Here is a 72,089-nt window from a genome sequence, read left to right as displayed (position 1 = left end):
CTTGGTTCCTATTGATGCATCGCTAAAATTTCATTTAGTGAGCTTTAGATAGGGGAATGACCCCTAACTTACCTCTTAGATACAGTAATACATCCTTAGGTAATGGCTTGGTGAATATGTTTGCGATTTGTTCTTTTGTATGAACACAGTCCAATCTAATTTCTTTGTCCTGCACTAATTCTCTGACAAAATGATATTTTATAGCAATATGCTTAGTTTTGGAATGCATCATTGAGTTCTTTGATATGTTAATTACACTAGTGTTATCATAAAACATGATAATTGGTTCTTTGATCTCAACCTTCATGCCTTCCAACAATTGTTTGAACCAAACAATGTTAGAACAATTCACTACTGCTACAACATACTCTACTTCTGTTGTAGATTGGGATGTGCAATTTTGTTTCTTGCTTGTCCAAGATACCAACCTTTTACCAAGAAAGAATACTCCACCACTTGTGCCTTTTCTGTCATTAAGATTTCCTGCCTAATCAGCATCACTGAATACCTTTAGGTCTAAGTTTCCTCCAAGTTTGTAACATAAACCATAGTCTTTAGTGTCTTTCATATATCTCAAGATTCTTTTGATTGTCATCATGTGATTTTCTCTAAGTTTTGCTGAGAATCTTGACACTATCCCAACTGCTAAGGCAATGTCAAGCCTTGTGTGAACTACATACTGTAATTTTATAATCATTGATCTATATAAGGTCTGATCTACCTCTTTGGAGTCATCATCTTTTGTAGCTTGAGTCTAGTATACATGGGGGTACCAACTGGTTTAGAATCTTCCATTCCAAACTTCTTGAGAATCTCCTTGATGTACTTAGATTGAGTAATGTAGATGTCATTCTTATTCTGTTGTATCTATAATCCAATAAAGAATTTTATCTCACCAAACATGGACATTTCAAACTCTTTGTTCATTTGTTCTGAAAATTATTTGCATAGATCATCATTCCTTGTAAATAGAGTATCATCTACAAATATTTTTGCCAATACAATTTTGTTATCTAGTCCTTCCTTGATATACAAACTATTGTTATCATTTGTTCTCTAAAAACCAATCTGTATAAGGTAGTTGTGTAACCTTTCATACCATGCTTTAGGAGCTTGTTTCAGACCATACAGTGCTTTGTGTAATTTGCATACCATGTCCCTTTTGTCTAGATCAACAAAACCTTTTGGTTGTTCAATGTAGATTTCTTCATCAAGAATACCATTGAGAAATGCAGATTTAACATCCATCTGATATAATTTGAATCCTCTATGAGCAGTATATGCAAGTAGGGTCCTAACACCTTCTAATCTTGCAATAGGAGCAAAAGTCTCACGATAATCAATTCCTTTTTCTTCAGAATAGCCTTTGCACACTAATCTAGCTTTGTTTCTTGATACTTGTCCATCTTCATTCAGCTTATTTCTGAATACCAATTTTGTTCCAATCACATTTTTATCTTTAGGCCTAGGAATAAAGCTCCAAGTTTTGTTCTTCTCTATTTGTTCTATTTCTTCATTCATTGCCTCAATACAACTTTCATTTTCTATAGCTTCCTTAAAACTTCTAGGTTCAAAATCAACAAGTAAACATGTACCTTTTAATTTGCTTCTTGTCATAATACCTTCTGATTTATCTCCAATAATCTGATCAGGTGTATGATGTCTTCTGACATACTTGACCTATACAGGTTCTTTGCCTTTTGAATGAATCACATTGTCTTCATTTTGAATTTCAACTTCTGACTCGGGTCATTCAGACTTGGTAAGCATTGACTCGATAGCCTTAGAATGTAACTTGGGTCCCTATGACTCGGTTTTGAACTTCTTACAACTTAGTAGCTGAGGAAGACTTGAGAGGTGAAGTCTCCTTATTGTTAGATGTGCCTGCCAATGTATCAGGTTCGAAGTGAGCAAATCTTTTGTAATCTTCTGGTTCCTTTTTGCTTTCTTTTTCAGTCTTTTCTACAAACTCATCACTTCTCACATGTGCACTTTCTATGATTTTATGAGTGGAAAAATTCAAACATCTATATGCCTTACTTCTGTAAGAATATCCTAAGAATATTTCTTCATCACCTTTCACATCAAACTTTCCTTTTCTAGACTCTTTCAAGATATAACATTTGCTGATAAGGAGTTTTATGTGAGTCCTTCTTTAATTGAACTCGGTTCAAAGTATGAATGACAATGTTGATGGCTTCCTTCCAGTATTTGATAGCAACATTCTTTTTGATCATTAGAGTCCTTGCACAATCCATGATGGATCTGTTTCTTCTTTCAGCTATTTCATTTTGCTTAGGAGTACCAGGGGTTGATACTTGCCTTTTGATCCCTCTTTCAATGCAAAAACCATTGAATTCATTAGAGATGAATTCACCACCTCTGTCTAATCTTAAGCATTTCAATCTTTTCCCTGTTTCTTTTTCTACTCTTGCCAAATACCATTTGAATTTCTCAAATGCTTTTGACTTTTCTCTAAGATACATAACAATCATCATTCTGGAATAGTCATCAACAAAAAGAATAAAGAATTTTTCTCCACTATAACTTTCTATTCCAATGGGTCTACATAGGTCACTATGCACAATTTCCAAAACATCTTCAGATTGATAATTTTTGCTCTTAAAACTAGTCTTTTTCATTTTTCCAATCTGATAATTTTTGCATATTCCAACATCTAGTTTCTTCAAACTAGGGATACCTCTTACTTTTTTTGAATTTTCTTATCTTGACCATGTTATCAAGGTTTACATGACATAATCTTTTGTGCCATAACCAGCTTTCTTCCATTTGAGCAATAAATCATGAGCAATCACCACAATCAAGATAAAATAGGTTACCTCTTGTTTGTTTGTCTGATCCAATCAGATTCTCTTTGTCATCTAGTAGTCCTGCCTTGCCATGCATGAATTCTACCTTGAATCCAATGTTGATTAGTTGTGCTACACTTAGCAGATTATGTTTCAGTCCTTCAACCCAATAGGCATTGTCACATACAAGTTCATTAGTTAATGAGATTCAACCTTTCCCTTTTATGCAACAAGGTTCATTATTTCCAAACCTTAATACTACCTCCATCATAGTGTTCAAAGTGTTCAAATTTTGTTTTGTCTCTAGTCATATGATGTGAACATCCACTATATATGATCCATGTATCATTTTTACTAACATGAGATGTAAGTGCCATCTTATCTTCTTCTTCATCAGATTTATCTTTTACAGCAATGTATACTATCTCATCTTTACTGTTATCAGAGTCCTTAGCCATAAAACAAGTTTTCTTACTTTTGTCCTTGTATGATTTGTGACTTTTGGACTCCTTTCCTTTGTATTTGTGGCTCTTCTTTTCATCCTTCCTTTTTCTGTTTGGGCACTTGGCAGTAATATGATCAATTTCTTCACATGAAAAGAAGTTTAAGGGGACTTTACCTTTGTATTTTCCTCTGCTTCTATAATGTCTTTTTGCAAGTAAAGCTTCAACAACTTCAAGATCACTGTCATAACTTTCCTCTTTTTCTTCTTCACTTTTTGACTGAATGTCCTTTATTGTCTTGCCTTTCTCTTTGAGTGAAAGTTTGGCTTCAAATGCAAACTCAACATTTTTGGAAGTTGGAACATAATTGTCAAAGTTGTCTAGCTCAAAAGCTATCAATCTTCCTACCAAGGCATCCAAACTTAACTTGTGATTTGGATCACATCTCTTTTCTTAAATAATAGATACTCTAATTGCATAGATAGGAAGCAATGTTCTAAGAACTTTACTTACAACACTTTCTTCCTTGATTTCTCCTCCAAAAGCTCTAATTGCACTGGCACTAACTTTGATTCTTTCCACATATTTGGCAACATTTTCATCTTCTCTCATTCTCATCTGATCAAAGTATCCTCTAATGCTTTCTACTTTGGCTCTCCTTACATTGTCATCACCACCATAGATGTCTTTTAGCTTGTTCTTCATATCAAAAGCAGTTTTGCAATCTTTAATCTCATCAAATTCATCATAGCTGAGAGCAAATGCAATATCAATCATCATGATGTTATGGTTCTTTTTCTCAACAATATCTCCAATAGATAATGTACCAGTAAGAGTTTTGTATTCTTCACCAAGGTATTTCAATCCTGAATCATTAATGGTGACTAGATGAAGTCTCATGAATCCTTGCCATGCTGAAAAGTTGTTTATGTTTAACTTTGGAATCTTTCTCTTGTAAGACTTCCTAATCTTTAGCTTAGGTCCTTGAAACCTTTTATGCAAGCACCAAAAGCTCTGATACTAATTGTTGGAAATATAGGAGTAACTGAGAGGGGGGTGAATCAGTAACCATTAAAATATATCCCAGATCCCTTAGATGTCAATAATAAAACTTAGACTGAGAAAACTAATTGTTGTTGTTACTCGGTAAACACACTGAAAATGATGTAACTTGGTAAATGCAGAATGTGAGTTACTTTTAGCAGATCTTAAAACATTAACAGTAATTAATTGAAAGCATAAGAGAAATAACATGAACACATGAGACATCAGGATTTAATGTGGAAACCCAATATGGGAAAATCCACCAATTTAGCTAGTTACTATTTTTCACTCTTCTAAAGTGAGCCCTATTAGGAGCCAACTTGGTTAAAGGTTACAAAACACATTGTTAGGTGTGACCTTGTTAGAGGATTTAATGACCCTATTAGGAGTGGTCTCGCAAGAGGTCTTAAAACAATTCAATGGAATTGTCACCTTGTTAGAAGATTTACAACTGGTTGTTAAACCAGCTCTGTTAAGAGATTTTAGATCACTGCTACAATGGTTAGAGAGTAACAATGAAATGACCTAATTGTGATGCAACTAAATTGTTGATTACAGATCTCTATTCTGCTTCATACTTGATCCTTCCTGATCAAATAAAACTTTTCTGCTCCACAAAGATACTTACTTATCCTTCAAGTTCGCTCTCACTCTTTCCTTCTTAATTCAATCAACACACTTGCACACACACACTTGAAAACCACAACTTGTCCTTACATTTATACCTTCTAGATTGTCAAGTCGGTTCAATACAAAATAGAATAACCACTAATTATTACCGTAGTTGGCTAGAACCAATGCTTAAAATAATTAAGCTTTTCATGCCAAAATGACAAAATCCTTTATTAGCCAACCCTGCTCGGTAAACATTGGTTCTGAGACGATTTCCTATGTTAACCAACAGAAACTCGGTTAACACTGTGAACTTGTAGAAATCCTTTAGCAACCGAGTGAACTCGGTTAGCACTAGCTCTGTCCAACTTTCCTTTGTTAACCATGTGAACTTGGTTAACACTGCTTTTTGCCAGAATTCCTTCAACACTTGAGTGAGCTTGGTAAATGCTGTCTTCACAAAGTAAACTTCAAGAATGCTCGGTAGACAAGGGAAACTATCTTGTTGACTAAGTGAGCTCGGTAAGCACTAATTGATAACTGATATGACATTTGTGTTACATCAAAGACAACAAACAATTAATCAGTTGTATCCAATAGTTTGTTCTAGTATTCTTTGACGATATTCTGATTTTTAGCAAGACATGGGAGGAATACTTGTGGCACTTGGAGGAGAGTCTAGGAATTATGGAACAACACTCGTTGTTTGCTAAAGAATCCAAATATGAATTTGGATTGATGGAGATCTTGTATTTGGGGCACATGATTGGTGCTAAAGGGGTCAATGTTCACAGGAAAAGATTTAGGTATCCTAAATGGCCACCACCAAAGAATATGTTAGATTTGAGGGGGTTGCTTGGGTTGCGTTCTTACTACAGGAGGTTCGTGAAGGGATTCTCACAAATTGTAGCACCTCTTACTAATCTTACGAAGGTAGGGGCTTTCAAATGGTCTACAAATTTAGAGACAATATTTGACAAGGTCAAGAAGGTGATGAGTATGTGCCCAGTTCTTGCTTTTCCTGATTTCACTAGACCTTTCATCTTGGAGTGTGATGCTCCAAGTGAAGGTATTGGAGCTATGCTTATGCAAGACATACACCCTATTGCTTACAAGAGCAAGAAGTTGAAGGAACATGAGAAGTTGTACTCCACCTATGATAAGGAGAAGTTGGCTATTATGCATGCTTTAGCCAAATTTAGACAATACTTGGTGGGTGGACACTTTATGGCTAGGGCAGATCATAATAGGTTGTGTTTCTTCTTGGGGCAAAAGGAGTTGAATGAGAAACAATGAAAATGGATCAACAATATCCAAGCTTATGACTTTGACCTTGCATACATTAAGGGGGAGAATAATGTAGTTACAGATGCCTTGTCTAGGAGACCAACCAATGCCTCATGTTGTTTGATGACATAAATTTCAATTGATTGGAAATCCCAACTATTAGTTGAGTATTCCAAGAATACCTTGGCTTACGAGATCATGGAAGGGTAGATTCAGGATGACAAATACAAGGTAATAGATGATATTATTTACTATAAAAATATGATTTTTTTGGTTCTTGATTCCAAATTGAAGGAAAAGATCATGCATGCCTTTCATGACAACCCTACAACAAGTCACCCTGGGTATTTTAAGACCTACGGGAAGATACATGAGAGGTTTACCTGGAAGGGTCTTAAGGATGATGCTCTTCACAATGTTAGGGAGTGTTTACCTTGTCAACAAAATTAATCAGAGCATGTACATCTTAATAGTTTATTACAGTCCCTACCAATTCTTGAGCACAAGGGGGAAAGCATATTCATGGACTTTTTCATAGGCCTTCGAAAGGTATGGGGAAAGGACATTATTTTTGTGGTGGTGGACAGGTTAACCAAGTACACACATTTCTTTGCAATGGCAGCAGAATAGACAACCTCACAAGTAGCGACATTATTTTATAGAGAAGTCTTTTGACTACAAGACCTACCCAAAACTATTGTCAGTGATAGAGAAAGTAAGTTTCTTAGCATGTTTTGGTTAGAACTTTTCAGATTTGTAGGGAATCAGTTGACACCCAACTCTAGTTACCAACCCCAAACTAATCGCCAAATAGAGATAGTTAATAAATGGGTAGAGTGATACCCTTGTAACTATATTTCAGGGCAACAACGAGCTTGGGTAGTCAAGTGGCTATATCTGAGTGAGTATTGCTACATTTCTACTTATCATGTGACCATTGGAATGTCCCCTTTTAGAGCATTTTATGGGTATGAACCCTTCTCTTTTATGGATCTAGCTTTGACGGATAGTTGAACAGCCTTGCCCAAGGATTGGTTGTAGGAACTGTAATCACCTAAAAATGGTCATCTAGACTATTAGCCCCCTTTTCAACATTTTGGCTAAATTAATTTAATCACTTACCTAAGCCAAATTGCTAATAATCAATTTATTTGATTATAACCTATAGTTTGACTATGCTATCCTAAGTTCATTATTTGATTAAAAGAACATGTCCCCTTTTAATTAAATAAAAGACCCCATTCTTCTAACCCACTTAAAGTGCACACATAAAGTCCTTTTTCTATTTTGCAATTAAAAGAAAAGGCTTTGTGACTTTTGTCTTATATGACAAGTCAACTTATATTCTATTGGTTGACTTGTGTGTGCACATGGATCACTCCTCTTTTTGAATTCCACCGTTGATCATCCACCATCTTCATCTTGATCTCCACCGTCCATACATCTTTAAAAGGGAGAGAGCTTTCCCCATCCATCATCCTCATTTTGAATATTGTTATGCTGCAGGTTTTCTAACAGGTTTCTTTGGAGCTTTGTGGAAAACTTCTATTTCTTGTCTACATTCTCTCATACCATAGCATCTTAGCTTAGCTTTCATTTTTACATGTAGCTTAATCTCACATAGCTTAATATTTGGATTATAACACTCTCATCCATGCTTAGAATAGCTGCACTTTTCATATTCATTCTAGCTTAATCTTTAGTTGCATTGCATTCTTGAGGAACTCCTTGGGATATTTGCATTCTTGCATCTTGTCTTTGGAACCTCCCATTGCATGGTTTACTAGCAAGAAGAGTATCTCTAAGGCTCATCTGAGAGCCCTTGAACTTGAAATACACTCTCTTGCACTCTGTGGATAGGGAGCTCTAAGCCGGCATCCAAGCATTCCAAACTCATGGAATCGTTTGGATAGAAGGGTTTAGAGTGGGACACTTTCGAGTGAAAATGATGAGCCTTGGTATGGGCGAGTACACTTTGGACTCTATTTCTGCCTTACCAATTTCCCCTCGGTCTTATGGGAAACCAACTATTGCAAAGAAGTCTTCTGCTTCTGCTATGACACTTTTTGGCACTTTTGTGCAATCTTCCATACCACTGGAAGCAGAGAAGGAAGAACAAGCCATTAGGGACTGGATCTACAGAGAAGAGGAAGACGAGGAGGTTACAATGACTACCCCTATTTCTCCCAAAAAATATGGAAAAGGCTATAAATTTTTGACAAAAATGGGCTACCAGGGCCACGGGTCCTTAACTGGTTGTAAGAATGCTCTAGTTGAACCTTTAAGTCACACTCAAGGTCATGATGCTCGAGACACCGCTGGTCTAGGCTTTGGGCTAGACAATAATACACCAAACTGTAGTCAAATATTACTCATGTCTAGTGAATCGGAGGATGATGACTCTCCCGTAATTGCTACTACTACACAAGATGAAGACTTTGTTCCTCTCACTTCCCTCCTTTGGGGAGAAGACATAGTTATTGCTAATAATGAAGAAGCTTCTACCTCCCAACAACAGGAACAAGAAGGGTCTACTTCTGAGGACATAAATAGAGGACGAATTAGGCAGAATATTGCTCATCTCATAAATAGGGGTCAAAGTACAGATTCTCATGAGTATGAATGGGAAAGCCTCTCTGATGCATCTTGCGAGCTAGGGGTGGATGTCATTCATGCCTATGCAACCCAACCCAATGTAGTCGAACGGTCTAGTATGAGGTCAAATGAGTTTGACTCACAACATGTCTCAATGGATCACGCTAGTTCCTCTAGGACTATTCCTGAGCTGGACTCTTTTGCGACATTTTCTATAGGCTCAACTTCACAGGTCACCAAAGATGACTCCTTCCATATCAACCACATTGAAACTTCTCCCTCACTCTCGCTAATTTACCCAGAGCTCATAGATTGGTCTATCCAAAATCAAAAACCTGAAATACGGTCTTTCCAAAATGACTATGAGATCGCTTGTTATCTAAACGCAATTGAACCTGTCATTTCTTCCACCAGCGAACCCACGGTTAACATGACGGAATCAGATATCAAGTACCTCAGTCAAAAAATTAAAAGAAAAAATAAGCGATCAGACGGCGAAAACCACATTGTGGCGGTGTCTGACCCTCAAAAAAGTAAAAATAAAGACGTATCTAATGGTGAAAACCTCTCTGAGGCACCTGCGGATGAGGTACTTGGTAGTCTGCCAAGCTATTTCCAGGATAGATCTTTGGTTCTAGTCGAACCTACACAGCCTATCAACTTGGGAACAGAAGAATGTCCTCAGATTATCCATGTAGCTCAATCTTTGTCAGACAAAGAAAAGACAGAGTTTGCTCAGTTCTTTCAAGAAAAGAAGGTCAACTTCGCATGGACATACTCTGACATGCCAGGGCTTGATACAGATCTCATCATGCATCACTTATCAATCTCACCAGATGTCAAGCCTGTCAAACAAAAGTTAAGAAAAATGCATCCACATGTGGCTCTACTGGTCAAGACAGAGTTAGAAAAACTATTGAATGCAAACTTCATTAGGGCCATTGATTATGCTGAGTGGATTTCCAACATTGTACCTGTCTCCAAGCATGACAAATCCATACGAGTCTGTACTGATTTTAGAGACCTCAATAAAGCGTGCCCCAAGGATGACTTTCCACTACCAAACATCGATATGATAGTGGACATGACTACGGGTTATGAGATGTACTCGCTCATGGATGGATTTTCTGGGTACAACCAAATAAAGATAGCTCCAGCAGACCAAGAAAAGACAGCCTTTACATGTGCATGGGGTACCTTTTGCTGGAATGTCATGCCTTTTGGGCTCAAAAATGCTGGCGCTACATATTAAAGAGCAATGACAACCATCTTTCATGATATGATGCATAAAAACATGGAAGACTATGTTGATGACACACTGGTGAAATCAAAGAAACGAGACACACATCTCAAAGACCTTAGTTTGATATTGGACCGTATGGAACAATTCCAACTTAGGTTGAATCCAAAAAAATGTGCCTTTGGTGTCACTTCTGGAAAATTGCTAGGTTATATCATCTCAGCAAAAGGCATTGAGGTTGACCCTGAAAAGGTCCAAGCTATCATGGATATGCCTCCACCAAAGACTATTAGTCAGCTTAGAGGTCTGCAAGGACGGCTACAATCCATAAGAAGATTTATCTCTCAATTAGCTGATAAGGCTCAACCTTTCAATAAAAATCTGCATAAAGGATCTACCCATATTTGGAACAGTGACTGTCAACAAAGATTAGACCAAATCAAAGGCTACTTGGCAAAACCGCCAGTTTTGATGCCACCCATTCTGGGAAAACCTTTGATTCTGTACATTTCAGCTACGGATTCTTCTCTAGGAGCACTCTTAGCCCAAAGTGATGAGACGGGTAAAGAAAGAGCCATATACTATATTAGTCGAACTTTGGTGGCTTATGAACTAAATTATACAAGTATAGAGAAGGCATGCCTTGCTGTAGTTTTTGCCTCCCAAAAACTTTGGCATTATATGTTGGCCCACACAGTTCACTTGATTGCCAAGATAGACCCTTTGAAATATTTATTAAGTACAGTTGCACTTACTGGTCGCCTTGCTAAATGGATGATGATTCTTTTCGAATTTGACATTCAGTATGTTGAACGTAAGGCAATCAAAGGACAGGCCATAGCTGACCAGTTGGCTGACTTCCCACTTGAAGATGTAGCACCTCTACAAATTGAGTTTCCAGATGCCTCAATCATGAACATTACTGACAGAACATGGAAAATGCTTTTTGATGGATCCCATACACAGAATGGAGCAGGAGCAGGGGTGTTGTTTGTTTCCCCTCATGGTTATACGATCCCAAAATCCTACAAATTATTGTTCCCATGTACAAACAATATTGCAGAGTATGAAGCATTAACAAATGGGATCAAAATGGCCCTTAAATGGCGAATAACTGAGCTACACATCTATGGGGATTCTCAACTGGTTGTGAACCAAGTGAATAATGAATATCAAACAAAGGATGATAAATTGATCCCTTATAAAAAGTTGATAGATGCTCTAAGGAACTATTTTACCTTTGTAACATTCCAACAAATTCCTAGAGCAGAAAACAAGGCTGCTGATGCTATGGCCACCTTAGCATCTATCCTCCAATTACAAGAACATGAATCGCGATTTGAGTTCCTGGTGGAAGAATTGCGTCATCCAGCCTATGATTCTTTAGATAACCAGGTGATCTACACTGTTGTAGGTCACGATTCCTCCCGCTATGTGGCTATTTTCTCCTACCTACGTGATCAGGTTATTCTCGAAACCCTCACGTGCAACCAAAAATGCCAACTCCTTCATAATGCCTCACACTACACTTTGGTCTCTAGTGACTTGTATAGGAGGGGTCTAGACGGAACGTTGCTTAGGTGTTTAGAACTAGAAGAGTCCGAGAAGGAACTTGCCGAAGTCCACGATGGCATTTGTGGGGCGCATTCTAATGGCCTTGCACTTGCCCGAAAACTGCTTAGGACGGGTTATTACTGGCCCACCATGAAAGATGATGCTGTGCACTATGCAAAGTCCTGTCAGAAATGTCAGCTCCATGGTAACTTGATACATGCTCCTGGGCGAGAGTTAATCCCTTCTGCGACATATTGGCCATTTCAGCAATGGGCCTTTGACTTGGTAGGAAAGATCCATCCAAGCTCATCCAGCGATCATAAATTCATCATCACAGCAACGGAGTATTTCACTAAATGGGTTGAAGTTGTACCATTATCTGCTGCTACAGGCAAACATGTTGCCCTGTTTATACTGAATCACATCATTTGTCGATATGGTATCCCATCCTCTATTGTTACAGATAATGGAGGACAGTTCAAAAATAAAGACTTAAAATAGCTGTGCAAAAAGTTTTGAATTAAGCAACACTGGTCTTCCATTTACTATCCCCAAGGGAATGGCCAAGCTGAGGCCTCTAATAAAACGCTGCTGAAAATCCTACACCGCACAGTTCACAAGTCTGGGAAAGATTGGCACTTGCAAATAAATCCGGCACTTTGGGCCTATAGAACCTCTATTCGTACTCCTACAGGGGCTACACCCTTTTCTCTAGTCTATGGATCTGAGGTTGTTCTCCCATTAGAAGTCGAAATACCTTCTTTGCGCGTCTCCTTACATGGGTTAATAACCGATGAAGACCATAGAGCTATGAGAGTACAGGAATTAGAGACTCTGGATGAACAGCGCAAGGCTGCTTTTGATCACATGAGAGCTTATCAGAAGCGCATGTCTACACAATATAACAAAAAGGTTCACCCCTGTGAGTTCCAAGTTGGTGAACTCGTGCTTAGAGAGAATCCCAAAAATTAGCAAAATCGAGAATAGAAAGGGAAATTTGAACCTAACTGGTTAGGTCCTTACATTATCACAACATCATTTGGGTCTGGTGCTTACCAGTTGTCTACTTCAAGAGGGTGAAGAACTTGCAGAACCTATCAACATCCTACACTTGAAGAAGTTCTATACTTAGAGGCTTGTTGTTCAGCTATCTTGTATATATCTATGAGCCTGAAAAAATCTTAAAAATCAGAAAATGTCTTGAAAAAAAGATCTTCTTAGTGAAAACCTAGCAATAGGCACTTTGATGTATCACCAAAAAAATTCAAAAATTCAAAAAAATTGAAAAAAGTCCTAAAAAAATCTGTCAAGTGGTGAAAACCTAGAAACAGGCGCTACTTGAAACCCTCGCACCTATGTTTATCAATCTCAATCACCTATTTTGCTACACATTTCCTAGCTTGGAATTGTTTCTTGTCCTCATCTTGGGGGCATAGCTACTTAGCCTATTGAGATATTCTTGTGCATTAGGGTTTCTTTGACAACTCACAAAATAGTGTTTCTCAACACTACCCCCCACCCACTTTGACATCAAGTGTTTCTCAAAACTTTTCAGATAGTTTACCTACAGTCTCCGATGTCATGATATTTCTCACTATCAGAATCAAGTCTTGAAGAAATGGCCAAGTGCCTTGCACACACGCACTTTAACACTTAAATGACTGAGCTATGCTGACATTTATCTACTTTGTGTGCTGTCTATGATGATTTCTTTGCCATGTGTTCCCTCCCTAATAGTCTTTCGAGGATGTCATTGACTAGAAGACTGGGGGCATGGGGCATGTCTTCTTGATTTCTGCTTGTGGGTATACTTTGTTTGTCTATAGTGTTGTAAGCATTTATGCTGGTCCTATTCAACACGTTAACTTACAAATGTATCATCCTTGACTGTTTTGCAAGACCGCACTTAGGGTTTATCCTAGCGCTTATGCCTTGATACAAGTGTAATCTTGCTAAATTAAACTTAGGGAATCTAATCGTGTAGTTATCTTGACTTACACGTCTCTGACGCTTAGATTGGATTTCCACATACCTATCTAATATCGATCATATTCATATCCTCATAGTTATACTAGTGATGGTTGTATGATCTCATGATGTCCCTAATAAACGCTCAATGATGAAATTAAGAGTCTAAATGTTATGCACTTCTTGCTGGTAAACCACTTTGCATATTAGCTTGCATTTTAGGTTCATTTTCTAGCTTAGTCTTGCATTCTTGCATATGGGGAGAGCTCTCTCTTCATCTTTTCACAAACATATCAGCTAACTCCTTTCATATATTTCTTTACTTTCTTCTTGTTCATGTCTTTTCACCTTCTTAATCTTTCGCTTCATCTCTTTTCTATCTTGCATCATATTATATAAAGTTTTGACCTCTTAAATAATTTTGACATCCTAAATTCATTTTCAGGATCAAAATCTAAATTCGAGTTCATCTTGATGGTCAAAATTGTCTTTTAAAATTCTACTTTCTTCTGAGCAGTTAGCTGACCTTTTGAGGTCTAATCTCTGAATCATCACTGGGGCATCTTCATTTCTTCATGTCTTCATCATTTCCATACTTCATATCTACTTAAATTCACTATTTCATGTCTAAAATCACCTTTCTACTCGTTTCGACCTAATTTTTATGCTATATCCTTCAAGGTCAACTCTAGTCAAACTGGGGCATTTAATCAATTTTTTTATATAGTCATTCTTGGGTTCTAATCATCAATCTGTCATCTTGGACATTGCTATATTCTAATTTTCTCATTTCTAGCCAGTTTTTGCATCGCCTTACCTCATTTCAATTTCAATCCCGAGGGGGTAGAAATACTCTATCACTACTTAGGAGCATTTGCTTGATCTTCTCACTTGCTCTCACTCTATCTGCTTTTCTAAGTGTTAGTATTCTTCTTGAATTCTGACATCATCTCTTCCTAGCGTTCAGTACTACTGCTATCAGGCTGTGCATTCAGGACTTGCTATCTATTTCTGCATTTCACTCTTCAGAATTAGACATCTATATCTATCATCGCCTACTTGGCTTCGATTTTCTTTGACATAATGTGTTCCCAGATCGATCACACATTAGTCAAAGAGGGGAAAATGTAATCACCTAAAAATGGTCATCTAGACTATTAGCCCCCTTTTCAACATTTTGGCTAAATTAATTCAATCACTTACCTAAGCCAAATTGCTAATAATCAATTTATTTGATTATAACCTATAATTTGACTATGCTATCCTAAGTTCATTATTTGATTAAAAGAACATGTCCCCTTTTAATTAAATAAAAGACCCCATTCTTCTAACCCACTTAAAGTGCACACATAAAGTCCTTTTTCTATTTTGCAATTAAAAGAAAAGGCTTTGTGACTTTTGTCTTATATGACAAGTCAACTTATATTCTATTGGTTGACTTGTGTGTGCACATGGATCACTCCTTTTTTTGAATTCCACCGTTGATCATCCACCATCTTCATCTTGATCTCCACCGTCCATACATCTTTAAAAGGGAGAGAGTTTTCCCCATCCATCATCCTCATTTTGAATATTGTTATGCTGCAGGTTTTCTAACAGGTTTCTTTGGAGCTTTGTGGAGAACTTCTATTTCTTGTCTACATTCTCTCATACCATAGCATCTTAGCTTAGCTTTCATTTTTACATGTAGCTTAATCTCACATAGCTTAATAATGGTATTGTAACACTCTCATACATGTTTTAGCATAGCTGCATTTTGCATTATCATCCTAGTTTAATTTTCATTTGCATTGCATTCTTGAGGAACTCCTTGGGACATTTGCATTCTTGCATCTTGTCTTTGGAACCTCCCATTGCATGGTTTACTAGCAAGAAGAGTATCTCTAAGGCTCATCTGAGAGCCCTTGAACTTGAAATACACTCTCTTGCACTCCGTGGATAGGGAGCTCTAAGCCGGCATCCAAGCATTCCAAACTCATGGAATTGTTTGGATAGAAGGGTTTAGAGTGGGACACTTTCGAGTGTACAGGAACAACATGATATCCTATCATCTCTAAAAGAAAATATGAAGTGAGCTCAAAATCAACAAAAGATTTATGTTGATCGACACCAAATTGAGAGAGATTTTGAGATTAGAGAGATGGTATTTCTACGACTCCAACCATATAGACAAAGTTCATTGAAAAAGAGTGGGTCTGAGAAACTCAGGCCTAAATTTTATGCTACAAAGTGACGAGAAGAATAGGAGATACAACTTATGAGTTAAAACTACTAGCATAGAACCAAATTCACAATGTATTTCATGTTTCATACCTCAAAAGGGCACTTAGGCAACAAGTCACAATATCACTAGGATTACCACTGTTGGATGAAGAAGGGAAGTTGTGTTGGAAATATAGATGAAGTAACTGAGAGGGGAGGGGTGAATCAGTTAGCACAAAAGAAATTCCAAAATCCCTTAGATGTCTATAATGCTTACTTATTGCTGATACTCGGTAAACAGTGCAGGAATACTGTAACTCGGTAGATTAACTAGTTACTGATCATCTAGCATTCATAGTTATTAATATGCTTGCAAAGATTAAAATAAATGAACACAAGAGACACCAGATTTAATGTGGAAACCCAATATGGGAAAAACCACCAAGTAACTAGTCACGGATTTTCACTCTTCTGAAGTGAGCCCTGTTAGGAGCCAACCCTGTTAAAGGTTACAAAACACACTATTAGGTGTGACCTTGTTAGAGGATTTAATCACCCTGTAAGGAGTGGCTTGGTTGGAGGTCTTAAGAACAATTCAACTGAATTGTCACCTTGTTAGAGGATTTACAAAATGGCTGTTAAACCAACTTTGTTAAGAGATTTGAAGTCACTGCTACAATGGTTAGAAAGCAACAATGAGTTGACCTGAACAAGATGCAACTGAATTTGCTGGCTACAGATTTCTGTTCAATAGTATTAGATCCTTCTTGATTGAATATGGCTCTGCTGCTCCTCAATGATCTCTGATCATTCGCTTCCACAATAATCAACCTTCATATCACAATTATTTCATTCACTTGCACACTTAGAATTCACAACTTGACCTCTTACTTATATCATTTAGATTGTCAAGTCGGCTCAAATATAAGTTACAACAACTAAAAAATAATAATTACATCAGTCGGCTGTTTGAAACAATTGATCCTAATATCAAAACAATAAAATCCTTTGCTGGCCGACCCAGCTCGGTAACCATTACTCCAGAATGGTTTTCTAGTGTTAACCAAATGAAGCTCGGTAAACATTGCAAACCCTGCAAAAATCCTTTGGAGACCAAGTGAACTCGATTAGCACTGATCTTCCTTTGCTGACCTTTTGGAGTTTGGTAAAAGCTAACTTTCTGTTACTTTTCCTTTGATAACCGAGTGAGCTCGGTAGACACTGGTTTTTCTTTGTTAACCGTGGGAGCTCGGTAGAAGCTAACTTTTTGTTACTTTTCCTTTGATAACCGAGTGAGCTCGGTAGATACTGGTTTTTCTTTGTTAACTGTGGGAACTCGGTAGAAGCTAATTTTCTGTTACTTTTCCCTTGATAACCGAGTGAGCTCAGTAGACACTGTCTGATGGCTTATATGACATTTGTGTAACATCAAAGACAATACACAATTAACAATTGTATCCAACAAGTTGGAGCTTTTGCTTGCAGAAATTTTGAACACAAGAGAAAGGCGATTAAGGAACTGAGTCATCAAGGAGTATATGGTTAGATGGGACAAAATTGACAACTGAAGATGCAAAATGGGAGAGTGAGCAGATTTGTTAACACCCATCACTTCAATTGCTTGGGGACAAGCAATCCTGGGGAGGGAGGGCTATCATGTCCCCTCCTGCTTAGTAGTCCATGATGTTAAGCTTGGTCTATTTCTCGAACCTGATTGGCCTAAGTTATAAAAATAGGGGTGTCGTGGTGTGGAGGTGGAAAATTAGTAATATCCATTGTATCTAAGTTGTTTCTATTCATTGCTCATTGGTGGTGGTGGCCCCCAATCTGATGTGGCCATTGATTGTAGACTCCCTTCCTTATGATTGCCACCATAGCTATCTTCTGTCATGGACCTTGTAAAGTTTGCAACTACATGTTATGCCCAACGTAACGTCCATTCTTACATCGATGGGTTGGTCTGAGCATTTCTGGAGGAAGGAAAACACATAAGGAGTCACTTTTGGCAAGTGAAAGAACAATTTTCTCACTTAGGTGAATTACCATTTCTCTGAGGGATGACCTTCCCTTTGATCTCTGAATAAGATGTAGCCCCGGTTTGGATTCATTTCTTTTCTTTTCCAATCGATTAATGATTGAGCATTCATGAGATATTAACATTGGATCGATTACATATTATCGCAACTGTTTAGGGACTGAGATGTGGATCATCTTCAACATTGGATGCTCGAATTGGAGGAATATCCACAGAGTTAGAGCTCCAACATGACAGTGTTGTGGGCAACTCAAGCATGTTGGGTAGGAGTCTGTAGTTGGAGATTGAACACCAATTTCATTCTGAAGAAGTCATTTTTGCATTTGCTGGATTTTCTAGATTAGATAAGGAGCCATTTTTCCGTGGTTGGCCCAAGTACGCAAGTGGACAAGCATATCCCAGGCTATTGTGTATTTCATCTTGCCGGGTACTTTACAAATTGGATACATTTATTTGTTATGATCATTGAGCTACTATAAAGAAGTTTGAATGCTTGGTGTATCCATGTTTTCTTATACTTGTGACAACGTGATGTTTGGTCATGTTTACGTAAAACTTTAACATCCATATGTGAATGTATTATCATGTGTTGGTGTTTGGTCATGTTTGCATGTAAATCATAACTTATTGCTTGGATTCAATCTCTTCCAAGTTTCTAAAACAATCTAGATTATTCAAATTTTCATTCTTCATTTAAGTCTACAACATTAAATTGGCCTCTTTGAAAGAAACTCAAACAAATTTTAATAACATCCATGAAACCCTCTTTTTTATTGGGGGCCTTAGACTGGGGCCTAGATTCCAATGATTCTTCCTACTTGATTTGATTCATATTAAGAGAGAGGCCAAACTAAGTATATTTAGAAAAAAGAAATATAGGGGAAAGACCTGGTATCGAGGAGGGCAGTATTTTTCTTTATTCCACCAAATCAGAGGGAGACAAACACGGAGTGCGGATAACCTGTAAAATTCTGCGTCCATGCGAATGCGCCCACAACAAGTGTTAATATATGAGAACGTAAAATAAGGGGTTTAATGACTTTCCTCGATTCTTGATCCTGCAATTCTTTCACCAAACCCTAAAGACGCCATTTTTATTCTCTTCTGCACTTCCCTCCTGATCTCCTTCCGACCGCAAGCGCAAAGAATTTTCTTATCCTGTCACGGATTTTAGTACATGTAGGAAATCTGCTTGAGAATTGCGGGCGGGTGATTTGTTCGGATCGATCTCATGATCTGCGGATTTAGTAAGTTATAAGGCGCACTCGGTCTGCGGAATGTTAGAAATGGGAGGAGAGTTGGTAAATTTACGACTGTCGTCGTTGATTTAATAGATTTTCTGACGTCGGAATTGGAGGCGTAGGTGATGATTTGATTTGTATAGGTTGCGTTGTGCTAAGAAAGATTGACGTTGACGTTTCGGGAAATGGATGTGAGGGTGTTCGATGATGAATCGTGATGATTCGCGATCTATAGTTACGGTAGATTTCGTTGCTGTTTGAGATGGAACGAGTGGGTGAAGTGTTATTTTAGGCTCAAATATGTTGTATTTTGATGGCGTATGGAGTTCTACATGGTGAGATCGTTTGGCTGTTGGCAACTTCGCCGTGGCACAAGTTCGTGGACAAAAAAGGTGTATCGTACAACCAGTTGCCTGCATTTGCCGGACGTGGATAAAACTATGAATCGTTTCCGGGATTTGTTTAACCCTTGTTCAAGACTTGATCTTTATCGATCGCATGATTGAAGGTCATTATTATTGGTGTCACAGATCTTGAGGTCCGGTCCGTCTTGGCTTTTCAGTGCATTTTTTATTGCTGTTGATTGAATTGTTTGTTTTTCACGTCCAACGGTAGTTTTCGGTCTAATATGGCAATTAGGCAGGTAGAGTAGAGAGAGATAGAGGAACACAAGAAGAGAATGTACGTGTTAGCAGCCTCCAGAGCGGAGGCGCGTATGAATTGGCTCAACAGGCTGAGGTCTGCAAAAGGGTTTCCTGTCGAACCAGGCCTCAAAATGGAAGACTTTCTAAACTCCACCACGTCGCAGGATCGATCCCCTGCCCTTTCGTGCACGAAATCTTGTCAAGTGAAAACTGAGTGTGGGGAAGTCCAAGGGGACGAAAAGGCTAGGGCTCGTGCGAGAGGCGCGACAAAGAAAAAATCTTTGGCCGCAGTTAAGGAGGAGAAGAAAGACTGGCTGGAGATGACGAATAATGCCTTGGCCGAGCTTTTCTGCATGCGGCAAGACTGGAAATTGGATGACAGAAAGAAGACGAAGCGCAAAAGGAAGCAAGACAGGCCCAGGATCTGTCCGTCTGTTGACGCCAATTCGTTGCAGTCATTGAGCGCAAATGATGATAACATTGTGGAGAAGCCTGGGAAAGCGAGCGACAAGGCCGTTTGCACGTCGTCGCCGTTAAGTGCAGTGAACAGTGTAGTAGCTGGATCACGGAAAAAGGAATACGATGGGGAGATTAGTCCAGTGAAGAAAAGAAAGGGCTTTAGACAAATAGCGGAGAACAGTATTGATGGCAGCAAGAGGTCAAATGCTGACATTTCTTCTTCTTCTTGTAATTCTTGCACTGAAGTGACTCTCATTGACACCAGTCTTTCCATCTGGAGATCGCGAAAAGTTATGTACAGGAAAGGCAGCATTTGGAAAGTCGGAGACAAGAAAGCACAGTCTGTTTCCGACAAATGCATTGTGGCTGATGGGCATCATGCCGCGAGAAAAGGTTCCATGAGCATTGCTACTTCAAGATCAAGGATTGTTGAGCATATTAATGCTGCCCATTGCTCAGCACCTGCCAAGATTCAAACTAGGCGAGTGCATGATTCCAACTCCATCTCTTCAACAAAAGAAGTAAGCATACTTGCAGCAGACCCTTCATAAATGTTATGTTTATACTTTTTTCTTTATTTGTGAGTGTCTCATACACGCTGAACTTGGATATGCTAAGCATCCCTCGCATTATGCTGTGTACTCTTTTCGATCCTACATATCAACTCATTAGTATATTATGCTTTATGCCAACAATTCGTCCAATAGTGTATCAGTCAGCTTTTTGCTTTCGTTGGAGCACATAGCTATGCATATGACATTTCACCATTGAGTACAATCTTGTTTGCGGTTTTTGTTATGAATCTTGTTCTATGCTTTGTAGCAACTAGAGGAAATCCAAATTGTTGGCAATTAGGACAAGCTATAGAATGAGATCATATGTTCTGCTCAGGGGGATTGGAGTGTCCATTGGAATTTACCTTAGTGCCTTTCATTGGCATTTAACACAGGCTAAGTGCCGCTTTGTTGTAATTAATCGGTTTACAATGGAGTGAAACGGTCCCTTACCCTAACACATCATTTAATTTATCGCCGGCTCATCTATAAGCTTTTAATTGTTTTCTTTGCATGGCTTATTCCTGAAAATATGTCAGGCATTATGGTTCGCTCCGGGAGACTAATCTGGTCAGTTTTGAGAATATATAGCGACTGAGCGGTCTGCCAGATAGTATATTTTGTTTCGAACGCAACTGCTGCACGTCACATTGGACTTGGAAGAAAATAGATTTCCAAATTTTGAAATTTTCTGATACGAATCTCTTTAAATACTAACAGGTCACAACACATGCTTCAGTATGTGAATAATAATGATGCGTAAACTAACAAATTCATTTATTTGTTTACGATGTTGCATATTATTGACCTGCTTAGTTTAGGACTATCTTCCATGAAAATTCTTCACATTTGAAATGATAGATAGTGTTACCACTATTGTATCTATTATTATAAGTATACATTTGCTATCATGTAGTTTATTTACTCCCATAACTACGATTTTACCTTGCTTTTCACGATGCTTAATACAGATAATTACTTTTATGTAGTTTATGCTCAACTCGATACTAATTTCGTTTTGCTTTGCACCATGCTGTTGAAAAAAATCGAATTTATTTTCCTGGCTGCATATATTGAATAGAGGAATACAGTACACAAAAATTATAAATAAAATATGTTTGTCGGCTGCAAATCCATTCAAGGATAGTGGCCATGAGCGAAGATTCGAAGCAATGAGCTGGAACCTGAAATTTATGAACTTGTTTCTTTTCTCCCCAAAGGTTGAATATATCTGCTTTCAGAATATATAAATTGATATTCAATCAGAATGATGAATATTTCTCTTAGCATGTTATAAAGGACAGCTGAGGCTTCACGTTAAAAATTGTAGGGTAGTTGCCTATCATGGAAGCGAAACTGTGTAGACTCATTTGGGTTATAATTGGTCAAAGTTGCCTCTATCTTTTAGGCATACATTTCTGTAACGTTACGCTTGTCTGGTTTTAATTAAACATATTGAATAAAATATCAGACCATATCCCTGGCTGGGGCGTGCGTGCAGTTGACTACAAGCTATCAATGTTTAGTTATTTCAATTTATGGCTGTTTTAGACTCATCTCGGGCTGTATCTCAAATATGTGCCATGGCATTTATGCACAGCTCGGTGCATTCATTTTACTATACAAATGTTCTAGTTACATATGACCTTGGTAAAAGAGACAAAGCTCATGGAAATTACTAGACGAATCACAATCATCTAATTTTTCTTTTAGGGCACAAAAAACAGACCTAAATCATAACCTGGCTTATCTTCGCGCAGTTACTAAGTATCCAGGTGCAGCCTAAACCCCTTGAAGAGATGGCAAATTTATGCGAGGGAAATAGGCCATTCCACTAAGAAAAGAAGAATACCTGTGAGAGGAAAAACCACTCGAATCAAAAGTGCATCAAGTTAAAGGTGCATTTATGGAGGTTGAAGGATATTTTGATGCTATTGACCAGTCACTGATGGTGCTGAAGCACATCAGTATGAAGCCAGGATCAGTCTGGAAATACTAAAATTGATGTAGGCCAACATGAATAGATAAATGGTTATGCATGATGAAAATAGATGCTTTGGGCTTATCAAACAGATATTGAACTGTTTTGAAACAGTGATTATGCTTTATGAATGGATGAATATAAACTCAGTTGCTGAATTGGAATCAGAACGGAATGGGTACATGGTTACAAAATGCTGGTACAACAGAAATTTTTGTAAGGGGTTAGGTACATATTTATTATGTTCATATATATATATAAGCAGCTTCAAAATAGAATTACATTTAGAATGTCATATACCATACATATGCTAAACAAAACTATTACAAATTTGAAATTTTGAAACATATCATTCTAATTCATATCTAAGTTTCTGTATCAAAAAGATCAAACTAGAGTCACTAAACATTTTTGGCATTTAAAATCACAAATCCCAGATGTATACCTCTAGGAGATTTGTTTCAGAATCAGGTTCCAGTACGTTTTCTACCCAAAAACGCCCAGAAAAGTCCCGCGATTCAGCAACTCACAATATAAATAAGTGAATAAAATATCAGGCCTGTTTGTTGACATTGAGGTACAATATAGCTATATAAAATTGTTTCATTTCTTCTTCATTTGGCATTGGAGTTAATCTATGCTACAATTGAAATTTGATCGAACTCATCAAGGTATCCTTTTTAAGATGATTTTTTGAGGTACATTTTGTATTGATATTTCTTTATGATTTTGTTTCAGATTATTTAACTTAGAAGAATGTAGCCAGTATATAGAGCCATCAATTACAGCGGTTAACTGTGATCAGTGAACAACTGGAAAAATTAAATGGCACTTATCACATTAATCCTTCTTCCTACATTTTCCAATCCAATAACAATTGGAATATTAGTATTCTTTTTTAGTTACTGAAGTACAGCCATCTTCACCCTAACATGTAATGTGTTCATTGAGGTGGTCTCCCGGAGGGTAGGAAGTGTGCTTTGGTACAAGGCATCAAAGCACAAGAAATAGCCAAAGCCTATTCATACACCTATGTTACCACGAGTTTTTCCAGGACAGGGGACGAGGGACGAGGAAATGGGTTTTCAGGACAGTTTTTCTTTTGGTTGAAATAGGGGACGGCTATATATATATATAAATTCATGAATTTCAGAATTACATAGCATTGTCACATTCATCATAGCAACATAGTTTAAAATTATCAATTTCATTCATCAAATCAGCATAGAACATAGCATCAAATTGAATCATTGTCGAAGAATTGGAACATCGGATGATATCAAATGAAAGAATCAATCTGCCATAAATTAGACTTTAAAGCCCTTTGTTGTGGGTTTTGGAGGAAAACCAAATTTGTTGTGCCAAATCTTCCTAGATGGGTAGCAGCCATCTTGTTTGGGCAGTAATCAACTAGAACAATTTATTTCTGGGCAATTATTGCTGCTATCATAGTATTATCAAAGCTGAAAGCAATCTGAGTATTCCTCAATCCAGCAGCAATGATTTCCAAGTCTGCAATATGAATATCAAATAGAAGTTTGATTTACAATCACTTTTCAGATCTGGTTTGTTGAACAAAAGTTGAAGTTTTAATTTTGAGTCATAGTTGGATGCTAAGTTTATAATGGCTTCCAAAAACTAAATTTCAACATAGGTTATAATAACATATTTTATTATTTTAATGTGGGGCCAGCGAATGGGCAGAAAATCATCATTTATTAATGGTTTTTTTAAGTTGAATTTTATTTTAAAATTGAAAACTTAAAGCAGTCCCCAGGATGGACGAGAAATGGCTACGGAGTTCTGGGGACGGTCAACACCATCTAGAAATGCGTTGACCATTTCCGAAGTTTCGGGGACGGGTTTCTGATTTTCTTGCTTGGGTGGGGACGGCTTGGAAATGTTTCCGGCTGTCCGAAATGGGGATGGTTTCCGAAATTCAAGACTTAAGGCTGGAAACGCGTCCTTGGATAACATAGGTTCACACCCAATTCTAGTATTGAAATATCCCCTATCATCCAATGGACAACTTGATATCTCTACATCATGATTAGCATTCAATACAGTAGTAATCTGGGTCAAACCGCGAGTCTGTCCTCTTAGTTTAGCTGTACTTGCAGTTACACTCAGCCAGATGTTACATTGCATAGCACAAATGCCAAATCTAATGGTGTGCAGCACCAGCTTCTTGATATCTTGGTGCTCCTTGGTTGGCACAAAACTCCAACTGGCATTTGCTGAGTTGGTGCATGACATTGGGGCCTTCAACACAGATCAAGGCCAACAAAGCTTCAATGGTCCTCGATATCTCAACAAACTAGTCAACACAAAGCTAATCTAGAAAATGAACCATAATGGCAAACTATTAACTGTTAAAGAATTGAACTCTTTTTGAATCTCTCTTATTTGTGACCATATTTCTTGAAATTTTCATACATCCTTTTGATCACTAAGATCAAGAAATGATTACATTCCAGTTAGGCCAAGCAGCAGAGCTACGAATTAATCGAGTACTTTAGTTTAGAGTGGGTGAAAAATTCACTAACTTTTAACTTTTGTTCAAAACATTATCATCTTCATAAGAATCTCATTCTAACACGAACAAAACTTGACGTCCACTATAAAATCCAAATAGAGGGAAATTATTCATTCCGCTTAAAGCACTACAAAACATCGACTAATTTTTTTAATGCATTTGAATTGATTGCAGTTTAGAATCTAGATTATAAGCGTATCACTGGCACTCTAGAAACGTGCGATAAGTGAAGGAAGAAAAACATATATAGTTTAGTGTACATTATATTCAATTACATTGGTTTAAAATGGAAACCTTTTGAAAAATTTGGCAAATTAAAAAAGATAGAATATCTGTAAAAATAAGGAAAATAAGAGTCACTCTTTTTCATATCAAATATTGTGCCTAAGGATAAAAATAAACGAAGTATTTAAAACTGTTGAATTTGTTCGATGTTACCAATCAAATCACAAAATATTGTAAAAATTGTCTTGACTCCATTAGTTTCTATAACTTAATTCCGAGACTCAAACATAATGCCTTGAGATAAGAAAAAAAACAACATACATAATTCTGAGATTGTTTGATGCAACCCATACAAATATTGTATAGATCATCTTGAGCCTAAAGACTCAACAAATCACCTACAAGTAATAACATATGATATGGGAAAATAGGTGGATAAAAGAACAGAATTAGTTGAATGAGGCTAAAGAGCGGGAAGTTTGAAGTTTCAACATCCTACTTTTGCATTCGATCACATTCTGATTCCTCTACTGTCTCATCCAAGATGGCTAGAGTCTCATTAAACTAGCTGCACATAGCAACTGCAAATGTTGGGACCTAGTGGACGGTGATCTGCTTTGATTGCCTTCAGATCTTTGATTTGCAAATGTTTTCTAGGCTACCTTTGCTCTGATTTCGCATTTGTGAAAACAGGGCCAAAACAAATAGAATGAAGGCAGAGACGAAAAAAAACCACCATTTTAAATTGCCACAAGCATCAGTTGTCAATTCCACTGAAATTGACCAAAACTACAAACTGGATTTAGTTTGCACAAAAAGCAGGGCGAAAGTAGTTAATGATGTTTGCTGCATTCATTTAGGTATTGTATGTTTGTGGGATTTTCCACCATGTCAAGGATTTTCTTGCTTAAAATTATCACAGGAATAATTTTCATGATCAATAACCAGTCATTACTTTAATGAATTTAACAATATTAACAAAAGCTTAGAGATTCTTGTGTGCAGTGCGAGTCATCTTGCCTTGTAATTCTCAGCAAGATATATAAGAAAACTTTTGCGAAGGCAATGACTTCTCATGTAAATAGTCACTGGGGAGATGACTTGATTATTGACTATTACACGTACTGAAAATCCCATTAAAAATATGCTAAGAGGCTTGTCGCTGACTAACCAATGCAAGTCGATGATCTTGAAGGTTCAAAAGTGGCATTGATGAAAGATGATAATTTTCTTACAAGCAATTCGATAAAAAGTAAAACTAAAATAAAATATTATAATCATAAATTCATAATCATAAGCATTAAATAGTGTTCTAAGAAACTTACAAATCTCAATACTTGTCATAGAAAGTCATTGTAGAGATTACTTGATTATTAAATAAAATATTACTTGTACCGAAAATCCCACAAAAATATAATGAAAGAAATGTCAGTCAGTAGCCAATGTAAGTCATTGAACTCGAAGGCCAAAAATGGCATTGATGTAAGATATTAATTTTCAACAAACAAGTCAATAAAAAATAAAATACATTATCATAATTATAGATAGTGTTCCAAGAAAAAGCATACATATTTCAAGATGTAGAATACATTCCTATAAACTACATAGTTCATGGTGTCGTAACCAAAGATGTTTACAAAACTTGAACGATATACAAAAGGCAGAGTAAAAAAGTCCCGTCGTTCATTGGAGAGGGAGGTTCATTCACTCAAGAGGAAATGGTTATCTATTACTAAAAATGGTCTTTAACCGAGTTTTCCCCTAAAAGTTTCTATTAAAAATTTGTTTAGACAAATAATAGGACTACAGTCCTCCTATTCATCCACAATGATGTCATTCACAGTTTTACATATTTTGTATGCATAACAAAACAAAGGGGATTTATAATGAAGTATTCCATCGGAAACATTTGAACATGAGAGATTTATGTAAGAATAAAATGACGCTGTCAAAGGAAATGTGCTACATTATATCTTTGTCGACACCTTCCTTCACAGCAAAATCTTAAAATTGTTTCCAAAATGTCAAACATTCCCAGACCTCAAATAACATCAGGTCAAGCCCAATTTCAAAGACTGCTTCTTTAGTTAGGGGTTTATCAAATCTTTGGGATAGTTTTACCCAAATGTCAACTGTAAGAATTAAAGAAAGTTGATGTTGTCATGGTATGCATGGAAATATTACAAAATACAAAAATAAAATCTAGTGGAATAAATTTTGACCAGTTAATGTATCAGTAATATTTTATAAACTGATCCTTACAATCCCAAGGATGCCATTCTTCAGTAGGATGGACACCTACTGTCTCCTCTTTTTTTTTTCTAGTATACCCCATCCTCAACCAAATGGCTGAGCAAAATTTTTCAGTAAAACCCCTTTATTTGCCTAGTGCATCTATCATTATAAAAAGCTACAAACGTGAATGGTTCAAAATGCCTACACCTTATGGACCATAGCCACAATCAGTCGATACATCTCCACAGGGCATTTACCTTTAAGTCTTCATATAGTTTTAGTCCCTTGCACTTTAGGAGATCTCACATGCTCCTTCACTCCAACCATCCTGAAAAGAATCAGAATAACCGTGCATTTTGTGCTTGTATGTGTCAAAATCAAAGACATTCTTCATGGAACTGTTGCAAAGTATACAAATGACATATAAGATATATTACATCAAAGACCAATTACAATCTGAGGATAAGCTACATCAGAATTTGAATCCTAGTGGCTTCCTTTGGACAAACATTACCCAAAAAATATTAATGTCAAAAGTTGAATCCCATTATGTATGATCGAAGTGGCAGATAGATTTATCTCCAACATCCTTGGGACGCAGACAAGAATAGAGACATCTCCAATCACAGCACGTCTCCAGAAGTCTCAGTTAAAAAAAACCCTAAATCGGGAATTTCTCCCAAAACCCCTAAACTAAAGAAGTGGAAAAAACCCTAAAAACTATTTTAAATTTACCATGAAACACAAGAAGCACACAAAACATGTATTGACTAGTAGATTTGAAATGATACTGGTATGTGATTTTTCTAAGTTTGCTTCCTGCGTCTATTTTTCTCGAGCCTCTACGTGCGCATGAATGGTCTGTATCTTCTCATGAAAGTTGCCTCCCACCCATAAACACTTTCTCTATTTGGCATTTAAGTTTTCAATATAAAAAACTGAAGTATTAAAAACTACATATATAATCCCTGGAGAAAAGCTTTGAAATAACCTGTTTCTTGCTGTTTAACTTTAAACTTTACAAGTTCAAAACTACAGAGAAACAGGAACTGAACATTAGCCTGGACATTTATGCAAGAATTCAAAATTTCATAATTGTAATTATATATTTCACATTTTATATATACGTTTGGTGTCTCCTTTTTTCTCAAGAAATGGTGTATCAGTACTGTCTTCCTTACTGTTACCAGTACCATTCTTCGGGTAAGTATGGGTATGCTGGTTAACTAATGTTTTTCTCTTTATCCTTTTACTTTTCTTCTCGTTTACCGACTTCAAAACAGTATGATTAGGGTCGTAGTTTTGTTTATATTTTGGGGATGTGTATGGGATGAAAGACCTGGGACTAGACATGCATCCCTGTGGATCCTTGTAAAGTGGATTCTAGCCAAGGTTGTACGGGAATGGTATTTGGGTAGTTAGGGTACCGCTACGGGTAGGGGTACAGTTATTTTTCAAAATAGGGGACAGTATACTTAGGTATGTCAAATTTTTATTAAATGAAATATAATAAATATAGAAATCTGAAAATATGGGTCATAAAAATGGTTTTTCAAAACAAGAACAATGATAAAGTTTGCAGATATAATAATGTATTGTTTTCAGTTTCAGATTTGCTACATGTTTGTAAATAGTAGTAATAATATATGATAAATGTTTAGATGCTTAATGGAGAAGGCAGACTTTAAACACGAACATGAAGATCATAATCATATAACAATGACATATTGCAAATGATAAACTTCTGACTTGAACAGTGATATAGTTTACTGTAAATCAGTATTGTATCAAAGTTCAGCCTGATTACGTATTGAATTAAGCTTGATAAACAAGTTGATATGCAAAGAAAAAAACTGAAGCAAAAATCAGAAATATTAATCAAGGTCCTTAGCAATGATGCTCTCCACTGAGTTCCCGATATTTGAGAGTACACATATCCGGTACTTGGATATGTGGGTACGCGTCCAGAGTGTGGGTACACCTACCCATGCAACTTAGATTCTAACGATTCCTTAATGCATTTCTCTCATCTTTTGCCACAATTCCCTCTAGGAATATTGTTCTGCTCATCTGATAACCATAATTATTATTACTGTCAATCTTAGATCAAGTGGCCTTATATCTAGTATATCTTCACTTCCTTTGACACTCGGTCTGATTTACAGCAGACCAAGAATTTGACATCATCTTTATGCACATTCTGGTGATTAGAAATGACAAATGCAACCCTCTCTCACACATTATAAATGACAAATGCAGTATAATATAGTATTAAATATTTATATTATTCACAATTCAAGATAGCAAGTGCAAAGCACTATAACACTGACACACAAATGCAATGACAAATCTGTGTCATTTACTGATTTAAATTCCATGACATACTCCCTCCTTTCGTCCACCTATGATCGATACAAGAAATGCCTACACCCCAGTTTCCTTCAAGGAGGCTGTTACAAAAAGTTGTTATCCACAATTACTAGAAGGTTCGCTGCCACATACTTATTTGTGTTATAAGTTTTTGCTGCTACATTCATTTCTTGAAGGATGGAATTTGTGTCTTGAGGCTATTTTCGGTCAAGGATATGGTGAGTTCATGGAGCCTTGAATTAGTGCTTCTGACATACAATGAGGGAATAAAAATGGACACCAAATGCTATTTTACAACAATATCGGAGGTTGCCCTAAAGAGTGTTTGATGATGGTCAAATGTCTTCCACTTCCAGGGATCCAATCATCAATATCCTATATACTGACTAAATATGACTAAATATGAACATTTGTAACTTTTGAGGCAATGTTATCATGGATAACGATTGATTTGCAACATATTCTGTACATGATATTCATCAAATAAGTTTGAATTCATGTTGACAGAAATAGGGATTTCCAAGAAGTCACTTACCTAATATCCAATCAACCAGCAAACAGGACAGTTTAAAAGTGTTTTGGAATCACCACTTGAGCATTTCCCGCCACAAGAAAAATGTGCGTCTGAGATCTGTTCCCTGAATATTACTTAACTACTATTGCACATCAATATTTGAATGCTTGTAATTTATAAGGTTTTTTGTACTTACATCGAATCCCAAATAAGGTATGCTAGTTTCATGAATTTGTAATTGTATGGAATCCTAAATTAGTATCCAAGTTCAGTTCTTTCAAGAGAAAATAATATTGTAGAATTTTAAATAAGCCATTCTGGGTGTTGAATTACGAATAACTACTTGTTTGCTTTCAATTTACTATCATCACCAGAACTGTGACTTTCCTGGATTAGGGAAAAGATTATCTGTTGGATCTTTGTGGTCGTACTTATAGTGGTCTACTGATTTCCTATGTGACCGATCAATAAGCATCTCCTGATTGAAGCAGGAGTAGGTACAATATTTAGAAATAATGGATTTGAATTAACAAAGTGCTACTAATAGGATGTTTCCTGAGTATATTATAGGTGCTATTACCACATAATAACAGCACTGGCCTATTTGAGAGCACTGTCGAGTGGCTATGTGAGTGCAGTTTGGATACATTATTATGAGTTGTTTAACATCCATTTTACATGCTATTCTGGATTTGGTCCTACTCAGAGATGCAAACAATCAATTTTTGTTAAGACGATGTGGCAGATTTCTGACTGCAGAACTTCTATAGCAATGTTAATGTTTCAACATTTGCAGCCATTGACTTGCCAGTCCTTTCGTAGTACGCCTTTTAATTCATTGATTATAATATAATATCCGGCCTCTGGTATTTCATTTTGTAGATTCAGTCTTTGGTATTTAATATTTTGTTCTGCCAATTTCGATAGTAAGCTTCCTCTGGTCAATGTCAGATGTTTCTATGAAACAAATGAAAAATGACTGGTAGAAGAGGTAGCTTGTAGCCTTTATTTTGGAACTTCTCCTCTGTTGGACATTGTTTCTGCCGGAATGATCAATTCAAAGAAGATTATATCCAAGGACTAAAGTATTCCTTAACCATGTTTTTGCATTGAACTATAGATAGCCGGTATAGAATTCATTAAGAGCTACAGTTGAACTGAAGCAAATGTTATACTCTAAAGTTCAAAGCATCATTCTTGAATTTTTGTGCAGCTCAATGATCACAGTGAAGTAAGAAGAGAAGTTGAAGGGCAAAGAACACCACAGACTCGAAATAGGTATCTTGAATCACAACTGCTAAAGCAAGTTCTCAACTAAGGATTTCAAAAAGTAGATGCTATATATTTGGTTTTTGTCTCTGTCGCTCTTTAATTTGAATTGTCTGTCCATTTTGCAAAGGTGCGGCACGAAGAGGCACTTATATTCAGGATCTATGGGTATAATAATATGTTTCTCACTAGCTTGCTGGTCGTGTCTGCTTCTGTTTTTAATTTAATAAAAGGTTTTTTCATACATATAACTGAACTAAAATGGTGACTGCACAGATTGCAGCGATGATGGAGCTCTAGCAGAATTTAGGAGAGAAGCAACGGAGGAATCACCAAAAGTTGTTCCTCAAAATATTGTTTGTCCTGATCATCCAGTAAATCAGCCAATTGAAACACTTCTCTTCTCACTTTATCAGGTATTCCTGCAAGCTGGAAAAATGGGCCTTACAGCTCGTGAAGCAGTTTCTAGGATACTTGAAAGAGGACTACCTGGTCTTCATGGTGGAGGCATTGTTCCAAGAATTCAAGTGGCAAAGATTTTGAAAACATCACCATATTTCATGCAACTTGAAGAATCAAAGTTTGTTCTTTGCAGTGCCATCATTGGAAATGAAGGGCAGCATTTAAGTTTGCCTATCAATCTTATTGAACCAAGGAAGGAGGTAATATCGGATGCAACTCTTGGAAAGAGTGAATTGGTAAAGAGAGAGAAGCAAAACGGGTCTTGGCAGTATTTGGCAGCAGTGGCTGCTATCCGAAGGGTAAGAACAAGGAGGCGTGGTTTGACATTAAATCAGTCAAAAGTCAAGCCTTGTTTATCACGAAAATCTGTCAAGGACAGAGGAGGAAGTTAGTTGTTCCTAAGGATGTGGCAGCTAGAAAGCCCCTTTGGGTGATGCGGCTTTCTCCATGACTGCAATTTTATGAACATTGAAATTTGAACCCTGGACTCTTCTGGCCTCTAGAAACACCCACGAAAAAATGTCATGTTTCAGGAAAATTGTGTTCTTAGATAGGTTAGGGCAGAAGGAATTTTAGCTGTTCCAGTGGATTAATTCATTCAACTATTGATCCCCACGAGTATTATACTGGCATCTACATTGGATGCATTTTTGTAAGACTATTAAGATCTGGTTTAAGCCATTATTGGTGCTTGCAGTAATGGGCACACGATGTCAAATCTTTTAGCTGTTGTCATTCTTCTTTCTAACGGATAAAGTTTCTTCCCAACCCATTGAAAATAAGAAAAAAATACAAGGTTCAAGGAACGTAGTTCTCTGTGCGCAGGAGCTGCAAGGTTATTTCTTTTGCCCATTGAAGTTCCCTGGCATGGTAGGCTTGGATTGTTTGATGATTAATATTCTTCGAAAATGGGATTTGCTTTGCACAAATAAGGGAAACCCCTAATTAAATAAATAAGCTCATGTCAATAGAATACTATAATGTAGTAAGATGATCATAGAGAATAATTTTGTGGCAATAAGCTCATGTCATTAAATATAATGTCTAGCGTTTTTCCATTATACCCGATGAATAGGTGGACACGCAAGTCCCAGTCTCCTGCTGAGATTGGAGATAAGTTCAAAGTGTGTGCCAAAGTTTTTCTGTTCTTTCATGAGGATCTCAATCCCGGGCCTTTACCTTATCATTACCTTATTGAATTTCTTCTCATGAATTTCGGGTTTTCATTGTCGGCCAATCAACGGTTTGCTGTCATTTTGTTTCTAACTTCAATATTGGAAGACTTGCATTTGAGCATTGCAATGCACAAGCTGAATACCAATAAGAAATAACTAATAATTAATAATTGGGTCCAAACATGATCTCATTTCTTTTATCCGAGGCTATTTCGTCTTCCTTGACGTTCAAGACTGCTAAACAAAAATGCAATGGTAACTAATTGATTGGTTGAATGCAGGAATAAAAGAAAAAAAAGGCCTTACCTTAATGGGAGTGGAGGCACTATGTGCAGAAGTGAGCCCATCATTTTTATTCTCTGCGAGCATGAACACATTGCCCTCGGTATACTAACGATTCACATGCAATACTCATCCCTCATATTGTATCCGTCTCCCTACTCAAGTTGAATGGTACGAAATGAATGCACATAAAAGGGAGGAACTTAACTGCTACTTTTTCCATGCATGAGGATTGTTTTAGCATAGAGTCAATTTTTAGATGTTTTCTCCCTCATTAAAGAGGGGAGACGGGTTTTTAGCACTAGGGTTTTTATCAAAAAATAAATTGTTTTTTCTCTTTTCGAAACCAAAGGTATTTGTGTCTGACAATAATTTATTAAAAACTATTTTTTGTGCGGAAAAATGTATATTTTGAATTTCTGTCTATTTATTTGTATTGGTCTTGCTTGAGTGGTTTAAAATGTAATAATTAATGACTCTGTAATTTTTAAGTGAATCTCATTGTTCTATGTTCTATAAGTAGTGGTTCACAAGAATCTCTCTCACAAAAATGAATGAAATTGTTAGTTCTCATTGCATCTACGTGATGCATATAGAAGTGATGTATGAATGGAACAATGAATATTCATTGCATCTATGTGATGCTTATAGAAGGAAAATGTCACAATCCACCACAATTCATCTATAAGCATCACCTAGATGTAATGAGTGCAATGTGCTCCATTCATTGTCATGAGTTATTGTGAATCACTACTCATGAAGTATGAGTCCATGAGTTTGACTTGAAAACTACACAATTGAATCTTGACAGCAATATTACAATTTGATTTGCATGTAAGATACATTTTTTTACATCCAAGTTGACAAATTGACTTAAATTGATCTTCATAAATCTCAAAAGTTTAAACTAGAATTTTAATTTTCTTATAATTTTAATTTTCTTATAATTGAATTGAATTTGTAGGTAATAAAAAATTCAAGCCCTAAACTTATAAATTCAAAAACAATCTTCAACCAAAATTGATTTATCTCCCTACTAATTACTACTCACCAACTTAAACATGATTATTGTGAACAAAATTAACTTAAACCAAACACTTTTAACAACTCTAAACGTGATTAATGGGAGTACATTAGATCAAACATTTGTAACAACTCTTGCATAATCAAGTAACGACCCAATTTCTCACCCAAAAATATATTCACATCACTATCTCCAGATCTCCAAATTCTGAGAATCATATTATCCTTTTTCACCGGGTCACCGAATTCTTACTCAGAATCATATTTGCTTTTTCCACTTTGATCAACCTGTGTGCCAATGGACAACCATATATAATAAACTAACATCTAGCCTTTACCCTCTGATTAATTTCCTTATTGGCAAACAAATATAGATTAACAACTCATATCGCAGCAAGGCATACAAAGTGACAAAATAGATAGACCTTCCATTCTCATTGATTGATGAAAATCAGACAGACTGTTGGGATTTATTCAGACTACTTGTCATGACATTGACTTAATTTATAATAGGTTTCTGTTTGCTTTGTGAATTGTGTGTACATACTATGTTTGAAAGCTTGCTATCAATCACAACCAACAATCTTGATCAAATACAATATACTGTTTTGTGACCTTGGATAGTGACTCTTCTACATGTGGTTGACGTGCATCAGCCAAGGTCTTATCTTAAATATCCTGTTTGGCTCGACCTCCCATCTTCAATAGCGTTCATTGTTGTGTGCTTAGCCTTCTTAAACTTAAAAGACTCAACATTTGCAATGCCCTGTACAAGATTTGGAGGAGGTTAAAGGATTCTTTCGAGTGCATTAATCTGTGCGGCAAATGGATATGAAATTCAACCACCTTGTAGCCTTGTTCTAATATTTATGGTTACTGTTTCAAAGTATGTTTTTTTTTTTTTTTCAGAACCACTATATATGTAATTTAAGCCACCGAGTGGGCGTTGGTTGCCTTTTATTTTCTTGGAGGCCCATCTGGTCGAGTTCGGTGTCTTCATTTGCCTTGTCCCCTCATCTTGTGTGGCTCGCTTGTCTATTCCAACAGCAAAACCCACAGCTTTGCCATCTGCTACTTCGTTGATCCAATCTTTGTACAGCCACCATTTTAGAAACCTCTAAACTATGCTGTTTACACTTAATGAAGTGCAATATATACCACGTGTAGATATCTAGCTAGATCTTATCCCTCTTTCACCCACCGCCCCTTAAAGTATGTTGTATAGTCACGTAAATCTCTACAAGATACGAAATGTGCACTTACTGTTTGAACTTGAATAGACCTCAGAAATGATCTAGTAGTCGGTTAGGTTAACTTCATGCACTTGCAGTTCCTAATCCGTAATTTTTTTAGGTGAACCTCCTTAGGTGAGTGAAGCGCTTAAAGCTACCCTTTTGACTTTTCCACATTTACGAAGCTCTTTGTAGAACTTGTAGAGTGTGAGGTATGTTGGTTCCCAAAACCGCAGATTGGAAATCCAAGAGCCTACAACTTCTCCGGTAGGATTCCACAATCAATTTTGGCTAACAAACGAAAATTACTTTGATTCCCCTGCACTTTAGGCTCCACTACACCTAGCTGCCTGGTTCATGGATTTTCTATAGAAAATTTAGGCTTTGGAGTTCTCTGACTGTCAAGGTCTTTGAACTCGATTAATATGGAGCTATGTGATAGTTTGAAATGAATGTTTTGTATAAGGTTTTTAACAATGGATTTGAGGTTTGTAAGAAGGAAGTTATAGATTTTTCAATTTCAAGTATAAATCCAATACTTCAATGATAAAAAGACCAGTGCTTTAGCTTATTTGGGTAGCAAGTCAACTACAATGAAAATTATAATGTACAACTTTATAATGACCTATGCACATAAACTATAAATAGTTTAATAACCAAGATGTGACTGATCAAATATATATACACAATTCTAAACTAGTTCAAATTGCACTTTAACTCCTAAGGTCAGGGAGATAGACTGGACATAGACTCAAACAATTAAATATTTCATAATATATGCAATGATTGAGTTTAAAATGTCATAGATGACTCTTGAAATTCCTTATCCTTACTATCCTAATAAAATATTTATTACAATAATTTATTTTATTTATTTATTGTAATAAAATATTTGAATCCATATTACAAAGTCATATTGAAATTCCTTATCCTTATGTACAAGAAAATGTGAAAGATTTTTTCTTGTCTTTTGAATATGTCTTTTTTTTTTTTTTTTCCCATTCAAAATAAGAGATTAGATAGCTCCATATATTGGGACCAACCACCTACATAGAACACTATATATTGTCCCAAGGCATAAAAATATATCCCTTAAAGGATAATACACAAATGACAATAAGGGACTAAAGAAAGTGTTCAAAGTGGAGGTCTTAAGTTGTGTAAATGTGGGCTCCACCAATGGCTCTTGCTAGGGACATATACTCCTTGTGGGTATAATGAGATTCCAACTATCTCTAGAGAAGCAGATTGAGCATCAATGCTTAACATGACACACAATGACATTGGGTGGCCCTAGCCGCCGCCCCCCCCTCCCCCCCTCGCAAAAAGAAAGAAAGAAAGAAAGAAAAGTGAATACTACTTCTTTCCTCGATCAAACACATAATTCTCATCATGTAACAATTTGAATTTTGCTACTTTGAATGCATCATCCTTATGGACACTCATTTGTTTTGCTTCATAAATGTGGTTATTGTTGAATGGAAGATCACTAGGGTCACTCTTTTGATCAGTTATACAAGCATCAGAATGAGTCTTCTTTTCTTGATTGTCTTGTGTACCTAATCTACTTCATCTTCAAGATACTTCTCATTACAAGCAATTTTCAAAGATGGCTTACATTTACTTCATTTTCATCAAAAGTTTGATTAGATGGGACACTTGGAAGGTTTTCAAAACCATGCTCATCTCCACATGTTTGATACAACTCTTGCTCATAGGATGAACTGGAAGACATCTCACCTTTTGAATACATATGAGTTTTATCAACTTCAAAATTAGGCCTTCTATGATGCTGATGGGCTTGATTGCATAGAAAATCCTCCTCAAATAATGAATTTCAAAACATAGAGAAATCAGACATGTCTTCTACTTCCTCTTCAAACAATTGATTCAAGAATATAGAGAATTCAGGCATACTTTTATGAGAACTTTCATTTGAAACTTCCTCTTATTCATATGTCGTATGCATTTATATTTCATCTTCACTATACGATTCTTGTGAATTAGCATCTCCTTTGTCCAACACCCCTTGAGAATGCACTGATCCATTAACTTGCTCACCATGGTAAATTGAGATTTTTTTTGGACCATTCATTTTTTTATGATATTCTAGATTTAACAAGGTTGAAATTTCTTCCATGTGGGGAGAGTCATCCTCTTCATTTTTACATTTGTTGTCATATGATATCATACAAGTATCGCCATCAGATTCCTCCTCAAAATGTCCACAAGTTTCTTCTCCATTCAACTCTGAAACATCATTTGACTTATATGTTATTTCAATCTTGCATTCATTCTCCTTTGCAACCAATTCATTATCCATGAGTTTGAGAAAGATAAGAAACTGATGATCATATAAAAGACCTAGTTCTCACATTTTGTTGAGAAGACTAGAAGATGGAGGTTTGTATTCTAAAGGTATTTATTGATAGGCATTAAACATCCTCATGAAGAATTGTACTACAGATTCTTCTTGCTTTTTAAATTTCAAACATGCATCCAAAATGAGATATATAACTCAGACTTCATCATCTTCTTCTAATATTTGAAAGAGAAGTTTCAAATCAAGGTCATATTGTGAGATTCCAACTTACATAATTTTCTTATGAATTTTTTGCGTAGAGGCATGGTGTCTGAAGGTACTTCCCAAAAAATATTCACTATCCTTATAAATAAATGTGTTTTGGACTCGCCTTCATCTCTTTCCAAATTGAAAAATGCATCTAAGGGGTGTATGTGTGCTTCCTCCATGGTGTAGCATAGAACCCCTTCTTGTTCATACACTAGTAAATTTAGCCCTAAATTTCGACGAGAAAAGGTTGAAACTGCGAGCAAAGTTGGTCGAATAGACAACTAAACCTGTTGTCAATCTTTTTTAGTTGGTTTTTCATCACAGTAATTATGTGTTGAAATTTCAACTCAAAAAAGGTCGACTTACTAACGCGACTTTCATCGATTTCCTCAGTCCAGCCTGAATTGTTATTTCCTCATTTGCGTGCATCGCTAGTTGAAATTTTGATGTACACCCCCTGACTTTTTTGATGGTAAAGCCAAACGTCCGATGAAAAAAATGACCAACCGTCATCGAAATTGCAACCAAGCTCCCTTTCAACTGTCGTCAAAATTGTGACCAAGACCCCTTAATTTTCTACAGTGGTACCATACATGCGACAATAAAGAGAAGACATTTTGGTCGAAATTGAGACCAACGGTTGGTAGAAATTTAGACGAGCTATGCCAATTATTGGAAAGGCTTTACTCCCATAGGAGCCTTCTAAACTGCACAAAATTGGATTCTAAAGCATAATTGCTTAGTGTGAGACTCAGGGTATCGTGCACATTTTTACTTCCACACCATTGTTTTGTTCATATCACATGAATTATTTCATACAAAAAAATGGGAAGGAGGAAGAAATGTGCACAATATCCTGAGTCTCCACCGAGCAATTGTGCTTTAGAATCAAATTTTGTGTAGTTTAAAAGGCTCCTATAAGAGCAAAGCCTTTGCAATAATTGACACAACCCATCTAAATTTTGGATCTTGAGACACCGTTGCTTATGAAGACTGCAGGGAAAAATAAAATTAGGAAAGAATTATTTATCAGGAATGAAAGCCAATAACACTAACTAATCTCTATTTTTCAAATAGATAAACGTGACAAAAAAACTTATAGTCCCAATCACATCATCATAAAAGTGCATATATAACTATAACCCCTTATTTGGCTACTTGTTGATCAATTCCTTGGCAAGAGCATCTAGGACATAATATTAAAACACAATCAATCATTGAGCCTATTTCTAGCAATTAAACTATACTACAGAAACAAAAATTGCCTTAAAATTGACACCTCACCAGTTGTAGTTCATTTGCATCCGTAATGGCTTCACAAAAGTTGAAAGCTTACCATTTGTGAAGAACACAAAAGGCACTCATAGTTCAGCTGCATCAATAAAAGTAAAGTTATTTGAATGTTCAAAAAATGTAAAACTTCCACTTAATAGCTAGAAAAGCCATAATTCCTCAGTATACATCATCTTTGATGGAATGTTCATAAGTGAATGATTTTCTCTAAAAGCTCAAACTTATGCATAAAGAAGCACCATGCTCTTGAAGATATATATATATATATATATATATATATATATATATATATAGGTTACAAGATTGATATATCGAAAGGAGAATGGTGAGGGCAGGAGACTATCATCAATATCGATTATGGAGTTGCAGATAGGTAAGTGATAAACATAAAAAGGTAGTACAAGGCACCATTTTCCATGTTCTAATATGATGAATTACCTTGGAGCTGGTTCTAAACCTTGATTGCTTAATGTTGGATTTGATCCAATGGTACCATTATCTAGAGGAGGTCCCACACCCCACTTTCTTGTTGATTCTAAAGGCTCAATGACATAAACTCCTCCGTCAATCATTCCAAGAGCTAAATGATTTGAGTCAAATGGATGTGATGCAATTACTAGAGGATAGACACTGCATGAATAATCAAAGGATACATTTTGAGTTAAATCATAAAATACGAGAAGGTTGTCGCATGAATATATTGCACTTGAAATGGGAGCAGACAGAGAATCATGAGGTGTCCACTACAGTACAAACAAATGTGATATCAGTTTACACTCATATAGAGAAGGTAGCTTATATCATTATCACTTACTAAATTTGAATTCTAAATTGCTGACAAAGACTTACATAATGCAAATGGTCAAACTTAGAAGCATCATAAATAGCAAGTTGGCTCTCATAAACAACCAACAAGTGAACTTGATCATTATGGAACTGTACTCTTGTATCCCCAACTGGTGGTGATGATCTTCCTGTCTGCACTTGTAAAAATTTAGACTTTTGCTTCTCCCATCTATCAATGCTCCAGAAACAGAGCTGCCATAACATTGGCCAAACATTTAGTAATTTGAATCTATAAACATGTGAATGTAAAAAATGAGATGGCAATGGATATACAAAATGAAGGCAAACCTAGGCATTGGCCCCAGAAGATACCAATACATTCAAAGTGTGTGAAAATGCCAAAGCCTGTAATTTTCTTTTGGTGGCCTTTAAGCTTCATTTTTACCTGGTTAGTTTAAACAAGTTTTGAAAAGACACAAGTTAGAATGTCATCATATTGAACAACCCCAAATACTCTTCCTATAAAATAAACACCAAAAGAAAACGAATAGAATGAGTACTGTTCACTTTGACCATGTATAACATTTTTGCATCGACTTTGCAATTCATATTTTAGAATCTATAATCTAGACAACGAATTAGTGAAAAAGAGAACTAGCATGCTGTATCATTTAGTATAGTGAGCTTGAAAAGAAACAAAAGTCATGCTAGATCATAAATATAATTTCAGAGATACATGTAATCAAGTTTACAAGCTTTCCAATTTAAGATACAAATTAAGACTTTTTCATATGAGTGTGGTCAAGTTTATAATGGATCGGACAAGATAATGAGCTAGAAAAGAGAAAAGTTATGATGATAGATAAAGCTATGATTTCTAATTCTGAGTTTACAAAAATACACAATCAACTCAAAAAATGAAACTTCAGAGCGAATAAAGATTCTGTTTATCAGTAGTTTACTTAGTGTACACTATTTTTCTCAGAATTTAATGAATTTCAAAGATTTTGATATGACTTCATAAATCTCTTTTGCATCAATATTTATGAGTTATTAACAAGACATTATGGCAATGGCGCATACTCCATTATCTATCATGATCAAGATAGGAAGTTAGAGAACACAAAAGTTGTGATGGTAGATCATAGAACATGATCTAAAATATTGATAGGAAAAAATGATAAAAATAATTGAATCTGAAAACAAATTAGGCAGTCTTACTTTCTTGGTCTATAATAAATATTTTCAAAGAGTTCAAACACCCATCAATATAATGAATTAAAAAAATAATAATAATCTTGACGATGGATTGTAAGAACATCTATCATACTCTATAATGCATTATTGAAACAATGATCTAGAAAAGACAAGGTGATAATGGATCATAGTAAAATGTTGACATAGATAAAATATATGCAAACAATTTCAAGAGCATTCAAATTCAAAATAAATTTGGCAGTCATACTCTATATATCTACGTTAAAGACCTTAAATATTTGAATTATTATCTATATTGAAGATACTGAGCTAGATAAGAAAAGTTTGATACATAGATCACAAAATTTTGACAGCATACTATGTGATGCATCAAAATAATAAATCACAAAGGAAGAAAGCTATACCGATAGATTGCAAGAATGAAATCTAGAAACCTCCCAAAAAGAAATCAATAATGTAGAACTTCATTCATCCAAAATTTGAATCAAATCACTATTCTGCAAAGGTGCAAATTGACTGGTCGTGAAATAAAGAAACTATTCTACTAGCTTTGCCAAACTAGTTTTTTCAACTTATTTTCAAGTTCACCCAAACAACTCTCCAAACACATTAGAGTTTTAGCTACCCTTTAAAAATTTATACAACATATATCAAATTTAACAACATTTATTTTGAACCAATACCTCAAACCAAACCTTGCTACCCCTTTCAAGAGTTCCAGTTAGGCTACTTTTACAATGAAAGTGTCCTTTCATCTTGCAATCAAGTTCTTAAATTTTGCACAATGTCTCAATTTATTGCCAAACCACATATTCTTGCACTGGTTTACTTAGCCATACTCATTTTATGCATTAACTCCCAAACCCTCACTATTAAGCCTCAAACTAGGGCATCATCAAACTAAGCCTCCACTTACCTTCAAACCCACCTAAAGGACCCCTCACCATGTCCTTAACATAAAAAAAAATCTATCATAAAATAATACCTCTGTATGGACAACTTGACCAATCCAATAGTTGCTCACACATTCCATTTACCTTTCTTGAAGATTTCAAGGGAAAATATATTCATAATAGTACTAGAGATGACCACAATGTTCTGAAAGGCGGTTGGCTACCTTAGTGTTTGTAAATCCCAATCATATATGCATATGTTTAATTCACTCATCCATTCGATATACATTAAACACTATACATTCCACATGGACATGATGGTTCACCATGCTCAATTTTAGATTTGATGTCCTATCTGTAACTTCAATGGGTAGATTAGAGGATGTTACTCTAATATTTCTCCATAACTTAAAATTTGAATGCTCAGTTATGAAAGGGGTCATTGTCTCTTATAACTAATTCGTTAGCACCTACTTTCAATCATTCAACTCATAACACCTCTTTATTGCCCGAGTGTCTTTAGATTCTCTCCCTTTCGACCGTGTTACTAGGTCTTCTATTCTCTTTCTTGGTAGAATGTTTTCAACACCTATTTCCTTCTACTGGTTATGGTTCTGCATAGAAAAATCACTTCAATCTGTAATATACACTAATCCGAGTCTCTAAGGCCCAACTCTAAAATGTCACTCAAACATTCTTGTTAAATAGCAAGAGCGATGGGAGTTGAGATCACCATCTACTGCAACAAGGCAATTACTTGAATCTCCTATCTAGAACAATCTTGTGATGACTTCAAACCAATTTATTCGAAGCCTTGTTAGCAGAAATTTCAAAATACAAATTGTAGAATACCATTCATTTGCAACTTATACGAAACAACAATTTCAATAGTTGGAAAAGATACACATTCCAATTGATTAAGGTAATGCCTCTAAAACCAATTAGAATGTTGTTGTGCTATATACAACACACTTGCAACATGTTTTGAGTCATTCCAACAATGCTATCACTAATTTGCATCACATGAATAATTTTTATGGCCAATTAAGCTGCTCGATGATCATTCGCAAAGGACACGGTCATTTCCATTCTAGGTATATACATTACGAAATTATAAGTGATTCTCAGAAGTGCCCTATTTGAAACGACAATAGTTTACTTCATATGCATCTTTGCAAATTTAGGTTAGAAAGAATTTGGCTGAATTTTTTATTCTCCAGTGTTACACCACCTTATTCTAATCATTTACGTCGCCTTTCAACTACTACTCCCAGATTTTATCATAGAATTCACTGCACTTCATCCACCAATAGAAGTGGTCCTTTATTGAAACATTCAACCCAAAACTAAAGTCAGGTTAAAAATTAATCCAAGCTATCATCACAAAGTCATAGAGCATCTTTCACTTCAATCAATATTTCATCAACTCAATGCAATTTACATAAAAAGCAAACATAATAGAAAACTAACCTTAGCAAACTACATAAAAAGCAAACTCAATGCAATTTTCTAATGAGAACTAGCCTCAGACATTATAACCGTAGGTTAATGAAGGATTTTCCTATATCAGTCTTGTTGGTTAGTTCTAGCTGACTCATGGGATGAATTTCATTTATTTGAAATTGTATTCAATCTGACTTGACAAGGTTAAAAATATAAGTATAAGGTCAATTTGAGGATTGAATTGTAAGAAAGAGAAGAAGAAGAAGCATGGATTTGAAGAGATAAATCAAGGAAGTGAATTAGGAGTTGACCAAGCTACAAAGAACATTTTGATCAAGAAGGATCAAGTATTCAAGCTAGAATAGAGATCTAAAATCAAAAAATATAGTTTACATCAATAGTCAGGTCATATCATTGTTACAATCTAATAATTGTAATACTGAATCAAATCTCCTAACAGAGTTAGCTTAACAACTATTTTCCAAATCCTTTAACAAGGTGGCATTTCTAGATTGAAGTATCTAGAGACCTCTAACAAAGCCACTCCTTATAGGGTCATACCTAATAGTTTATTTTGTAGCCTTTAACAAGGTTTGCTCCTAACAGGGCTCACTTCAAAAGAGTCAAAAATAGTAACTAGTTGCAATTGATGGGTTTTCCCGAATTGGATTTCCATGTTAAAATCCAGATGCCTCTTGTGTTCATGTTATTTTTTTTATGATTCTACAACTAAGTTCATTAAGGTTAATCACACTTAATATCATAAGATATGTATGTTCAGTGTTAATAAAGTAACAATGCATATATTTAGTATTAACTGAGTGTTTACTGGGTGGCAAGCATTCTTAGTGTAAACTAAGTTATTGTGTTAACCAAGTGTTTCAGTGCTAACCAAGTTACAAAAGTATACTCAGCAAAGTTTTATTCTATTTTTTACTGACATCTTAAGGGATATGGGATTTATTTTTATGGTAACTAATTCACTCCTCCCGTTACTCCTCTTACATTTCCAACATCCATTGTATGTGACTCAGTAGTCACTAATACTAGTTGTTGTTGATTTACAACTTGGTTTATAGCACCTTCATTAGTAAGCATATCTTCATAAAAGTATACAAAAGATTTGTACTCTTCAAGTTCCTTCATAGGTTTAGCTTCATGTACCTCTATGTATTCATCAAACTTCACATTTGCACTTTCCACAACTTTGTTAGTGTTAGTATTTAAATACTTATAAGCTTTTCTTCTTGTGGAATAACCAAGGAATATACCTTCTTCACTTTTAGCATCAAATTTACCATTTCTGAAGTCCTTAAGAATGTAACACTTGCTTCCAAATACCTTAAAATATTTTACATTGGGTGAGTATCCATACAATAGTTCAAAAGGTGTGGAATTGGTACCTTTCTTGACTTTTACTTTGTTCAAGGTATAGATAGTTGTACTTACAACTTCTCTCTAGTATTTCAAAGCTACATTTTTCTCCATCATCAATGTTCTAGCACAGTTCATTATAGATTTGTTCCTCCTTTCATGAATCCCATTTTTTGGAGGGGTCCTAGGTGCAGAAGTATGTCTCTTGATTCCTCTATCATTATAGAATATCTCAAACTCATTTGATGTAAATTCTTCACCTCTGTCAGATCCTAGACATTTCAAACTTTTTGTAGTCTCATTTTCAACTCTTGCTAGATAACACTTAAACGTTTTAAAAGCATCATATTTTTGTTTCAGAAACATGATTGTCATCATCCTAGAATAATCATCAAGAAATAGGATAATATACTTGTCACCTTTATAGCTTTGCACATCAATTGGTCCACACAAATTAGTATGAACTACTTCTAGAATTTCTTTAGAGGAGTGAATCTTACTTTTAAAACTAGATTTTGTCATCTTGCCTAACTGACATTGTTTGCAAATCACATTATCAGGTTTCTTCAGTTTAGGCAAACCTCTGACTCTTTTCATCTTACTAATACTAACCAAATTGTCAAAATTTACATGACATAACCTCTCGTGTCATAGCCACACATCATCAAATTTTAGAACAAGACAAGTAGCAACATTCATATCAAGATAAAATAGATTACCTCTAGTCTAATCTCCACTTCCAATTATTTTTCCATCAATGGCATAGATCTTAGCCTTTCTATTATCAAATTCAACTTTACAACCTAAACTATTCAATTGTGACACACTTAAAAGATTATAGTTAAGTCCTTCCACATAGTAAGCATCGTCACACATGATCTTATCTGTCAATATTATTGACCCTTTTCCTTTAATTAAATAGGTTGCATCATTACCAAATCTAACACTATTCCCATTGTAATGCTTAAGGGTAATGAACTTACTTTTGTCTCCAGGAATGTAATGTGAACATCCACTATCAATGATCCATCTATCACTTTTGTTCACATAAGATATCAATGTAGTTGCCTCAACTTCATCATACTCATCCTCATAGAAACATAGACAACTTCATCATCATGATCTTTAGATTCATTTTTGGATTCTTCTTTAGCAATGTAACAATCCTTCTTTCCTTTGTCCTTGTAGCATTTGTTACTGTCATCTTTTCTACCTATGAAATTGTCTTTTTTCTTGTTGTTTGATTTATCAAGACATCTTGTTGCAATATGACCAACCTCATGAAAAGTAAAGCATATGATGGGTAACTTACCTTTGTATTTTCCTTGCCTCTATGAAATTTCCTAGCCAACAATGCTTCTAGTTCTTCTAGCTCTTCATCATCTATATCACTATCACTACCAGCAGGGTTCTCAATACTTTGTTGATCATAGTCTCATCTTCAATCTATCCATTAGATCATCAAATTGCATTAACAATATCTTTTATACTTGCACAATACTAGACTATAGTCTCACCATCTTCTATTCTCATTTCATCAAATTTTCCTCTTAGGCTTTCGTCTTTGGCTCTTAGCGCATTCTTGTCTCCTCCATAGATATTTTGTAGGGAATCCCATGTCTTCTTAGCAGAATCAAATCCTTTGATGTCATCAAACTCTAAGTAGCTTAGGGTAGATGCAATCTCCAACATTTCCTGATTGTGTTCCTTCTTCTATTCCAATTGTTCAGCAATTGGGGCTCTAGTTTGATCAACATGCTTAGTGGTGATAGTTGATTGTGTATAATCTCCAGGACCTCCTAGATGTAACTTCATCAAACTTTTCCATGTAGGAAAGCTTTCCTTGTTTAACTTGGGTACCTCCTTTCTATACATCTTGAGCTTTAGCTTTAAATACCTCCAAAATTTTCTCTTAGCACTTGGTGCTCTGATACCAATTGTTGGAATACTTTAGAATAACTAAAAGGGGGAATGAATCAGTTATCCAATGTCCAAATGTACAAATAAAAAAAAATTGTACTGCAACTTATTCTTATGCATGCATTGACCATTCAATATCTTAAACATATGCATATTATTGTCCTATGTCAAAATAACTTTGCAGAAATGTAAACATGCAATAACACAAAATCAATCACACATTTTGACACAAGGATTTTACATAGAAACCCAATTTGAGAAAAACAACAAGTAGCATGCTACTAATTTTTTCTCTTCTAAAGTGGGCCTTGTGAGGAGCCAACCTTGTTAAGGGTTACAATGCACACTATTAAATGCGACCTTGTTAAAGGATTTCAATCACCCTATTAGGAGTGAGCCTTGTTAGAGGACTTTAGAAAATTCTAATAGAATGTCTATTGGAAACATGAATGCTGATGATATTCCTATGGGGGGTTATTTTAGATATGTTACTATGATGATATGTTACATTCATGGCTGAGTTTTTCCTTGATGTCAATATAGCAATCTTCTGTGGTATCTGACAGAAGAACGGTAGAAAGATCAAGTTGATGCAGATGGCTAGTTGAGTATTCTCACTATCTGAGGTTATGAAAGATACTTTTAAGTATCTAGTATATGTACTTAATGTTGGATGAAGAAATGCTAAGTCTAGAAGAAGTTATATAAGTTTTGGTGATGTTTTTTTTGAGATAGAGTTTACAAAGGCATGTTCTAGTAAACTTCTTATATCTCTTAGCAGAGATGTTATTCTAAGAATCAAGGTTGAGGATATGAAGAAGACATATTGGTGATGACATGGATAATCTTTCTCATCATAATATTATGTGTATGAAAAGATATTCAAGTTGCAAGGCAGATGATTAATGTTATCATTAAGTGTAACGTGTTCTTAATGTGGTCCTATAATGATTAATTGAGAAGGTCTAACAACCAACTCAAGGAATTTTTTTATGGACTCAGTATAAGGGAAGGACATTTTCCTTTATCATATGAGATGGAATTCTGACATGAAGAAGCTATTGTAAGCAGTAGAGAGAGCGAAATATGAAGTTGAGTAGAGCAGAGCGGAAGTGAAGGAAACTTCATTGCCAAGGTTTTGCTCAGTGATCTAAGATTTAATATTTGGATTTGAGGTTCATGGCCTAGTCTACAAGGTGTGATAGTGATTGGTTCAGTTGACAAAACAAAGGAAGAAGGAACATAATAGTAAATTTCATGTTTGAGAAGTGAGTTCTTCTTATAGTTGAAATTACATGTTTGGGCAGTGGGCTCTTTTTGCATACATTATACCACAACTCCTAATAGACTTGGAATTTCATAATAGGGATTCAAAGTCTCCTAATAGGGACTCATATGTATTTAATTTGGTAATAGAATCCTAATAGGGTCCATCCTCTAACAAAGAATATTTATATTAGTACATCATCTTGTGGACATCATTCCCACTAGGGTTTTCCCTCTGATCAAGGGTTTCCCTAGTTAACATATCTAGTGTAATTGTCTATGTGCATCTTATTATGGTTGTTTTTTCCTTTGGTTGAATGGTTAAGTTTTTTTAAAGAAGATAAATGTTTTAATTGTTGGATAATTGATTCACCCCCTGCCCATCCCCCCCCCCTCAGTTATCTTGGTGGACTATTATTTCTAACAATTGGTATCAGAGCATTAGGACCTTGAAGATAAAGTTTAACAACTTTGGGAGATCCATGGCGAGCATATTTAGGAAAGATAGTCTAAAGTTTGATGGAAAAAATTATAATAGGTAGAAGGAAATGATGAAGGCACATCTATTGTGTATAGGTCAAAGATATTGGATCTGGACAAAATTAGCGAAGACAATCATTGCTGAAAAGGATTTGGAAAATTGTATTGAGGATGAAAGAGATCTTTTTATGTGTGACATGAGAGATAGAGAAGCACTACTTATTGCACTTCCTAAAATTAAATACAATTAGGTAAAATCACTTGTTACTTCACATTTGATTTAGAAAGCTTTGGAAAGTAGTTTTGAAGGTGATGCACATTCTAAGAAGTTGAGGCTACAAATTTGGATTGGTGCATTTCAAGATGTTAAAATGATGGAAGATGAATCTATATTTCACAAAGGAGACATTGCTTTGAAGACTTGAAGCATTTGAGAATGAGCTTAGACAGTCCAGACAATTGACCAGAGTAGAGATAGCTTTCAATGTCTTGAATATTTGACCTAGTTTATAAAGGAACACAAGTGCTAGAGGAGATTTTTCTAGCAACAACAGATTTGAGGAGGATATAAAGATTGAAGAAGGAGTAGCCCTTATGGTAAGAAGAGAAAAAATTAGTAAGAAAATCTTTAAATGTTGGACTTGTGATGAATATGGTCATTATGCATCTAAGTGTCCTAAACGAGAGAAAAAGTATAAAGAAAATTACAAACATAGAAGAGATAGAGATTGTTTGTATGAAAATGAAGAAAATGTTTCTAATGAACAAGTCGTAAGTGCCAGTGATGATGAAATAGGATTTGTGGCCATTAAAGAAGAAAGTCTAGAGAAAGTAGCTTTGGTGTCACAGGTTGAAAAGAAATCTAATTGGATAATTGACAGTGGATGTTCACATCATATGACTGGTGATATGAACAAGTTTTTTGACTTCAAAAGTTGGGATGGAGGCATTTCCAGAGTTGGAAATAGTGCAACATGCCAAGTCAAAGGTATTGGATCTATAACTCTTGATGGTAAAACTAATACTGAGGATGCATATTTTTTGATGGTTTGAAGCACAATCTTTTGAGTGTTGGAGAACTAGTGGACAAAGGTTATCAGTTGGAGTTCACAGGGAAGACATGCATGATTAGAGATAAAGATGGAAAGGTGATTGGAACATAAACTAGATCTAGACGTAATGTATTTTAGTGGAATCCTACTAAAACGACGTGTTTGGTTGCAAAGGCAGATGAAAATTGGTTATGGCATAAGAGATTTTTCATATAAACTTTGACAGTATTGTGAAGACTAGTAGTATGTTTGCAGTTAGAGATTTTCCTAAGATTGTAAAACCTACTAACACAATTTGCAAGGAGTGTATTTTGACAAAGCATAACAGGACTTCTTTTCCCAGCAAGAAGTTTACTACTACAACAAAATTGGAGATTGTACCTACAGATCTCAGTAGTCCTATAAAGACTAAAAGATTCTATGGTGAAAAGTATCTTATGATTCTAATTGATGACTTTTCTAGAATGATGTGGGTTGCATTTATTAAAGAGAATTTTGAGGCATTTGATAAGTTCAAGATATTCAAGAATATCATTGATAATGAATCTAGTATGAAGATTAAATGTTTAAGATCAGATAGAGGAGGATAATTTACTTCAAATGAGTTTAACATGTTTCATAAAGAAAATGGAATCAAAAGATAGTTATTAGCTCTAAGAACCCCTGAATAGAATGGCATTGCAAAGAGAAGGAACTAGTCAGTTACAGAAGTAGCAAGAGCTATGTTAGCTAAGAATGATGTATTCAAGAGGTTTTGGAGAGAAGTTGTGAATACATCAGCCTACACTATGAATAGAGTGAAAGTCAAGAAAGACACAAACAAGAACCCTTATGAAATATGGTTTGGTCACTCACCTATAGTTAAATATTTTAGAAATTTTGGTAGTAAGTGTTATATCAAAAGAAATGATGATATTGGTAAGTTTGATGCTAGAAGTGATGAAGGTATGTTTGTTGGTTATTCATTGAAAAGAAAGGCTTATAGATGTTATAATCTAAGAACTAAGACTATTATAGAAAGTTCAAATGTGAGAATTGATGAGAAATTTAGGATACAAGAGAGAATGATAGATTGTAATTCAGATGATGATGTTGTTACTAAGCCAAGGAATGATGAAGTATTTCTTGACACTAACAATGATTTATAGAATGAAGGAGAGACAAGGCAAGAACAAAGCTTGAAACCTTCAGGAGAGCCAAGAATTGAGATAACATCTCCTACTTTGGGAAAGAATATGATAAAGAATCACCCATTTGAGTAAATTATCAAAAGCAGAGATAAAGATCTAATGGTAAGAAGCAAATTCAATGAAGAACTATGTTTGATATCTCAAGTTGAACCTAAGAATCTACATAAAGCATGTAAAGATGATTATTGGAAATAAGCTATGAAAGAGGAATTGGATTAGATAGTTAAGAATGAGACACAGGAGTCAGTCCCTAGACCAGCAAACAAGAATGTGATAGGAACTAAATAGTTATTCAGAAACAAGATGAATGAACAAGGTGAAGTTGTAAGGAACAAGGCAAGATTGGTATGTAAAGGTTACTCATAGCAAGAAGGAATAGACTACAATGAGACCTATGCTCCAATGGCTAGAATAGAAGCAGTAAGATTATTCTTAGCCTATGTAGCACAAAAGAAATTCAAAGTGTATTAGATGGATGTCAAGTCATCATTTCTGAATAGAGAATTTGAAGAAGAAGTGTATATAGAGAAGCCTGAAGGATGTTCTTTGATAGATAATAAGGACATGATATACAAACTAAAGAAAGCATTGCATGGCCTGAAGCAAGCACCCAGAACCTAGTATGAAAGGTTGGACAAGCATTTGACAAAGCTTGGATATACAAAAGTTATGATAAATACTAATCTATATTGGAAAGAAATTAATGATGGTTTGATGATTTTGGTAATATTTGTTGATGATATCATATTTGGAGGAAATAATGATGAAAGTGACAAATTTGCTGGAGAGATGAAGAAAGAATTTGAGATGAGTATGATAGGAGAAATGAAATATTTTCTAGGATTATAGATTGCACAAAGTAAAGAAGGAACCTTTATTTCTCAGACTAAGTATTTTAAGGATTTACTGAAAAGTTTTGGTTTGGAAACATGCGAACCTGTTGGAACACCTATTGTAATTGGACACAAGTTATCTACCAAGGATGAGACATCTACTATTGAGAAAAAGAAGTACAGATCTATGATTGGAGTATTACAATATCTGACTGACACAAGGCTGGATATAGAAAATGCAGTTGGAATTGTTGCAAGATTCAAAGTTGATCCCAGAGAAGCACATTATGTAGCAGTTAAAAGGATATTTAGATATCTGAAAGGAACATCAAAGTTCAGATTGTGGTATGATAGATCTAATGATTTTACTCTAAGTGCTTATATTGATGTTGATTGGGTAGGTAGTATGGATGACAAAAAGAGCACCAGTGGTCCAAAGCCTTCTTTCTTGGAGGAAGATTCGTTTCTTGGCTAAGCAAGAAGCAAGATTGTACCTCACATAGTATAGTGGAAGTATAATATGTTGCAATACCAAACAATTGCAACCAAGTTGTTTGGATGAAGCAGATGATGAAGGATATAAGGATAGAGATTAGTGAACTTGTTGTCATACATTGTGACAACACAAGCACAATAAACATATCTAAGAATCTAGTGTTGCATTCAAAGACCAAGCACATTTCTATTAAGTATCACATGTTGAGAGTGAAAGTTGCAAAAAAAGAAATTAGATTGGAGTATGTGAGCCTCTTCCAAAAGAGACTTTGGGGTATTTGTGAGGTATGCTAGAGGTTATGTCCCTTCCTAAATTTAAGTAGATGATGCAAGAGTGCATTAGTCTAGTGTAACAAAACACCATTGTTAGTCTAGATTGAATGTTGATGCTTCCTACATGGGGGAGTATTTGTGATGGATAGAGCCATCTAGGAATTCTTGTTAGATATTGTTTTGAATAGTGTCTTTGGACACTTGAGCTAGTAATAATCAGTTGTTACAGAGTTTGATAGTTGTTGAAACCTCTAACATTGATGTCAATGGGGGAGAAGTACAGCATGAAAAACATTATATGGGAGAAGAAAAAATATCATAAGGAAGAGCATCATGGGGAGAAAGAAAAGATAATCAGGAAGAAGTACAGCATGGAATGATAGTTTTATGGAAAACACATTGAGGTATATCAATGCAGGAGAATGATTGATTAAGAGGATTTGAAAAGAAAGATGAACAGTCTTTTGTTGGTATTCTTGGAACTAGATGTTTTTCATCCATGTTGCCGTCAATGTCAAAGGGGAAGGTTATTGGAAACATGAATGTTGATGATATTCCTATGAGGGAGTATTGTAGATATGTTACTGATATACTACATTCATGACTAAGTTTTTCATTGATGTCAAAATAGCAATCTTCTATTGAATTTGACAGAAGAACAGTGGAAAGATCAAGTTGGTACAGATTGCTAGTTGAGTATTCTCACTATCTGAGGTTATGAGAGATACTTTTGAGTATCTAGTATATGTAGTTAATGTCGGATGAATATATGTTAAGTCTAGAAGAAGTTATGTAAGTGTTGGTGATGTATGTTCTGAGATAGAGTTTATAAAGGCATGTTCTAGTAAACTTGTTATATCTCTTAGCAGAGTTGTTATTTTGAGAATTGAAGTTGAGGATATACAGAAGACATGTTGGTGATGACATGACTAAGCTCACTTGGCATAATATTACATGTATGGAAAGATATTCAAGTTGCAAGGTAGAAGATTAATGTTATTGCTAAGTGTAACATGTTCTTAATGTGGTCCCATAATGATTAATTGAGAAGGTCTAATAGCTAACTCAAGTAATTTTTTTATGGACTCAGCAAAAAGTAAGGACATTTTCCTTTATCATATGATATGGAATTGTGACATGAAGAAGTGATTTTAAGTAGCAAAGAAAGCAGAATGTGAAGTTGAGCAGAGTAGAGTGGAAGTGAAGGTAACTTCATTGCCGAGGTTTTGCTAAGTGATTCAAGGTTTGATAATTGGATATGAGGTTCGTGACCTAGTCTACAAGGTCTAATAGTGATTGGTTCAGTTGACATAATAAAGGAAGAAGGAACATAATAGAAAATTGCATGTTTGAACAGTGAGCTCTTATTGTAGTTGAAATTGCATGTTTGGGCAATGGGCTCTTCTTGCATACATTGTACCACAACTCCTAATAGGGATTCAAAGTCTCCTAACAAGGACTCATATGTACTAAATGTTGTAATAGACTCCTCATAGGGTCCATCCTCTAACAAGGAATATTTATATTAGTACATCATCTTGTGGGCATCATTCCCACTAGGGTTTTCCCTCTTATCAAGGGTTTCCCTAGTTAACATATCTGGTGTAATTGTCTATGTGCATATTATTATGATTGTTGTTTACTTGTTAAATGGTTAAGTTTGTTTAAAGAAGATAAATGTTTTAATTGTTGGATAACTGATTCACCATCCCCCCCCCCCCCCCCCTCAGTTATCTTGGTAGACTATTGTTTTCAACAATATCACCTTATTAAAGGATTTACTAATGATTTTTAGTTCAACCTTAATCCAAAGGATTTATCCAGACTGATACAATTGTTAGAGAGTGACATCAGAACTTGATCATTTAATAATAATAATAACTCACTTACAGATTACAGATCTCACATTTAGTCCTCCATTCTACTTGGCATTCATCCTCTTCTTCTCTAATAGCTTTTCCACCCTTCAAGCCTTCATCACCTTAAACCTTCTTTCTTTGTATGCCAATTGTAGACTCTTCTATTCGACCACCATATGAAGCAACACCCTAGACTTCTTGTCTTCCTTAGGCTCTTGCACATGACAACTATTGCTTTTGGCCTATTATCTCTATGAATAGAGAACTTAGATCATTTGCCACTTAACACAATTTTCCATTCTAGGATAAGGTCAGATTCATTGAATCTACCCATTATTCCATTTTATCCCTTTCTCGAAACTTCCTCTACAATCCTCTTTGAATTTGCCTCAAAATGGTTTATCTTGATTTTTGTGCCACCAACTCATCATACTTATCTTCCACATGCTTCACACAATTCAAGAAATCAACTTTGTTAGATTAGATTTGTTAAATCTTTGATCTAACACATTTTACTGGCACTCAGCAATAACACTCTATTTTCTCAACAAATACTATCTTCTAATGCTAGGCCAACATTAAGTTGTTCGACATCAACTAAGTCTATACTGGTGCTTAGCACATACTAAATTTTTTCACTCGGCACCAACTATATTTCTCTTTCTTGGCTCATACTAAAACTATTGCTCGCTTCAACTAATTTTCTACTCATCATGTACTAACTTTACTTGGCTTGCATTGTTTTCTTGGTCAGGGTGGGCAGACACATTTCTTTACTTAGCCTTCTCCTAGTCTTTTCTCAAGTATCCTTTCATTATAGCATTAAGTAGATAAATAATACACTACATCATAAATGTCTTTCTTGGTCTTAGTGCTCCTTTTATAGACCATATAACTCAACCTTTCTCTAGGTTATCTTCTTATCCTTTCTTTTCAAATCCTCTTCATCAACCAATCAATTGATAGAATTCAGACCAAAGTAAAAAATTGTCTTACCAACAAATAGTAGGTTTGACATCAGTGACAAAATAATTATTACATTTCATCAATCTTCTTCACTTCAATAATCTTATTTCAACATATACTTCACCTTAGTATTGATACTCTTATCTTTGGTGTTCTCTATATGATGTTGTGTTTCTTTTTCTATTTCTACGTTTTCCTTAGTTCTAAGGGTTAATTGATCCTTCTCCCATTCTTTTTTTATAGTCCTAATATGTGGTAAGAATATGTCATCCTCCACGATCTCTCCTTCTTCTACAACCTCATTTGGAATACATATCATACAAAGTAATTTATAGTTAGGTCTATTAGGCTCTATTTTTTCATCCTAGCTTATTGATCTAGTCTGCCTTAAGAGTGTCTCTATTTTACTAGGAATGAGACTATGGTCTTGATCCTTTATTCATACATCCTCTCAATACTCTATTTTACCATATTTTGTTCTTTCAAAATCTATTACCTCTGGGAATGCTTTCATATTTTATGTCTTTTGGGGAGACCTCTTTTTCCCACCTTGTTTGGTTCTACCTTAGTCTTTGGTGATTGGAGGATTTAATAATTATATCAATTGATTACCCTCCTTACAAAGTTTTGACTAGTTGTTATAGGGTACAAATGTTTTATGTTTGATTTTTTATTAACATAATAGGTAATGTCGTTCCCATAACCCTTACTTGAATATGAATCAAATAATACTATATTTTTGGAATATCCATCATACATATGGCTTGTAAAGTATATATTGAAATATTCATGATTATTTTAATGGGATCCAACTCCTGGGTGTTAACCCTAATGTTAATTAAAATCTTGATTTCATTAGACTCCTTACAATAAGGGTCAAAACCTATGATATCTCCCATTAAATTTCATATTCATTATACTATTTGATTATGGATAGTTCAACTGGAACTTTTTTAATAGATACCCATGTTGATAGTACTAATTTATTCACACTTTCTATGTCAAAATTTAGTATCCATTTTATAAAATTAATGTTATCCTTTATGAAAACATAGAAGTTTATTAATTGTCTCATTCTTTATTTGTTTATTTTTACAATGTAAATAAACTAAGCAATTAGAGACACCAGCAATACTTACTTGGCTACTAAAGGCTTCTTGCATCCAATATTTGAGTTTGGATTCATTTGTTCAAGGACTATTCCATAATGCAAAGATACTTGATTATTTACAATCAAACCATCAATCGTCACTTGAGTAGTTGTTGATGATTAATGTATTGTTATTTCCATAATCCCAAGTATTATTTTTAGGGTTTAATTTCACGATAATAGTGACATCCTCCTTTAATATAGGTACATTCCCTTTGGCATAATACTTTGGCTTTTGATTTTTTCCTATCCGCTTTAGATTGGTTTTTGAAAAATTGCCTATAAATTACTTTTGTGACAGTGATGTCCTATGTTGAGCCTAAGTTTCCTTCCTACTTGTCACTCTTCTTAGGATTTTTTCAAGATTGAATTCCTATTGAAATTCTTGTAAAAAACTATGCATTTTACTTTGGTTAGTTGTTGTGATTGTAAACCCTTCTTGGCGTGCTTTTCCACTTTAATCCAACCCTTTTCCTCTAGTCATTGGTTGCTTGATGATAGTCTTGCATAATCCTACCATGGGGGAGGGTGTGGTTTTGTTAGCGTGAATGCTGATTAAAATTCCTATAGGGGGGGTATCCAAGCACTGTTGGAGCACTTTAGAGACTATTACAATGGTTACATGTTACATTCATAACTTTGTTTTTCATTGATGTCAACATACTAAAGACTAACAGAGTAGTTGAAAGAGATTGACATTGTAAAATTCAAGGATTACAATTGAGATCAAGCACAATCAAGGACATGTTCTAAAAATTATTCTCGATGCTATGGTTAAGAGCACATGTAGAAAGTCAAAAATTGACAACAGTTATTTGAGATTTATAGAAGATAATTTATAGATAGAGTTCCTGAAAAGTGGTTTATGGTAATAAGATTATATCTCCTAACTAGGATATAATCTGGTTATGCATAGTTGCACATTGATAGAATACATCCTAATGATGACATTAGTGAGTGCATGAAGTTTGAGGTTGCACATGTACAATATTTGTGAAGATTGTAAGCTGACAATGTTATGTCATTATGAAAAGATGTAATGTAGCATGTGTTTTTTTACCTTAATGAGGTCCTATTAAAATTGTAAATTGGGAGAGCCTCAAGGTCAACTCAATAGATTATTTTGAGCAATTGGTATAAAGGAAATTTATTTTCCTTTAGATAGTGTATGAGTATGGGATTCCTTTGATATAGAAAGTGAATTATAAGTGTGAATTATATATGAGTAAGTGATCTAAGGGTTTAATATGATGTGAGTTTGTGGATATGGTATTGAGATCTAAGAAGTATTTGGTGCAATAGAGGAACATTGAATGACTGTAGAGATTATATATGGTAGAGAGTACTAGTGGATAGTTGATCATTTGCTACTATTATGAAAGGAATAATACAAAGGCCAGTTGATTAGTGAGTTCAGTGGTCTTGCCCCTGAAGTTGTTTGAACATTGGATCCTTCTGCCTTCTACAACTCCTAATTGAGTTGGCATAACTCCTAACAAGATTGACAGAACTCCTAACAAGGTTGGAATCTCTATACAAGGATTCAAAGTCTTCTAAGAGGGACTGATATGTACTAAATGTATTTCATTAGCTCCTAACAGAGTCCATCCTCTTACAAGGAACTTATAAATTAGTACATCATTTCATGGCTACTGTCCCCACCATGTCTTTCCCTTTGATCAATGGTTTCCCCAGTTAACATATCTAGTGTTATTGTGTATGTTATCTTCTTATGGTTGTTGTTTATATTGATCATGTGTTTGAAATTTAATAAGGTTAATAAAAGTTTTTTTGATCTAATAACTGGTTCACCCCCCCTTCCCCCTCTCAATTATCTTGGTGGACTCTTCTTTCTAATAATTGGTATCAAGGCTTTAGGTACTTGAAGGAAAAAATTTAACAACTTAAGGAGATTTATGGCAAGTCATTTGAGAAAGGATAGTCCGAAGTATGATGGAACCAATTATGATAGTTGCAAAGAGGAAGATGAGAAGAGAGATGAAGGTATGAATATTTTTGTTTGTTGGACATGTAAATAATTTGGTCATTTTTCATCCAAATGTTCGAAGAGATTAAAGAAGACTAGAAAGCCTTACAAAGAAAGAATGCATAATTATTGTCTATTTTATGATTAGAAATTTTATGCAAGATTAGAGGAATTATTGAATGATAGTGATGATGAAATTGTATTTCTTAAGAAGGAGGAAGTAATATAAGAGACAACTTTAGTAACTGTTGTTGATAATTATAATTTTGATGAAGAGATTAATTCAAAGGCTAACCAAGAGAATGTTGAGTTTTCTTATGAATCTAACATAAATTTTCAAAATGACATACATATTGTGAAATAGAGAGAAGAACTAAGTAATCAACCTAGAACTCAAGTAAGAACTTGATGAACTTTCATACTAATCAGATTAATGGTAGAAAGGATGAAGGTGTGATGACAAGAAATAAGGTACATGAAGAATTTTGTTTGATTTCTCAAGTAGGACCTAAATGTATAGATAAAGCTAATAAAGATGACTTTTCTATTCAAGCTATGACAGAGGAATTAGATTGGATTGAGAAGAATGATACATGGGAATTGGTTCCTAGACCTAAAGAAAAGAATACTAGTGGGACTAAATGGGTTTTTAAGAATAAGATAATGAAAAAGGTGATTTTGCAAGAGATAAATCAAGATTGGTATGCAAAGGATATTCAAAGACGGTATAGGTTATGAAGAGAAATTTGCACCTGTTGCCAGAATTGAAGCAATAAGAACATTTTTGGCTTATGTAGCTAATAAGAAATTCAAAGTGTATCAAATGGATGTGAAGTCAACATTTATGAATGGTGAGTTAAAATAAGTCTACATTAAGCATACTAAAGATTTTCCTTTAACAAAAGAAGGAGATATGGTATGTAAGTTGAAGAAAACATTGTTTGGACTAAAATAAGTACCTAGAGCTTGGTATGAAAGATTAGACAACCATCTTGTAAAGTTGGGATTTTCTAAAGGTACTAAAGATAGTAACTTGTATCTAAAAGAAATTGAGAATGGTTTGTTGATTATTGAATTATTTATAGATGACATAATCTTTGGATGTAATGATAAAGGAAGTGAAGCATTTGTAGTAGATATGAAGAAAGAATTTGAGATGAGCATGATTAGTGAGATGAAATATTTCTTGGGTTTACAGATTGTAAAAAATGATGAAGGTATTTTCATTTCCCAAAATAAGAATTTGAAAGACTTGTTTAGAATATTTGTTTTAGATCATTGTAATCTCGTTAATACAACTATGATAATTGGTCACAATTTATCTAGCAAATATGAGACACCTATAGTTGAGAAAAAGAAGTACAAATCCATGATTGGAGGTTTGCAATACTTGACACATACAAGACTAGAGATAGCTAATGCATTTGATATAGTGTTAAGATTTTAAGTTGATCCTAAGGAATCACATTATGCAACAGTAAATAGAATTTTTAGATATTTGAAGGGCACGCCTAATTTTGAGTTGTGGTATGACAGATTAAATGACCTTACTCTATGTGAATATACTTATGTGGATTGGGGAGACAGTGTGGATGACATAAAGTGTACAAGTGGTGGAGTAGTTTTTCTAGGAGGAAGATTTCTTTCTTGGCTAAGAAAGAAACAAGATTGTATCTCACAAAGCATAATGGAAGCAAAGTATGTAGCAGTAGCAAATAAATGCAATTAGATTATGTGGATGAAGCAAATGTTGAAGGATATTGGGATAGAGTTTTTAGAACCTTTTATCATTCATTGTGATAACACAAGTATAGTGAGTATGTCAAAAAATAATGTGTTACATTCTAACATGAAGCACATAGCTATTAAGTATCATGTTTTGAGAGAGAAGGTTGTAGAAAAAGAGATCAAACTAGAGTGTGTAAGTACAAAGGAGAAGATATCAGATATATTTACAAAGTCCTTACCAAAGGATACATTTGAGTATTTGAGAGATATGTTTGGGGTTATTCCCCTATTTACTTCAGATTAGATGATGCAAAGATTACATCATTCTAATGGTACGAAGCACTATTTCTTATCTAGATTGAATGCTTGATGCTTCTTCTATGGAGAGTATCTATGTTTGAGCTAAGTCATGAAGGAATCTAGGCAATTGGTATTTCAAAAGTGTCTTTGGATACTTCATTTGATTGAAGATATTAAGTAGTAGATTGACATAATGATTCCTTTGTCATTGATGTCAATGGACAAGAGAATGCATGAAAAAAATCTCACGTGAATAGGGGAGAGAATGAACTCCTGGGTATGGGGGAGATGATGTGTTGATCTAATTTTTCATAGTACAGAGAAATTTTTGAAATTTTAGTGAAAAATATTTTAAGGCATTGTATCATGCAAATTAGGGTTCGTTCCTTGTATTTTTCAAATGCTTAGGTTGCCCTAGTTCATGTCCTGGTCTCTATGATATTGGAATCCTATCAAATTCTCAAGGTTTGTCATCAGAGCAATCAGTTGAAAAACCCTAAGTGTGAAAACCCTAATGCCTTATTTTATTTTACCTTAGTTTTGAAAACCCTCGAATATAATATTTCAAAAAATGATTTTAAGGCATATTACTTTTACCCTAAGGATGGGCTTACACAAGCATGACTTCATTAAAAATCTTGTTTAAACCTTTATTAGTCGTGCTTTGCTTGCAAAATTGCTCAATTATTTTATTGAGAAATACCCCTTGTGATACAAATTTTATGTGATCATTGATCTTGTTTAGATCAATTAGTATCACATTTCCACAATATTGAGATGCAAGGTTTTTAAATAATGCAGGCATGCACTTTGATGACACGTAGCCCTTGCCTTTTTAAAGTCTCAATGCATTGTAAAGATTTTAATTTTTCATAAACTACCAAAACCTTTCTGCAGACTTGTCAGTACATTTCATGCACACTCTAGAATTCTTGTGATGTGATTGGGTTATATATTAACAGAGGTATCACTTTATGACCAAGATTCATCAACTATAGATCTTGTTTAGATCAAGGGCTAATGCTTTCCCACATTAAGAAGATATGCATAAATTAAATAATGTGGGGAAGCACTAATTGGACACATAGCAGGATCTAACATCATGGCCCCACCTTTCCGTAGAATGATATTGAAGTGTCTTTTGTGGAAGTTGTCAGATGAGTTGGACCAGGCAACAACATTTTATTCATCAATTTAGCTAATGTGGTATCTTTAGGGCACATCATTATATGACCATAGATCCTTTAGAGATCAAGGGTTGGTGCAAACCCACATTAAGAAACTTCTTGTTTAATAAAGAATGCGGGTATGCACCTTGGTGCCACGTGTCATAGTGGGGCCAAGACTAGGGGATAATGCTGAGTCACACCTTGTTGTATGTCACATGTGCTTAGCTGGAAGTACTTATGCTATGGGAATAGAATTTCTAGAAATTAATGTAGTAGTCGGGTTGGTCAGAGCACGAGTGTTGAGAATCTTCTTTTCATTGGTCCAAGTGGATGATGCAACCATAAAGTAAAAAGTTTTTCACATTGTTGATCTTGTCTTGATCAATGATGTGCGCATGCCCACATTAGGAATTTGAAGGAATTTTAAGCAAAGCGGGTATGCATCGAGCACATGTCCATGTTGATGTCACTATCCCCATCTCAGAAGGTTTGTAGGATTCAAGCCGTGTCACCGTTGATCTTTCCAAGATCAATGACTGGCGCAAGCCTGCAGTTTGAAGATGCTCATCCAATAAAGAAAGTAGGGATGCGCCAGCTTGACACATGGAAAGAATGATGTCAAGCACCTACTCGCTCAGAAGATGATATAGGACCCACTTGTGTGAAAATTTTTAGGAGGCACAAACTCATATAAAGGCTTCTTATTGGTCAGCATAGTTGATTGGACTTTATTCAATTGTAAACTTGTGTGATTGTTGATCTTGTCTTGATCAATAGATAGTGCTTACCTGCAATTTTAAGGTGCAAGAAATTTAAGGAATGCAGGTAAGCAGTAATGCAACGCATGGCCACATTTTTAAAGCCATAAATATTGTTGCTTTTTGAATTAAAGCTATCCAATCTGGCAAAAATCTATGGATAAGATTTAAATTTGGGTGCAATTTGGAGGTAACGGTTACTAAGAGTAAATATGGTGCAGAGCTCATTTGTGTGATTTCAATGCATGAATAAAACTTACAATTTTTCCATTAATGAACCATCAAAGCGCAAAAAGAATATCAAAGCATACAAAATTTTTAGAGCCAGGGCACAAAATTTTTATCCAGCGATCCAGTGAGTTGTAGTGGAAATCATACAGTGCAAAAGTACAAATTTGAGTGGGTAAGTACTTTGTGACTCCTTGAAATCAAGTATCTAGTGTTATATAATTTCTAAGGTTTATTCAAAATGCCTCCCCAAAAGTAATTCACAAGATAAATGGATTATCTGAAATGTTCTGTACACGATGATTTTCTTGGACAATTCCCTTTATCAATACATGAAATAACTAAGGAGAGGGAACTCATTCCAAAACACCCTAGGGTAGCTATAGCAAGAGGTTTCTATGATAAAGCAAATTGGGTAAGAGATGCCTAATTTTCCATGGGAGGTTTAGAGTTGTTCAAGAAATGGTTTTCAGAACAAAAAGTTGATACCCCTATGAGCAATGTCTAGGAGTTTGATATTGGGAAATTAATAGTCCCCACAGTTTTATTTGATAGTGATCTATTGATGGATTTAGCCAAGAAATATGATCCAATTATAGGGTGGGTAAAGAACCATGTTGGACTGAATCATTTTAGGGTCTGCCTTGAACTAATTAGTGAGATTTTCAACCTCAACCCTAACCACACCGTGCATTAAATCATTGATATGGATGACCTTCAAGCAAGGTATGATGCACAAAGGATTTACTTAAAGATAGGGCCACTGCAAGAACATGCTGCTAAAATTTGTACTTTATCTGTGATTATTGCCAACACCCCAAAGCCACTACTGAGAAGATATTTTAACCTTAGAGCTTAGGCATTATATTTTTCTCTTTGCAAGATTTTTGGAATAGATGAAGCCGATCAAATCTCAGGCTCAATTGTCCTTATTATGGCTCAAACTCTTCAATTTGGGATGAGCACTATTTTGGATTTTTCTACTTTTCTTGCAAAGGAAATGCATAATGGTTTGGTGGGGATAGCACAGGGGAAAGTGGACAAACCATTTTGTTGGTATTCGTTGCTCATGTATGTATGCTTGTACAAGGGATTTACCTTTTTCTCCAAGGGTATGGAGCTAGAAATAACCAGGGATAGAGAGATAAATTTAGTTTAGTTATGGAGTGTGGACATGACTTCAGAAGCTATAGGTGCTAGTTATGTGAGGTTTGTTTTGTTACAAAGGTTTGCACCCTTGTACAAAGTTTTTACCTAAGGACAACCTTGTGAAACATGGAAATAACCTCTAAGCTATGGGACTTGAACTATGAGGTTGAGTCTCTATAGACGGCCAGCTTCCTTTACTATCAGGGTGCACCTAACTACTCTTGGAGAGGAAAAGGTAGAAGGAGTGCATGAAAGCAAATCTACCTACTCTAACCTAAGGGGGTGATGCACCAAAATAGAGTGTTCAAACCAATCTCTACCCATACATGCACTATTGAACCATCATGACACCAAGAGATATACACATCTAGAGTTGCTTTAATCTAACAACAATCACATGCAGATCAGAAAACCCAAATGAATGACACAAGGAAAGAGAGGATTCACTTATATATCATTCATTGGCCAAAAGAGATACAGTCATGCAAGATTGTAGATCTCTACAATACACCAATGGGAGGCAAATAGTTCTTGCAATTTACATCAATGGCTAAAGAAGATAAGGTAGAATGTCATATAGTTTAGAGACAAAGGGAATTTATAGTGAAATTACAGAGCAATATCAGAGAAGTCAGAGAAGAGTCGACCAAAACAAAATCTACAAAAATTACCTTTATAGCTCAGGCATAAATGAGATATTCTCTAACTGAAGTTACTCCACAACCACTTCCATTAAGTCTTGATAAGGATCTAGAGAAAATCTAATCTGGGTACAGATTTAGATACAATGAAACCTGGTATTTGTTGAAATAGGGGCCTGACAGGAACGACGCCATTAAACCATTCTGACCAAGTAGATGGATAAACTAGGGTGGTGGAGTGTTCTCCTTCGTTCACTAAGTTCAGCATTCATTCGAGAGTGGTTGACATTGATCACAAAGATCATATTGTGTAAGAAAATTTGATCTCCTTCATTTCTAGCTCATGAATCAGCAAATTCAACCAGTCAACCAAACTCTGCCCCCAGGATTAGCCACGTGGGCCAATAGCCTTTTATTTTTTTGCCACCTCGCAAGGTCTCCACACGGTTGACTAACTAACTGAGCCACCTTGCAACTCCTTGACCATGATTTCACATAACTACCAGTCTTCACCACCAACACTAACCACAATGTTATCTCCTCAGGCCTGCAAGGACACGTGTCGCTGAATCGCTATCTTGCTATACATAAAAAGTGAGCACCTTGCCATAGCGAGATAGTGACCATCGTAGATTCTCATTGATCATGTGGAAGACATTGACACATTACTTAAGAGAAATATGGTGGGTCCCTTGTCACTATGTCAATGTTCATAACCCTCATGCAACTCACCATAGCGAGATAGCGAGGATCATTGATTCCAAGCTTGATCTGATGATCAGAACTCCTCATGTATTTTATGAAAGGGGCGTGGGTCCAAGATACTATTGTCACTGAGCTGGCTTAACATGTTGGCACACATATAAATTATTTAATTTCCAATGACATCATTTTTTCTTGACCCTGCCATGTTTGTCATTTTTAGGCATGTCACTACCTCGCTACTGGAAAAAATTACAAACTTCTCAGTAGTGATATAGCAAGCACTGGTGGTTTATCAAAAAATTAGCATCAAACTTAATCTTTAGTACTGTAGCAAAATTTTGATGGTCGCTATCTTGCTATGGGAAACAACCTCACAACTTTTCATAGTGAGTACATGACATCCACAGATCTTAACAAGATCCAACGGTGGGGAAAGTTGCAGGCCAGCGGAAACAAAATAGGAGAGAAAATAAATACAATAAGATTTTAATCATTTTATTTTTTGTATTTTTTGGGCATTAAAATAATATTAAAGATGGGAGTGGCCATTGAGTGGGTCAAGTATTTGAATTCAAATTTTGGTGGGGGGCAAAAATAGGTAACATTTCTGGTGACTCAGAGGGGATGCAGGCTAGCTATGCATGTGACCAATGACCTTATGCATCCATTGGACTATAGAGTCACAAAATATTTGGATCAGTGCACTATGAAACCATAACCCTACCTCTATGGGAAAAAAACCCTAAAAATTTACCCTCTATCTCTACAACTGGAACCAGCGACCAAAAAACCTTCTGCAACCTTCAAAACTTCGAAAAAGAAAACTGGCTCACTAGTGCATTTGAGGTCATTTTGCGACCAAAAATTGCGACCAAGTTTTTTAAATGGGTTGCTTGGTCGCGTTATAAAGCAAATTTTTTATTTTTTTTAATAACTAGCCCGTGTTGGTTGCAATTGCGACCAATTATTTTGGTCGGAATTGCGACACACAGGGAAGCATAAAACAAAAAAAAAGGGCAAAAAATTTCATTTGGCTTTTGCGCGAGGTTCATTTGGCTTTGGCGTGAGCGAGGGTCTCCATCAACATTGGCTCTGCTACAGATCCTTTTCATCTAGCTTTGGCGCGAGGGTCTCCATCAACATTGGCGCGAGGGTCATCAACATTGGCGCGAGGGTCTCCAACAACATTGGTGCGAGGGCACGTCTGATCTAGTCCGTTTGATTGTAGAAATTTTGAGGGCACGTCTAAAATTTTGAGGAGTTCCATGTGATTCCATTAGACTAATTTATGAAAACCATTGCAATGTGCCTTTAAAATAATGTATTGGGTGCATTTCATTTCTATTTCCATTTGAAATTGCTTTCAAACAGTCTACTGCATTATGCTTTGACATCAGTTGATGGGTTTATGATAGTTTGCATTCATATTAATTGGTTATTGTATAAAATTAAAGTTGGCTCAATGTTTTGATTTGTATAGGCATAACATTCCACTTATTCTCATTTGTGAAGGAACTCCAACCGATCACAATACCATTTTTATCACTAACCATTTATATCAGATAGTGATAAAAATGGTCAGTGGGTCATTCAGAACAACGGCTTTTCAAAGAAACAACTTTTATCTCTGAATTTTTGATATTTTACTTGAATTAGATGGTTTCATAGGCATTTATAGGAAGCCAAACAACATTACATAAATCTTTGAAGAGATTGCTTCTCATAGTATTGGGGAACAAATGAGTTGGGTGGCAGGCCACAACACTCATAGTTGAATGCCATTTACACCGCACATCTTTTTCCAAATCTTTTATTCAACAAGACCACATCACACACCATAATAAAAATGGACCTTCCTGAAACTTATTCAATGTCTCAATTATATAGCCCATGCAAGACATCGTTTAACATCACAGTCAAAATGGTCATCATGTGGTCAACATTCAACTTATTACCGTATACTACGGGTATGTCTATTGAGGGAATGATTGGAAAATTGCACAGAAAAATGTAAAAAATTGTATAAAACATGGGTGAATACATAATCTTAAAATGGTGAAACTAAGGGTAGAGATTTTAGGGAGTCAAAGAGATGTTTAGTGACATGATTAGCTTCCGGCATAGATTAGATTACATAATTAGGGATAAGGATTGTAGTCTGTAACTCTTTTTTGGGGCATCCTTTTTATGATATGCAGTGTATCATCTCATTAGATTCTTCACTCATACTATGAGACTTTCCATGAACTGCCTATTTGGATTATGTTCATGATCTCAACTATTAGGGGAAACTCTGCACATTCTGTCTTCTCTCAACTGTGTAGGGTTCTAGAATTTTGAACACTTTTGATCTCCTTACGGCTTGAAGAGCCTTATCTTTATCAGGTCTTCTTCCTTTGAAATGGATGTCATCTGAATTGACACTGAGTTTCTTATCAAATGCAATTGGCTACTTTGCATAATTCACACTAATAGAAACAACAACACCAACTACTTGTTACTTTGCAAGGAAAAAGCGAGCATCACCCCTTTCACAACTTTCATGCAATCTTTTGTGTCTGTTACAAAGTGCACTCCACATTTAATGATTCTTCTTGATAGAAGTCCTCTCCTTGGAAAATAACAAGCTTTTTCATTCTTGAATAGGGCTTGACTACTATTCTATTTATCCCAGGAATGCCATGTAAAACTCTCTGCCATATACTGACATATTCAGGCTGTATTGTGTTTTATAATGGACACTTTTAATGGATTTCTACCAAGTCACTACTTTAAGAATATGCTCTCTTTCATCAAGATTACTTTCTAGGATAGTTACTAAACTTTTTATGTCAATACTTCAATTAGAAATATGCTTTCTTGTTCAGCAACACAAAATTTTCCTTGTCTTCATAATTTTTATTATAGTAATATTTACTTTAATATATTTTTATTAATATTTACCACAATGTCAATTAATATTTACTTTAATATATTTTTATTATAGTAATATATTATAAGAAAAAATTAAATCTTTACAAAAAAAAATTAATACCAAAATATTTCTTATGAAAAAGATATAGGCTAGTGTAAATGTAAAAAAAAATTAACTAAATTTTTCAGATGTTAAAACTAGCACATATGTGAATTTAAAAGATTTATTTATATAATCTATTAATATTTTCTTTAAAATTTATCTCAACTCCAAGGAAAAAGCTAAGGAGTGAGCAAACATAAATTTGAGTGGTAAATGGATCCACCTAGGATTCTATTGGAAGCCAAAGTGGATGCCCGTATTGCTGTTCTTTTTACTAAAATAGATTCAAAATTCATAAGCTTGAATTAGATAAAAGGGAAAACTTTATACAAATTGTCAAAAACCTGTGATTGTCAAATACAGGGCCTTTGATCATTTCTGCCATAAACATTCAATAGAAAAATCTCTTGTCCATAAGTTTTGGCTTCCTCACACTTATAGACACCTCAATTCTGATTTATATATCTGAATTAAGAATCATGAAAATTAATTATAGTTCATAATTTTTTTCTACTTTCTGAGATCTATATAATTCTGATGATGGGTGTGATTTCAAAAATTGATAAAAGCAATTTGAGACAATCAAAATAAATTGTAAATTTTTCATCTTGGAAATCTTAGATTTGAATCTATTGAAACTTAATACATAATAACAAAAACATTTATAACAAAATCTACCTGAGCTTTGAAGACAAGTGGTTCATAGTAAACCGACAAATCCTCAAAATTGAGTATAGAAAGACTTTCAGGCCACTCTCCAGACAGAATCTCTTACACAATCTCAATCCTCTCCTCTCTTTCCACTTCCACACTTTTACTTGAACTCACATTGAATGCATACCTCACCTGACCTCTTGATTGCCTTCTCTTCCTTTCACACTGAGATACTTGTGTTGGTAATAATGGCAATGCAACAAATGCTACACACTTCAATATCACTGCATTTACCAAAGACATTGGTTGTTCCTCTCTACTTTATTATACTCAATTCAATATCTCTTGCATTTTGACATTTATATATAAAATTAAATGGGCCATACTGAAATAAATGAAAGCTAAATGGTTTCAGAATTCAGCTTCATTTCATGCAGATATACATTGAATCTTATCTTATATGTGGGTCCATTTTAAGACACATGTCTATACATTGGCAAAGATTTGGAATGCCTTGGCACATTCCTCTGAATTATTGTGTAGTGGATAAGATGGACTAAGCTATTGAAAGAGATTGATGGTAAATTCTGTGGACTCTGATTTGCATGAAACAACTGCGTATTACACGTGGCTTCTACAATGGAGAACAAACTATTTTTGACTCTTGTAAAACAACTGGCTTCTATCATGGAAAGTGGGGAAGCTAAATTTTAGGGGCTTCAAATGAAGCCAAATATTTGAATGAAGGTCCCAAGGGGCTTCACTCAAAGCCTCCATGTTGATATTGGTGTGGGGGCTTTGAATGAATATTAGGGCTTCATTCGAATCTGACATGCAGACCTCATTCATACTCCTAATAACTGATCGGAAAAGATTTTAAATCCAACATTTTTTCTTTTTTGTCCCATGGTTTCATGTATGAGTTGGTGGACTAGGGCTCTAAGAGGGAAGTCAATAACATCATACCTTGCATCAATATCTCCGTCTATGGTGCAAGAGCACCTAACTCTTATGAAGTACAACTCAGCAACTGTTTGACAAGCTTTAATAGTTGACATGTAATGGGTGATTGGTGTCAGGCTACTGCGTATGCATTAATCTCAGTCTTGAATGCAAAAGAAACTGTGAATTCACTAAATAGGGTCATACTTATTTTTGTTGATTTAAAAGATTTGATTTGAGAATGATGGCCTAATGATTTGAGAGAAAGAGTTGAGAGACAGATGGAGAGAGAGATAATACAAGTGATAGAAAAACTCCTAGATAATATTCTTGAGGAAAATGTGTATTATAATCCTTACCATGTTTTCCTTTGATCTACCAAAAGGATGGTGGCATCCTGCAAATGGCATGGCTCTTTCTACCACTTGTATTATCTCTCTCTCCATCTATCTGTCCATTCTTTCTCTCAGATCATCTAACCAACATCCCCAAATCAAATCTTGACCCTATTTAGTGGATTCACAACATAAACTTCAAATGTTGCTCCTATCAAATATGTAGATTTCACAATAGCTAAGAAACATAATTGTAGGCATCATGGTCACATTTTTTTGGAAACGTAATTGGGTTGTGTACCCAAGCAATGCAAAGCAACTTCCACACCTTCAATTCCAAGTCAAATTCATCTATAAGAATGATCACTTGCCAACAGTTGCTAAATACATCTTTAGCTCATGAATACAAGGTCCTCCAACAAATGTATTCAACAACTGTTGGCAAGCGATCATTCCTAGCTCATGAATACAAGGTCCTCCAACAAATCTATTTAACAGATATTGGCAAGCGATCATTCCTAGCTGCTTTTGTTTTATAAGGTTTGTCTCAATCCCAATAGGTTGTAGTTTCATTTTCTAGATGCACTTCATCTCTTGGGTATACAACTCAATTACATTGATTCCAAAAAAATGTGACCATGATGCTTACAATTATATTTCTTAGTTGTTGTGTCCTAAGATCCCTTATGACCCTTTACGACCGTTTACGATCCCTAAGAATAAATCTTAGAGCTCTTAAAATTTTGTAAAGGGTCATAAGAGACTCCTAAGAGGGGCCATGATGAGCTTCCACCTTCATGTGGTTGGCCCTGTTAAGTAGAGAATGCTATAGTTTTCACAAAACAAAGAGAAGCTCAATAATTTAAGGTCTTAGTCCATAGACAAATTAAATTAGACTTATTATCCAAAACACATAAAAAAACATGCACATAAACATGGTAGGCACTAAATAGAGATAGTTGGAAGAGAATTAAAAAAAAGATTAAGGATTGTGTTATTTTAAGAAATATTTAAATAACAATTATTAATTGAGTTAAATCAATAAGTATTCATTTCTACCTTTTCCAATATAAATTTAAATATTGAATGGTCTCTCCTTTATATCTTAATCCTTCAATACTCATAACTCTTTATTGCATTCATTTTGATCATTCACTAAACTTAATTAAATTATAATTATATTACATGTTATTTTAATTTTTTTTATTTTTACTTTTTATTTTTATTATTGAATGTCATGTCAAAAAGGGGACATTATAGTGAGATGCATTACAATATAGCAAAATAACAAGAATATTATTGAAACAAACTGATACAACATTCAAATTATAAAATCAGACTACTGCAACAACACAAATTAACCTAACAGAAAGCATAGAATACCATTCCCACAATGACCGAACATTTACCCACTGAACTACA

At 35.2% G+C, this 72,089-nt stretch overlaps 1 protein-coding gene and 1 long non-coding RNA gene across 2 annotated transcripts; one reads left to right on the top strand and one right to left on the bottom strand.

Annotated features, from left to right (window-relative positions):
• The first annotated feature begins 18,748 nt into the window (after positions 1-18,748).
• On the top strand, positions 18,749-32,998 carry LOC149530449 (fantom protein). The gene is made up of 5 exons (XM_089808722.1): positions 18,749-19,569; positions 19,675-20,655; positions 31,763-31,827; positions 31,949-31,986; positions 32,095-32,998. Exons 2-5 carry the CDS (start codon positions 19,711-19,713, stop codon positions 32,670-32,672), a joined length of 1,626 nt encoding a protein of 541 aa, XP_089664848.1. The 5' UTR covers positions 18,749-19,569; positions 19,675-19,710; the 3' UTR covers positions 32,673-32,998.
• Positions 27,489-34,085, bottom strand: LOC149530448 (uncharacterized). The gene is made up of 2 exons (XR_016358460.1): positions 33,762-34,085; positions 27,489-27,993 (listed from the first exon to the last, which is right to left on the bottom strand). It is a non-coding gene; the product is annotated as an uncharacterized LOC149530448 (long non-coding RNA).
• Positions 34,086-72,089: the final 38,004 nt, after the last annotated feature.

This window comes from Cupressus sempervirens, chromosome 11 (assembly GCF_028749045.1).
Source record: "Cupressus sempervirens isolate cs-2001-9-10 chromosome 11, ASM2874904v1, whole genome shotgun sequence".
NCBI lineage: Eukaryota > Viridiplantae > Streptophyta > Pinopsida > Cupressales > Cupressaceae > Cupressus > Cupressus sempervirens.
Note: the sequence above shows the minus strand (reverse complement) of the source record. Positions and strands in the feature narration are given on the sequence as shown.

Coding starts and splice junctions, on each gene's coding strand:
- LOC149530449 (XM_089808722.1), top strand. CDS start 19,711: ATGTACGTGTTAGCAGCCTCCAGAGCGGAGGCGCGTATGAATTGGCTC. Junction 31,828..31,948: donor ACACCACAGACTCGAAATAG/GTATCTTGAATC, acceptor CATTTTGCAAAG/GTGCGGCACGAAGAGGCACT. Junction 31,987..32,094: donor CTTATATTCAGGATCTATGG/GTATAATAATAT, acceptor GTGACTGCACAG/ATTGCAGCGATGATGGAGCT.